Source organism: Tachypleus tridentatus, chromosome 13 (assembly GCF_004210375.1).
Source record: "Tachypleus tridentatus isolate NWPU-2018 chromosome 13, ASM421037v1, whole genome shotgun sequence".
Lineage (NCBI taxonomy): Eukaryota > Metazoa > Arthropoda > Merostomata > Xiphosura > Limulidae > Tachypleus > Tachypleus tridentatus.
This window is the reverse complement of record NC_134837.1, coordinates 41,584,246-41,649,873: the sequence shown is the minus strand read 5'-3', so window position 1 is coordinate 41,649,873 and position 65,628 is coordinate 41,584,246. Positions and strand designations below refer to the sequence as shown.

Sequence of the window (65,628 nt, the reverse complement as noted above, 5' to 3'; positions counted from 1 at the left end):
TTCAAATTCGACAAAATGGGAAAAGACAATTGTACTTCAGGGTATATATTTTTTTTAGCAGGGGTCGAATCCCCGTCACATCAAACATGCTCGCCACTTCAGTCGTGAGGGCGTTATAATGTAAAGGTCAGTCCCACTATTCGTTGGTAAAAGAGTAGCCCTAGAGTTGGCGATAGGTGGTGATTACTAGCTGCCTTCCCTCTAGTCTTACACAGCTAAATTAGGGGCGGCTAGCGCAGATAGTCCTCTTATAGCTTTGTGCGAAATTAAAAAAACACAAACAAGAACGTATTGTTATGAAAGTTTTAACCAAACGGTTTCAAGTTTCAACAACGAACATTTTTATTAAAGTAGACAATTTGTTCTTAGATTGTATTGATTTATACATTTTAACAATTTATAAGATTTTTAAGAGGCTTTTGATTAAAACCATAAATAAATTTTAATTTTAAACTATTGAAAACAGGCCTGACTCGAAAGATCTCAAAATACTTCAAGTTGGAAATTTAAAATTTATTTCAAAAGGAATAGAAAATGCAATCAATGTTGCTGTTTGAAGAACTAAGATAACTGCAAGCACTTCTAAGATCATCTTTAGGTTTGCTTCAACCTTCTTAGATTAACCTGAAGATGACCTAAGAATGTCGAAACGTTGTTCTCTGCTTTATTAGTAAAACTGTTAATTCCCATACCAGCAGTTCTGAGACACACTGCTGACGGTCGTTCAACTGACATCATACGATACAAATTGAAGTTTCGTCCTCCTGAAATATGTCATGACTGCGTTGTAGTTTTCAATTACTCTGCCTTTCTATTTTGAAAATGTCATTGTGTTCGTTGCATGTTATTCTCTCTATGTGCTTTAGTGGTACAAAATAACCTATAATGCATCTTGGTTTTGTGTTCACATCAGAACATGACACCAAGTACTTTACTGTCATAGAAGGAAGAACTGTAATGGATTATTCATGTAATGAATGTACCTGGCTGATTATTTGGTTGGTTTGGTGTTTTATGGCACATCAATGTACCTATGAGCATTATCGTTATTTATCTATTACCGGTGAAACTACACTATTTGCTTATACGATAAACAATGTTTGCTTGTACGAATATATTAAACAGAATTCCAAGATGTTTGAAAATATGTTAGGATACGTTTGACTTTTAACCCCATAATTTGGTTAATCATTATTACAGCAAAATGCTAGATTTATACCAGAATACATCACTTAAGAAAGTTGTTTGTTCTAAGCAACATCGATGAAAAGGTACACTAATGCCTTTCTAAAGGGTGTATTAGAGCAAAAGCACGTATGTGTTTATCCTCGATCTTGTAAACATATCACGGTCTTCAGGCACACAGAATGTGTGACCTATATTATTCTTTGTTAGTAACTTATAACTCGTCAAATGCTCCACAGAACTGCTTCATTAGAGATTTTTAACTCCGATACTAATTCAAGTTTATCAGATTAACTAGCAATTTAATAAACATTGTGTGAATATGTGCTTGCAGTTATCCAAGTTCTTCAAACAACATTAATTATTTTTTTCCTTTTTAAATAATTTTTCAACTTGTTTGTTTTTGAATTTCGCGTAAAGCTACTCGCGGGCTATCTGCGATAGCCGTCCATAATTTAGCAGTGTACGACTAGAGGGAAGGCAGTTAGCATCACCACTCACTGCCAACTCTTTTACCAACGAATAGTGGGATTGACTGTTACATTATAACGCCCCCACGGCTGAAGGGGGAGCATGTTTTGTGCGACGGGGACTCGAACCCGCGACCCTTGGATTACGAGTCGAACGCCTTAACCCACCTAGCCATGCCGGGCCGCTTTCCAACTTGAAGTCTTTGGAGATCTTTCGAGTCAGGCCTGTTTTCAATAGTTTAAAGTTTATAAATAAAATTTATTTATGATTTTAAAAGCCTCTTAATGTATAAATCAGTACAATCCAAGAAAATAATTGTCTATTTTAATAAACATTTTTACTTCAAATGGATTTCTTGTCATCACGAATTACCGCCAGCATTCTTAATTTCAGAAGAGGTTTTATATTGTATAAACTGCGCTGTAAAACAGTATGCTGTGTGGTCCTGACCAAGTTCGCAACTTAGAAAGTATTGTAATCATGCTTCATGCAAACGTATCATAATTTTGTTAATCCCTTGTTTAAAGTAAACATTTTTCAAATTTTCCTATATACAGGTATATGTGATTTTAATACAGAATGTTAACCATGCAAGAACCCAAAATTCTTTCATCCCAGTTACATACTGTTTAGTGTTATTTACCTATAGTATCACTTGTACTTTCTGTTGGAAAAGGTTTCTTCAAATTTCACATGTATTATGTGAAACTATAAGAGTACTCTCTTCCTTTGGCAAGTCAGGTCACCTCTTATTTTTTGATGAGAGTGACCAATTGTCATGTGAGTAGCACAAGCATGTGTGTTTCTTACAGCAAAACCACATTGGGCTATTTGTTGTGTCCACTGAGGGGAATCAAACCCCTAATTTAAGCATTGTGAATCTGTAGATTTATCACTACCATAGCAGGGTACAAGTAGCACAGGCACTTCTGAGAATAAAAAACATTACATAATATTTTATGAGTCTGAAATAGATTATATGAAAAATTCAACACCTTTCTAGAGATAAACAGGTCAAGATGAACAGAACTCTATTTACTAAAGGTACAATCCTTTGTTAATACACTCTTTTTAATTGTTTTATGGTTTGATTTTCATTACACATTGTGCACAGTATCCTTCATTTCTTCAAATTCAGTTAAGATCAGATAATTCAGGTTTTCCCTATATGTATCTCAACTTAACTTCCTATTATTCTGTGGAATCCATCTGATCATCTTAGAAGAATGAATTCCCTCAAGAAATACATCAGAATACGTAGGAAGGAGAAAACTCTCATGCAATGACTGTGGGATATGTTTTTGCAAAATGTTGTTTTTCTTCTACCAAATGTATTACTCTTTTTAACTCTTGAGTTACTAAGGTTAAAAATACTTCACACTTGGATAAATGGCATATTTTACAAATTGAATAACTCATTATCACTCGGTATAGCTAACTAATGACAGAGGATGGTTGTCTGACAGTTGTCAGGTCTCTTGGACTTCAGACATTCCTAATTCTATAAAGTACCATTACTTATTTTCTACTGCACTCATGTTCTCCCGAGATTCAGTTTTAGTGAGAGGGAGAATGAGTCATGGTGGTGGTGTGTGGCCTAGCAAGTCTGAGACTGAATGGATAACTGAAGACCTCTTGTATCTTCACTGACCACCTTCCTGACTCTAGCTTTGGTTAAGGCCACTTTAGTCTAGTTAAAAGATTGTACGTGCTGCTGATGAACAATCCAACAGCCCAAGCTGTTTTCAAAAGACACAAATCAAAGTTAATAATCCACAAGGCTGTCTAGATCCTTTCCTGGATGGGAGGTGCATTAATATCCTACAGTTTGTATTAGGATGGAGCATTTAACAATGATTGAAACATCATACCTGTTGTAAAAAATGATCATCCTGACTTAATCAGTAAGTGTTTGTTTGAAGTTAAGTACCACGCTTAATAGAGTTATTTGCACTCTGCCTACAACAAGTACTAGAACATGGTTTCTGGAGTTGTAAGCATGCAGACATACCACTATCCCAATGGGGGGATATCAGTGCACAAACTGAAAACTATTAACATTAATCAATGTTATAGGACATTATTTATGAGTAATTATTGGCTATTGGTGCTAAAGTATATCTTCTCTATACTACTGTAAATTAGCATTCAGTGTTATTTTATATACATTGTGTTTGTGAAGTTGCATTTTATACACAAAATATTTCATTTTGTAGAAGGTTCGAATGTTTGTTAAATTACTATTTTTGTTAGTGATTTTCTTGTGTAAATCTATAATGTATAGGTTAAAGTGTTTATTGTTTCTGTACACATGTATCCAATCTCTTTACATTTAATAAACACTGTTTCTTGTATTTATGTACTTTTCTCTCCAATCCTTTTGTTTTTCACACACTCAGGCACAGAGAAATCAGAGTCATTTTGTAATAAGTATCTTATCAAGTCTTCTACTGTTATGAGGACTTACTTTTTTTGTTCTAAGGGAAATCAGTTTGACTCGAAAATACCAACTATAAACGAAGGATCAGAAGAACTGTCGTATGGATTAATTATAATAAATTTATTATTCATATGTATAATTGTGATGAGTAAGGATACAACAAAAAAGTTATTTGAAACAATCAATTTTCTTACCTTAACAATGTTATAATACCTCATGTCATACAAAAGATGCTCTAACTTCCCAATTTTTCAATTAACTTAATACAGAAGTTATAGCAATCATATTTTATATTAGCTTCATTATTGTATATTTTTAGAAATTTATTTACTTAGCATTACAAGAATTTGTAAAAAAGCACTGATATCACTGTATTCATGAAAATACACAAATATACTTAATTTGTGTAACTAGTTGAAAACAAGAAATATAAGCCATAGTTCAAATATGGCTAACCAAAAGTGGTGTAAAAACTCATTTTAAGTCCTCATCTGTTAAAAATAAGTGCTACTGGAAATATTAATTGTAGTTTGATGTCTTTTTTAAAAGAGACCCAAAACTTGAGCATTTTCAAATAATTCAATGTTCTTCTTCAAAAAAAAAAGTGAACTATTCAAAAGCCCTCAAGTTTTGGGTCTCTTTTGAAAACCATTCCAACATTTATGTGTGACCTTGTGTACTGACTTTTTAGCCAGATTTCTAATTTGAAATATGCAAGTTTATTCACAAAATGTCTAAGTCTTTGCATCATTGGTGACTGCTTAAAACTTTGTCGAGCGATATATAACAAATGATATATATAAAGTAATTTTTCAGTTATTTCTTACTCTGCTTTTCAAGGTTACAGCAGTGCCGTATTTTGTTAACAGATAAATTATAATTAGATTTCAGCACCCAGTTTCCATAGAGTGAAAACAATAGGTATAATTAAAAATGGTAAAATGTAATGTTCTATGCATTTATTAGTTTTGCATTCATATTTTAAATTATTAAAAAATTACACCCGATGCAAGTGTATATAATAGTCACAAAATGTTTTAAACTGAGAGGATGATGTTAAATACATTAGGGATTGTTCTTTATGAATTTTTTGCCACTTATTTTAGTTGTAAAGCTCATGAGTTAATGTGAAATATTCATATGGTATCTTTATCATTGTGTATTTTACATGAAACATGTTTAAGAATAAATCACAAAATGTTTCAGAGCAGGTTGCATTTTTCTGTCAGACAAAATATTTCATTACATCAATATACACCTTAACTTGAATTTCAAGAATGTACAGAAAACACTTGTAGTAATGAGAAGAGATTGTTTATGTCCATACAATAAATATCATGCTAGAAGTCAATGATTTTTCTGTGCAATAAAGTTTCTTTAACACAACATAACATCTATAAAAGTTCAATGATAAGGAACTCACCCAAAGCTCAAGTTCAAGATGACATTCTTGCTGTTTGATCTTGTAAAACTAATGAAAATTGAATGGTATACAGTGATAATGTCTTTCACTTTAGAATGCCACAGAAAAGCCCATATCTACAAATCAGAAAAGATTAACTTACTTCCAAGAGTTTGGTACCTTTTCCAATCCAAGAGATACCATAATATTAAATTACATTTAAAAAAAGATACTTAAGCAAGTTTTGATTACATTAATACATCTTAACAGAGTTCAAAATATTTAAAGCACAATGCTTTTCACATTTAATCTCCTATAACCAGAATAAAATATACATCTTTTAGGTTGTCTGATGTATAACAAATACTTCAGCACTTCTTCAGATTATTATAGTAAGAGACCACACTGAGATGAATATAGAAATTAATTCAAACTAACTTTGTTTAACTAAAAATCCATCACTTTGCTGATAGAGTACACTGGAATAAATAATTGTTCTTATGTAAAAAAGAAAAGAAAGAGTGATTACATGACATTTACTTTCATTATAGATAATACGAATGGCAAAATATTCTGGAATTTACAGTATAAAATTGAACCAGATATAACAGTTAAATTTGAAAAACAATCAACCAAAAGAAAACAAAAAAGCTTGGTTTACCTAACAGAGAGAACTGGTGGTAAATTAAAAATCAACCAGCAATGATTCAGTCAATATAAACTAATCATACTGAGAACAATCTCTTCTCACTATTAGAACTCCAGATGGAAATAAAAAGCTTAAAAATATTGCTTTTCAATATGGATGACCCACATGAAAGAAAATGTTTCAAGTGTCACAAACTCTTCTAATGACGATAATAAGGTTTAAGAAATACTTCTTTCTCCACATTTTCACTTCTGATATGACAGAAGATTTTACAAAATTGTCAATGATGATAGTAACAAAGTCTGAAGTAAAAACACTTATTATATTTAATGACAACAAAGACTTTTCAACAAAACTTATTTATCTATAACATCTAACCACCTTTGATCTTTCAATATGTACCAAAGGTAAGCCTCTTCAGCATCTAGTTCTACACTTATAACAGAAGGATGGAGTTCAAATGTTGATAAAGGTTTCCATTGAAACTGTAGGCTCTTAGAAACTTCATTCACTAGGGTGTGATACTTATTTGGAGCAACTTGATCAAGATAAACTACATCTTTTCCATCATCACCAACAACTATACAACAGGAAGGAATCCTCAGTTCTTTCAAGTTAGAACCCCGCAATCGAGCAAAAGCAATAACATTCAAGTCAGCCACTTCAAATCCTATAAAAATACAAGTGTAACCATTAAGGAGTGCATTTTCATTTTATTATTTTAAATACAAAATTAATGAAATAGCATACAAAATGCAAAGATTAATCCAGAATTATTCAGTATGTTTATAAACGTGATTAACTATCCATACAATATGAGTAGCAAAAATAAGAATATTTTATCTTTATTAATTTTAGATTTGACTGAGAAAAGAAACATACAAAATTATAGTACTTGAAATAGCAACTCGCTTTCAGTTTTAGCAATAACAGTTTCACAATCTCAATCTAACCTTTGAAATGCATTTATGTTTTCTATATTTATAAACTTCAACAGACTAGCAGTCTTTGTTTAAGCAATTGATACTTAACAATTTAAAGGCCCAATTTTGTTCCTGTAATTTTGCCATGTGTACTGTTTTCTATATTAGAATTATTGTACAATACTTTGAAAGCTTTCTAAAAGTTTATAAAATAAATATCACCTCTTGGATAATGAATGTTTTAGAGTGGAACAACTATGAAGTTTTGGATGATAGAATAATTATATTTACTGGTAAGCAAGAATGTAGAAAGACTAAAATAAAACAACTAATTAAAAAAATCAGGACAGACATCCTTATTTATACCACTCCACATTTTGCTCTTAATGTGTCATATTGTTATTAATTCACACACATTTAGAGAATGTATATGCAGTGGGCCTCACCAACTGCTATAGCACCATTTATGCACAAGTAGAAATAGAAGTCTTTTGTTACTTATGATAATATTCACAACTAATAATTTATAAAAATTAATATATTATTAAGTGGTGTTTTTCACAAAGTTTCATTGATTTAATTTCTCAAAGTTGAATTTAGGAAATTAATTCAAGGTAATAGAAAAAAACATTGTTTATATAATCTGTAGTAAGAGTTAAAATGAAAAAGTAACAAATTTTTATTTAATAGTTCTCTTATCAATATGTCTATATGCATACATATATGCCATCAGTGTTTTCAGACATGACACCTTTTACTTACATTTGACTAACTTTTCATGAGTTTTTAAAGCCAGTAAATACAAGTGCTATGCAGCTACATATATATAAAATAAAATTTCACTGATTCTACTTACATTTATTAAAAAAAATGACAACAGTGCAAAAACATATTATTTCACCGAAAAAAACAAAAAATATTTCCAACAAACAAATGTCATCTAATTAAGATAAGTTTCTTGCTTTAACTAACTTACCTATTATCGTAAGAGATGTTAATTTTTTACACTTCCAAGCTAATATAACAAACGGGTCTTCATCAACAACTAAAAATGATACACTGGGTCCTTTTTCTTCTGACAGACTGTCCATAATATAAAGTGACTGCAATGTTTCACTGTTACTAACAGCTAACTGATACAGAAGATCTTCATCTATTCCAGCACTAAAAAATGACCGGAAGTGTGTCAGTGGCATATGAGAGCTAAGAATTTCTGACAAAACAGAACTTTCATCATTAAAGTGCAGTAATGTCACTGTAACTTCTAGAGATGGACTTTGTTTGGCAAGCGTCATCCAACTTTTCACCGATACTGGCTGATAATGAGGATTTAAATTACTTAAATATAAAAGTAGTTGTTTCAGAGGAAGCCTGTTTTGATCAGCCAAAGCAGTCAATAATGCATCAGTTACTTGATCAAAATCAATACTCAAGACTGTCAAATGAATTAAACAATGAAAAAGATTTGCTTGATAAACAATTTTGGACTTTTCATACATAGTTTCTTGAACCGATGCTAGATGTAAACTTTGAATAGATCCTGCCTGGTGTTGGCTCAAGAGAGTTAAATAAGAATTTCCATCTTCAACCAATTCCTCAATAAATCCAAAACCAATATGCTTAAGATGGTTATCTTGCATCATCAGTGTTCTGATGGCTTTGATGAACCTTAAAGACAAATAAATAATTTAGGATAAATATAACAAAATAATAAGCACTGGTTAAAAAGAAAAGTTTTACATTACATTGCACAAACACAAAACTTCCCTCAAAAATGAATATTTGAAATATAGAAGCTTTTGCTAGTTTAGTTTTGTTTGGTGGGATGGCCATATAAGCTAAACAGAAACTGTATACATACTGTGATGAAATAATAATCTCAGTGCTGTCGAGAAAACCCACTTGTAGAGAAAAATATATATGTAAAAACAGAAAGCAAAATCAACCAACAAAAGTAAATATATCTCACGAATCAGAAAATCACGAAACCATATACTGCTGCATACCATATATTCTCGACATCAGCAGAAAAATAACCAACATTTGGCAAAAACTAGTAACAAAATATGACATTCCAGTTAATAACAAATTTATTCAAAAACCATGCACAAAACTGAGGTTTATACCATGTAAAAACTACACTGACAAACACCACATCAATATTATTTATAAAATACAATGTGATAACTGCCATGTAGTGGTCATTTCATAATTTATATATATTATTTCATAGCTTATTTAATTATTATTTGCACTATCACCTTTAAGATGACTAACCACCCGACAAAAAATATATCACAAGTAACTGAAATTAAACTATCAAAATGTAATATTTGGCCTTGAACTACAGCAGTCTAAAAGCATATCATTCAGTAAATGTTTAGCACATAGCAACATTAAACATTAATATTGGTTTGAATAACTATATTGTAAACTTTAATATAATATACATGAAATTTAAGCATTACAATTGTGTTTTTAATTAAGGTTAATTTATCCATGACAAGGTGTCCAAAATCAAAGCCTTTTTAAAAATTTCTAGTTTAACTGATCCATAATTGCAATATAAACTGATAATCTGTTTCAGACCTTATACTCTGGCATAAAATATATAGTCTTTTGTCTTTGCAATATTAATTATCATGATTAACAAAGAGTAACTATCTAACTTCCATGTGAAAACAACCTGTCTTGAAAATTCTTTTTGTCCTCAGTTTTTGCTTGCGGAACATTTTGATGAACTCCTCTTTGCATGTGATCACCAAGTTTATTTGTGAAATTTAAATCCTCTTCGTTTTTTCTCTTACAGCTTGATCTACAGTTCCATTCAATGTGACTACTTGATGGCTCTAACGAAAAACCCTGTAGTTTACTCTTTAGAGTAACTAACGTTTCTGTGATTTCTAAAGCTTGCAAAACATCTTCACCATTCAGAGAGTTGAACCGAATCTGAATATTGCGTACTGAATTTTTACAACATTTAAGAACTTTATGAAAAAAGCGAGATCTTGCTCGATTATTTGACCACAATTCTTGTAAAGTTGACGGGGTACTGCCGTTATTTATCACAAAAACAACATCTTTCCAAAATTGTGAACTGAAGAGACATTGCCTCCATGATTTACACACTAAGGAACATTTGAGGCGATCACTAAATGACAAATATGATAAAATTTCTGTAATAACAACAGTTGGTAAATCGTTCCAGAATCTATGTTGTACTACACCCGCCATATTTATACTGCCCCTCTGTTGGCATTTTTAAGATTATACTTTTACTTTGAGAATTATTAGAGGAGCTTTAAAATTTGTTTTTCTCTTGCACTGGAAATATCTGACGCTAATAGAAATTGAGCACAGTTTTCGTTTTGTTGTTGTTAAGCAGAAAGCCAAATGTTGGGGCATCTGTGTTCTTCCTTCTACAGGTATCGAAAGCCAATTTTTGGCGACGTAACCCTATTTACTGCTTTACGGTTGACTCAGCAGAGGATCTTTGATATAATTGAAGTATAACTGCCAATCATTTTAAACTTTTCTATTTGATTACAAATGCGGGAATAATTAGAATTAATGTAAAATATAAATAGAAAGTTCTATTATGCTTCATTGTTTTATTAAACTGTAGATTACTCAAGTAAGTTTCGATCAACAATTTTGCCTATATCGATGCTAAAAATAAAAGGTAATTATTTTCCAATATTAGACATATAAAATTACGTAAAAGATGAGCGTCATTTTATTAAAAAACTTTATTTACAGTATAAAAATCACTGAAAATGAATGGCACTGCTTTTTATTTTTCAATCTTCTTATCAGTTAATTAACTGTTTGGTTGATAAACTACAAGTAATAAATATTTATGTACGTATGTGTTTATATATATATAATTATTCACATGAGTGATATATATATAAATATAAAGGGAGTTTAGTGACATTATGAAGGTATGAAGGTCATGTTTTTTTCCAGAATTCCCCTCGGTGGGCTGAGCAGATAGCCCTTTGTGGCTTTGCTATATGAAAAACACACAAACACACACACATGTTTTCTAGAAAATGATTGTTTCTCTATTTACTGTTATAAGTGTCTCATTTCCGGTATAATGTAGCCGGTGACGAGTGCGTATGTGACAAAGGTGTTAAGGATATTTTACTTTAGAAATAATTAAATATATGTATATTTAAAACTATACTGAAGTGTTTAAGTAAAATAAAGGTGACACCTGGAGATTGATTGAAAAATATATAGAAGTCAGTTTATAAAATCAGGTATGAAAATTATCTTAAACAAGCACTAAATTTTAGGAAACTCAGCTGTGGATGGCTTATAGAGTTCCAATGCAATCATTGTGTCTTCAACTTCATCATCAAGTATCAAGATGTTGGAACCACAATTTTGTATCACTCTTGGGTCTAACTGTAGCACTGTGTGGTCCCTAGACCCTCTCAACGCTCAGTTTGCATTTGGTATCTTATACCTGATATAAGTTCATTCATTATTTTTCTCCATGATTCTAATCTTGTTAGTAATAACACAGAAATACATAAAACATAACTTTCCATGACAACAAGTAGTGATAATTGAGCTCCCCAGTGGCACAGTCGTATGTTTGGTTTGTTTTGAATTTCACCAAAGCTACTCGAGGGTCATCTGCGCTAGTCGTCCCTAATTTAGCAATGTAAGACTAGAGAAAAGGTAGCTAGTCATCACCACCCACCACCAACTCTTGGGCTACTCTTTTAACAACGAATAGTGGGATTGACCGTCAAAGTATAATGCCCCAACGGCTGAAAGGGCGAGCATGTTTGGTGTAATGAGGATTCGAACCCGCGACCCTCGCATTACGTGTCGAGTGCCTTATCCACCTGATCTTGCTGGGCCACGCGCACGCAGAGAAAAAAAGAAGAGGAAAACAAATTAACTGAGAGACGATTAGACAGATCTAGACTGAGTGATTGGCAGTTCAGTCGTGACAGGTGATTATTAAAGAAGTTAGTACAAAAAGTTAAGTCAGAGAAATTGAAAATAGACTGTGGGTTGTTATCTTAGACATAACGGGCGATATTTTAAAGTGAGTTTCACAGTTTGAAAAGGTAACGAAAACAATTTGTTACGTCAAAGAATGTTGAAAAGTAATTGAATCTGCCTGGGTGGACTTTAACCAGATACAACTGTGGTAACCCACGGGGGAACGTAACTGAATTTGTCATATATTATTTTAGAAAGTTTAGTTTGAATTTCGAGCAAAGCTACTCGAGGACTATCTGCGTTAGCCGCCCATAATTTAACAACATAAGGCTATAGGGTAGGTAGTTTGTTATCACCATCCACCGCCAACTCGTGGGTTACTTTTTTTACCAACAAATAGTGGGATTGACCGTCACTTATAACACCCCCACGGTGGAAAGAGCGAGCAAGTCTGGTACAACGGGGACTCGAACCCGCGCCCTTCGGATTACGAATCGAGTACATCAACCACTTGGCCATGATGTACCTTATTTAGAAAGAAACATAGTAGAGAAAAATAATTTGTCTTGTCAGTTTGGTTCTTAAGTAACTGAACCAACCTATATAGACTTTTGACAAGAAAATTGAATTATTTAGAGTTTTAGATACAACTATAATATCCTATAGTGTGAAGACGTTTGTATACACGTTTCACTTGTTTTGAATGTATTGTTTTAAAACAAGTGGATTGTGTGCTCTCCATTTGTTGTTTACATTTATCACCAAGAAGTCACAGACACTTACTGTGAAAAATCGCGGTCTTTACAAAACCCTAACAAACTGTAATTTTTTACATCCTTCTGTTTTTATCACAGGTTGATATGACATCAAAGAAACAAGCATAAAGATAAATTTTCGTCCTCACAAATCTCAATGATAAGACGACATAAAAACCTTAACATGTCCTCTATTTTTATAGCAAAGCCACACCGAGCTATGTGCTGTGTTCACCAAGGAGAATTGAACCCCTGATTTTAGCATTATGAATCCTAAGAATTACTGCTGTCCCAGCAGGGGTCATAAAGAATTTAAAAAATGACATTGACTTTTTCAAGCATAAATTCAAGTTTCTGAAGGCAGGAGAGTATATTCAAAAGCCAATTTTGCACAAATAAACTTCAGTGCGTTGGAGGCATCTTACTGAATTGTTCTTCACATTTCCCAATGCAAAAAGCCGCACACGATTGGAAAACAATTCATCAAGCCTTGCATGTTGGATTTCATAAAGCTAGTTTGTGGTGAATAAAAAACTAAAAGATTAGAACAGGTCTTACTTTCTGATAATAAAATAAAATGTCGAATTTATGAAATGAGTGTGGATACTCTGGAACAAGTGATATAAGATATGAAAGGAAGCAGTGATTTTGCAATACAACTCGAAAAAGTCCACTTATGTGGCATTATGTTTATATTTTTTTTTCATTCACGATGTGATGAAAGGCTGTTTGAAATGAGGATGTCTTTAACAAAATTCATAGTTTCTTTCAAAAGCATGGTTTGCAATGTGCAAATTTAGCTGGATTGTGTACTAGTGGAATGTCTTCAATGCTTGGTGCTCACTAAAGGTTTGAAACCCATGTCAAGCGAGTTGCATCATCCGTCATGTTTACATTCTGTGTTATCCACCAGTGTGCTCTACGTATGAAAATGTGTCCATCCTGTGCTTCTGGAAGTCTTCCAAAATTTTATGAAGATAGTAAGTAACGTTCGCGAGAATGCTCCGAATTCGAGGATCTTCAAGGTTCTGTGTGAAAAATTCAGAGTTGAATTTTCGGTTCTTCTTTATTACATAAAAACACACTCGTTATCCTATGGTAAAGTCTTAATTTGAGTTTAAGAATCCTTTTGTAAAGTTTCTTCAAGGAGAATATTTGGCAAAACTAAAAGAATTTCTCGGAAAGTTGCAATATAACCAGTTTATTTTGAAATTGGCGTATTTTGCTGATTTTATCCGGGAGGTTAATTCTCTCAATTTATTACTTTAGGATAAGTTGAGAGAAACAAAAGATACAGTAGCTGGCTCATTTTGGAAACTACAGTGATATAAGTACAGGGTGATTGATAGTGATATCAGAATGTTTCCTGGATTGATGTTGCAGTTGGAGACTTTTAACAGTAATTGTTTCATATACGAGTAAATCAAATATCATTTAAGTTCTGTTTATGACACAATCTCCAGGTATTGTTCATAATGTAACAGAGAACGAAAAATCCTTGGTGTTTGAGACCTTTTGCTGTGAGAAATAATGTTTAGCCTAATGACGAATCGATGACGTTGGGGCAAAAACGAAATTTTTGTCTTGGAAAGAGAACATCATTCTGAGAGCTGAACTCAGTAACAATGAACCACTCATATTTTTAGATAAAAAATTTCGCTGAAGATATCTAGTTCTAGAGCAAGGGGCAACAAAATTTAGATCTCTTTTTCAATCACATACTTTTATGAAGCCGATTTTTAGCGTTTCTTGCCATTAAATCCAAGATGCAAAGCAAACTGAATGTGAATGGAGAAATGATATATGTTCTGTCTATAACAATACAGATAATCAGTCGTCTAGTTGCCAAAAAGCAGTTTCAGTCTTTTTACTGAACTAAACAAATATTAGACCTCGGAGGAAGAGGGGGTAGGAGCGAGGGTATTGCAATCAACTTCGTGTGTGTATCTGTCTGTGTTTTCGCGTATTTAAATACCTAATAGACCGATGTACACGAAAGTTTTACACAAGTGTGGGAGAGATGTGTTTCCACAAAATTGGTTCATATCTGAATGTGGATCACTTTGAAGTACTTTTTATAATGGAGAGACTGGGCATTTTAGCGGTTTGGGGTTAATAACTCTGTAAAGCGTAATTTGAGTTGTACTAATTTCATGGACACATTAAAGTTGAAACATCTTGTCAAACTTCAAAAATGATTCGGATCATTGATCTTTCTCAATAGGATTTTCTGAGTTTTCGAATGTGAAATCTGACATCATCCAATATAAATGCACTTAGTCTCGAAAAGGAGCGGTGGGGCGAAGGTATGCGATCCCTTTGATTGCACTTGTTTGAACTGAGGAGCATGGTAGTTAGATTATCATTATCGTTGTACTTATATGTAGCCTTTTTTGCTTTTCATTTAAGGCCCGGCATGGTCAGGTGGGTTAAGGCGTTTGACTCGTACTCTGAGGGTCGAGGGTTCGAGTCACTGTCGCACCAAACATGCTCATCATTTCAGCCGTGGGGTAGTTTTAATGTTACAGTCAATCCCACTATTTGCTGGTAAAAGAGGAGCCCAAGAGTTGGTGGTGGGTGGTGATGACTAGCTGCCTTACATTGCTAAATTAGGGACGGCTAGCGCATAGAGCCCCCGTGTAGCTTTGCGCGAAATTCAAACAAAAAACAAGCTTTTTATTTAAAATTTTTAAAATAAAGCATTGTATTGACACAGTTGAATGTAAAGAAATAAAAATAAAACAGTTTTGATTGTGGAATATTGTTTTCTTCCCATTTTTGAAAGTTTCAACTTTGAGATAATCCCCTATACCTGTAATAAATTCCTATGTTTACTGAATACTTTGAAGTCAATTTGTTGTTTTCTTCTCCAACTGTGGTTTTCTGCAGTTAGGGTAATGATTAATTTACCTGATGGCTAGAGGAATCTAGGATCGAAAAGGTTGGGAAACACTGGGCTAAGGAATTAGCTGCCGTTTCTTAATGCGATATTTTTGTCATGGATGAAAATATCTACTTCGCAAAATGTAACATTAAAGACAATTATTATAATAACCAGTGGCGGCGCCAGGATATTTTCATTGGGGGAACTGAGGTAAACTGTGGAGGGGCTTCCCAAAATGCCATCAATATGAAGTATAGATGGTAAATTATAATAATGTAAATATTAAGGTACATTTCAGAAAGGTGTGTTATTTAGAACTGCGTTTTCAATCCAGTTTTCATTAGAAACTCATGCTATGATTAATAATTCATTATTACAAATTAGAAATAATCTGTTTATGAAAATATGCGTGCATGTAAAAGAGGAAGCTCACCTAAATTCCACCCAATGTAATACATAATAAAAAAAAATCAAGATTAGCTCAGATTGAACAATTCATATACCATTAAGAGTAAGGCTACAAATCAAAATAAATATAATATGAAGACATAGTTTACATAGCAGAAACGAATTATCCCATGTGAAGTTAATACACTCTGAAGAAAAGTAAGGCCACTATCAGGCTATCTTTCACCATGTTGTGTTTATAGTCAATATTACTTCAAAGTAATGCACCTGTTCTGGTGATTGGCAGCAAATTTGTCTGTAACAGTATCAATATCGAGTTGTTTTGCCCTCCTGTAGTTTACTGATATGACAGCAAGGTTGCTGGTGCAATTGTCACCACTGCTGTTGCGCAAGTGTGTCTTGAGAAGCTTCCGACATGAGAAACTTCTCTCACAGGCAGCTAAAGTGACAGGCTAAATGCTTCATAGTTTTGACCTATACACAGTACACTTATACATGCATGCTATGTTTTACTTTTCAATAAAAGATAAATGAAATTAATGGGTAAATACCTGTGAAACCTTTGGTTTATCAAGTAAAATCCCTGATGATCTGTTGTAACTTGAAATCAACGTGGTTGTCTAATCTTCGTCAAAGATCAAGATAGAATGGTGTTACACAGGGAGCGGCAATACAGCGCATGAGTTTTAGTGCATTCAGTATGTTGCTGTGGGATGCATGACACATACTTCCGTCTTAATGAAGACGTTGAGTTCTACAGATCTATGTCTCTTTGATGTTAATTGTTAAGCAACAACGACGAATGTGTTTTCCATATTTTATGAATATATGTAGGTAACAATATTGGGGGTGGGGAGGGGGGCTCAAGCTCTCCAAGCCCTTCCCTAGCGCAGCCACTGATAATAATTACTTAATTATGTTAATGTGGATACTTACTTGACGTGGCATGAGTAATTTCAACATATGCAATATGATATTTCATTAATGTTTTAAATAATTTTTAATGGAAACTGTTAGACGTCCTTAACATTTTCTTAACAAAAATAGTGATCCCAAGACTTAGTCACGAACCGAAACTTGCGATTAAAAAAAAAACAGTTATAAGCTGCGTTTTAGACCCCTAGTGATATAGCGGTACGTATGAAGGCTTATTACAACGTTAAAAAACTGGGTTTGTATAACCGTGGTAGGTATAGTACTGATATCCTTTTACGTAGCCTTAGGTTGGATTGAAAAAAGCCAAAAACATCTCGTTGTATGATTCTTGATCATCGTCAATACTTTTATGTTTAAACAGCGATTAACCAGAACAGGAAGCTGAATATCTATTATTTGGAATTGGACAGTTTTAGAAATACGGAAATAAAGTATACAATGTGTTATAAATCTTCATGTTGGATTATTCATCATTTTACTATTTTATCATCATTTAAAATAATTAAGTAATTCAGATACCAAGCATATATATACATATATATGCAAACTCATTGGTAAGATAAAACGTAAAGTTTAACTTCATCTTTTACAGTAAAAGTTAGGCTACTTTGAAGTTTGATGAAAAAGTTCACCACAGTGCAGAATTTAAATTCAGCCCGTTTATTCTTATATTAAATCACTGTAACAGGTTTTTTAGAGAAAGAAGTTTCATGTGTATATAGCAGACGTTTGTTACGAAATTTTCATAAGAAATTATGTGTGCGTCTGTTTTCTGAAATTGGTTACAACTTCCGAACTATGTATGTTCTGTATAAGTTACTATAACTCACAAGTATGTATAACCTAAGTTATAAGCCTAAAAAAAGTAGTAATTTATATTGTAATATCGTATTAGAATAGAACGTTACGTCGACTTATATAATAAACTATACCAAGTATGATACATATGTGTGCAAGGTGTTTATTTGTGTGTTTTAATGATGGAAGCCACGTGGATAATTTTGCAAACTAAGTTATTTAAATTGAGTATGAAACCAAGAATGAGAGTTCAGCCAAAAATAATATGTAAACGTTTAACTTTTAAAGATGATAAACCAAAATAACATGGAGTACAGAGAGTCAGAATTAACCATAGTGTAGCCTCTATTTATGTAATTTTTAAAGTGTGTACTGAAATAGAATTTGAAGTAAAAGCATTTTTTGCATAATGAATAGAAAAGTGTTTACTGAAAGTGATACTTAAAAGCTGAATGAATAATCAAAAGTATTGTAGTTGTAATATAACAACTAACAATATGATTATCATAGAGCTCCACTAAGGCTATAAAAGTAACATTAATTATTTTTTGTCTATTAAAATATGATGTTTCAATGTTAGAAATTGTGAATATTTGCAAAGACAATGTGTATATTTACATTATTTATACAAATATATTATTGTGCATATTAATTCATTAAGATTAAAATATTTTTTGTAATACAATCAAAGTTAATAATGCATTTGATATGTGAGAATAAAAGTATCGTGCCCATGTAGTGCAAGGACATGGAAACCTTGCATTCACTTCAAGCATTTAGTTTAAGCAAGGTGGGACATGAAAGTTTCTTTATGTGCATTTATGATTACATATGACAAAATTATAGAAATTATTTGAAAACAAAGTGGGGTTTCTGAATAAAATCAATCAATTTAATTAATACTTCTTTAGTTTTGAATAAACATAATAAAGCACACTATTTCTATGGAATAATTGTTCTTTTTTGCTTGTATAATGACATTTATAATATTAATATTTACCTTTTTTGTAATACAGTCATTGTTTTTTAGTCTATAGTCTTGTTGACTTGTTGTTTTACCATTGATTTTAGTTGCACTCGTTTTATGTTTTGTGTTTTGGTAAGATTTAAAATTCAAAAGTTTGATGGTTACAGGCAACATTATTTTTCTGTTAAATATAAAAAGTATTTTCTTTTCCTGGATGTAGGCTATAAGTTCATTTTTAATTATAATTTGGAAATGGTATATATTATTGTTTCAGTAGACCTTTAGGTAGGAAAGACTTATTAGGTTTAATAACTTCAATGCACAGCAATTTCCTATTGAAAGAAAAGGAGATGAAGTCTCTCTTGTATATTGAGATACTACTGTAGAAGCTGAAATATTGTCTCCTTTTCTCTCAACAGGCAGTCATGGTCCATTGAAGTTCTCAAATGTAGTATTATTGTTAATGTTTTGTGATTTGCTGTATTCCTGAAATTAGCACATCTATGAAGGTTGAAAGTGTTATTATTTATTATCATAATCCTGGGAAGTCATTATTATTTGGAAACAAATTTTTATTGGTTGAGAAAATTAAGAAGCTTGTTTGGATAAGGATGATAGCTTTTTCTGGCCTTGAAACATATTTTTAATATTTACTTGAGGGGTGATGGTTCTTAGTTTGGTTACTGGCAATAGTGTGTTTTCATTAACATACATGCATAGAGTTGGTGTTTGTTGTGACTTAAGATGTTCTGCTTCTAAAACTTTACCCAATTCTTGTTCATAAGTGTAATCAGGTATATGTATATGCCTTTTTTATGTTGTACTTGTAGCTATTCTGTATTTAGTAGTACTAAACAACTCAGATAACCTAACTTCATATATAAGAACTTTAACTTATTGGTGGATACAGACTAGTTTTAACTTTCCACTCTTTAAACATTCTGTTTTTAGTGCATTGTTTTTTCATTGTCAGCAATATGTAATAATAAATCAGAACATTGGGAAAGATAGAAATTAATATTTGATAAAAAGAGATGCTGCGCAAGACTTACCAGGTTTATGTGTTTCTTCACAAAAGTCACGTACTTGTGTATCAAGATTTTTTTACATATCTATTGATATGTTTTAACCTGTATAAAATATAGACACCTAGAAACCATATGCACTCTCATTCATGAGAAAAATAGATATAAACACACCCTTTATTATTCAGGGAATTTTCATTTTTCATCTTAAATTCGTGTAAAGCTCTGGCCTTGGCTACTGCTGATGGAAACTCATTCCATAAGTCATTTGTTAGGATAATAAAACTGTCTTGAATGAAGTGTAGCAAATCTTTTTCAAATTTTAAACTGTGACTGTTCATCCTGTTATCTTCAGAATATAGCACAAAGAAATCCCAGGGCTTTATCCACTCCACAGATAATTTTGTAAACTTTAGTAATAGTGCCCTTAATCTTTCTTTTCTCAGTAGAAAATTAGTTAATAGATTTAAACATGACACTTGAAGGACAGCAATTGGCTCCTTGGTCTATTGTGGTTGCTACATTCATTTTGTCAATACTGATTGCATATATTCATCCTTGATTGATCATGAAGGCCTCCTCCTTGAATTTCTCCAATTCTTTTACATTTACAATATCTGAGGGCAATCTGTTCCAAAAAATGACCAATCTAATTTAAAAACCAAAATTTACTAATTCACAGGTGACTTGTTTCATGTCAGGTGTTAATTTATGTACTGTAGTTCTACTCCTTTTATCATGAAACAAAAAATATTGAATACTTTAGTTGGATTCTCTGGAGAAAATAAATCTGAGGACCTTAACCTGTCCTCATGTGATAGCCACCTGTTCTTATAATCATCTAATCACCCTCTGGATCCTTTCTAACAACTCAGTATCTTTCTTAAAATAAGGAATTGAAGACAGAATACAATAGTTTAAATGAGAACTAACTAGAGATGCATATCTATCTCAATAAAATAACTTTTTGATCCTTTGAATAATTTTAGTATCTTCCATTTGAACCATTTTCAATAAATCCATATCATTCTTTGAATAGGATATCAAAACTGTATATTGCATTCTAAGTGAGACTTAAATAATGATTTGTATAGAGAAATAATTGGTTGTTATGACTTTTAATTAGTATGGCTTCAAATAAACCTTAAACTTCTATTAATAAAACACTAGCTTGATGGCTTGAGTGATTCATTCACTTCTTGCCAAGATTTGTTTTTTCTTTCATACTGTGAATTTGATTTTCATCTGTATGAAAAGCAAGTACTAAGCTTAACAATTGTTCTATGTCATTCTTTAATACCTCAAAGTTCCAGTAGCTAGAAATGGTCAAACTCTATTAATTATACTTCTATCAGTATTATTAATGTAAATAATAATAATAATAATAATAATAAGAAAAGCCTTAGAACTGACACACAAGTTACTTGTAACAAGGATCCACAATGGCTGGAATCCATCAGTAACAATCTTTTGATCTCCTGCATACAATTCTGTACTGTACTTTGAACAAATTTTTGTGTGATATTGAATGAAAAGCTCTATGAAACTTAAGTATACCAAGTTCCCTTCTTTTCCATCATTCAGATAATAAGTAACATCACCATCAAAAAGGAAAAAATATTTATAATTTATTTGCAAGGCAATATTTCCCTTGAGTGAAACAGTGTTGGCTTTCATTTATGGTATGATGTTTCACTAAATGATTTTGCAAAGCGTCTCCTTTGAACTTTAGAACTTTATTTATTACAGAAATAAAACTAGCTGACTTATAAATTATGGGGCAAACAAGAATAACACTAGAAATTTCTTCAATTTTCAGTCATATGATCACTGTCTTAAAGACCTACTAAGAATGAAAAATACAGGTTCAAATATCATGTCTTTGACTTCTCTAAAAATTCTGGGGTAAACCTTGTCCTTTTACTTTATCCTCTTTAACTACATAATTATTTTACTTATCACCAAGTTATTAATACCTACATTTGTACATGATTCAGGTCAAATTTAGTATTTTACAGAGAATCTTAAGGGTAAGAAATATTGATATCTTCTATTGTAAAATCAGAAGAGATATTTCAAAGATCGGCATTTTAGTCTTGATTGAAAACCTTGCTTTTAGTATCATTGAAGGGCCTAATTTCCATATTAATGTTTGTTTACCCTTAACATTCCATATTTTTTGGTATAACAGACAAGACTTTTTTTTTTAATGGTTTGCTCAAGCCTAAACTTGTACACCACATTGACTTATCTAAAGATTAGTCCTCAAAGTTTCTCACAATTTGTAGTGCCCACATGTTTTTCATTTGTGTTTCATGTGTCTAATAAAAGATATAAAAGAATTTTACATGATATATTTTAATTTTGTATTCTATTTTTTGGCTAACTTCTGCTGCCTTCAAATTTCTGCATGTTTCTTACCGTATTTCTTCTGCTGGTGTACAGTATACAATACAGTAGTACCATACTTGATTTATCTTCATTGTATGCTCCACTTGGATTTATATATGAAGAAAGGTTGAAAAAATGAGAAATTTAGCCCATTTGAATTATGCTTCACATTGATTTGTATGTCAAAAAATATGGTGTTTGAAAGCATCTTTGCTTTTATTTTTAACATTATTAATGAGGTATTTTACATTAGCCCTTTTTGGTTTTCTAGTGTTTTCTTTAACCAAATCTGAAGTTTCCTGTAATTCTGTAAGTTTTCCAAACAGTCAGTTTGACCTTCTGAAACATGTGGCATTTATTTCTTTTCTTTTGCATCTTTAGGAAGTCAGATAGGTTTGATCTATCCTGTTATTCTTTTCCTCTGTTTAGGAACATGCCTGTCTTGAATTAAGAGCAAATTACTTTAAAAATATTCAGATCCAATCCCATATTACATTTTAACATATCTCTTCACTGAGGCCAGGCTTGAAAATATTTTTGTTTGCTGTAACTCAATATACTTTCTGGAATTGAGGCTGACAGAAAATTTTTTTTGACATTATGACCTGGAAAATTTTTATTTTCACCAACTTCTTCTACTATACCAACCCATTTAGCAAAGTTTGGTGGCTTAAAAATTTTTATTGTTGTATTACAGCTAGAATATTTTTTCCCTGAAATTCCTTTATGAGGTGAGAGGGCATCACTTTATCACTAATCAATAGCTCAGTGGATTGACATTTTACTACGTGGCTTCTCTTGTCTCCAGAACCTTTTTATGCCAAACTAATAAACAGATAACCTCACAGGGAAGAATTTACTATTGATACATCATCTATATGGTAAATACAAGCCTGTTCAATGTATCTATATCTTGAGGATTAGGATAAAAAACAAATGAACCCAGTTTGGGAACTTATCTAGTGGAGGAAAGCATTTGTAAAATTTACTTGGCAAATGAGATGAAATGGAAGAATAAACCATAAAAATGTTGGCAATAGTTAGTTCAACTCTGTTGAGCAAAGTTGATATTGAACTGCAAGTGTGAACTTAATTAAATAGGATGTAGTGGTCGACATTTATTATTCTACAGTGTTAATTTTAAGTTTTTGAAAATAAGTTCTCTTTAAGTTTGAAATTTTTGTAAATCTCTTAATAGGATAAATGTTGATAGTAATTGTATTCATTGTTTAATGCCTTTACCTTTACAGGTGATCATAAAACTACTTGTATTTCTGAAACTTTGTCAATCAATTTGAAAAACAAACATTACCTATTCACATTTTAAATAATTTTTAGGGTGAAAGCAGTCAAAAGTATTTTTGAGCCTGGCCTGATTAAAGATATATATATATATATATACACACTCAGGGTTCCTTCCTCCTTTGCAATTTCTCTTCCATTTTATGGTCTGCTTTCTATAGCACTTCTCAGTTTAATTGCTAATTGATAACCAAATTCACTGTTGGCAGTATGAAATAATTCTACTATGAGAATGTGGATCCATTTTCGTACTACATAAAATTTAACTACAAGCTTATATTCTGTGACAGTAAGTTAAATGTTGTATTTCTAAGTTTTGTGTGGAAAAGGTATACTTTTTTTTTATTTTTGGTATTAAATGTACTGTTGTAAGATGTAATACATGGAGAAAGATTAATATTACCAAAGGTAAAAAAGAAAGAAAAAAGAATACACAGTGATGAATGTACTGACACTAGATATTCACTGATTTATGTACATATTGTTACATGAAGTAAAAGTCAGGACATATTAAGTTAATATGCAGTACTAATTCAGCATTATAAATAAAATTATATGATTCATATGTCAAATGTTGCAACTTTTTCAAAATAATCTAATAACTGTACACTAAATTGCAAGTAAACTTTCAGTAGCTGTTTGAGTATTTAGTCTAGGCTTCATATGAAGAATTTCCTTTACCCGTATGTTAGTCTTTTACTCCACTTCACTGATTACTCTGAATGTACTGGGTGTTGGGATGACATCACAATCACTTATTACATAGCCAACAATGTTTGAATTGTCCTAGAGTCTGGGATTAAAGTGCTCTTTTAAATTATCTCCCAGTCTTAAAACAGTCAATCTGATGTAAGTGTTCTTGCATATTTGGTGGCAGAATTCATAAATAACACATGAGTGCTGAGAAAAGTGGTTATGGTCTTTACCCCCTGAAAAACTGTCTGAATTCTCAATAAAGGTCTGAAGACACTTGGAAGGAAAACTTTTTGTTATACTTTGCTGATTGTGATGTTTAGTTTCCTCTTGAAGATTTGTGTGAACCTGTGTATGAGAGAGAGATTATTACTTGTAGCTTTATTAGGACATCATAATTTAGTGGCTTGGATAGATGTACTTGTTGAATGGTTTTATTGATGGTAGAATCAATAAAGTTATTTAGGAAGGAGTTTTGAAATGGATTTTAGTCTGAGTAACTCATTGTGAAAGTTGACAGTGTGTGTGAAATGAAGTGGAACAAAATGTGAAGTGGGTGTATAATTCAGTATGGGTGTATTTCCAATAACAACAGACAATAAAATATTTTTGTTCATTGAAAACACGCTGTAAGAAATGATAGAGCATAGCATTGTTGGCTTTCATAGGTAACCTTAATCTTATCATGTCTAGAATTCAAATGTACAAATTTTACTAATTTAGCTTACATTTTTGAACATTATAAATATGTTATTAACATAGCAGATGTAAGTAAACAGTTTGTACTCACAAGGATAATCTGTTAGCTGATTATACTATGAAAACATTAGCCATTACAGGCACTAAGCTCTTAACTGTATGCTGACTACGTCAGTCTGTTCATAAAATTCACCTATGAAATGAAGAAGATTTTTTCTTTGTAAATTCCATCATTTGTCTGAAAGATTGTCCACTTAGTCAATTAACACCTTCCTATCCTCTGAAATCAAGATTAACAGAGGTTAATAGCCTCATTTGAGAAAATGTTAGTGAACAGAAATTCAAAATCTAGATTGGGTAAATAAACATCTAAATTTTCTATTATCTGATATCATCAGAAAAGACAAAGCTGTTTATCACTGGGTAACTATTAAAAGTAAATTCAGTTAAAAATAAGTATAAGAAATTGGAGAGTTTGTAATTAAAACATTTTAGGGGTTACCTAAGATTTACAGATCTAATTGCCCTCATTAGATCTTTTCCAATATAGGTTATTTTTACTTCATTTCAAGGAAAATTATATGAAATGCCTTACATCTTATGCACACAGTATTATCAGTTCCTGTCAACTTTTGCATTGGGTTATTCAGACTAAAATCCATTTTAAAACTTAATTCCTTGTTGAACAACTATTGATTCTACTATAAATAAAAACCATTTAACAGCTACATCTTCTCAGGTCACTGAACTGTGATGTCTTAAAGTTATAGGTAGTGATGTTCCTGTGGTACACAAGTTCACACTCATGAACATTAGTAGAAAATGCTAAGCACCATAATCAACAAAGTCTGTCAGACAGTTTTCAGATTTAAAGATTATATCCAGTGATTTCAGCAGTCATGTTTTATTTATGAATTCTGTTGCCCAACATGTGAGCATTCTCAACTGCTAGAAACCTGGGAAATTATTAAAAAGAACACTAATTTTAGGTTCAAGGATAGTTCAAGCATTTTTCATTACGTATTAAGTGATATGGTCTTACCTATCAGTATGTTCAAAGTAATTAGTAAAGCAAAAAATGAGACTATGCTGTAATTGCTTTACCATGCAGTTATAACTGTATGAAGTAAATGAAGTGATGAAGAATTTCTCACCTTTATTGTTTATAAATATTATTTTAGCACACACATCTTTAATCATTTTATGTTATATTTGAGATTTATATTAATTTCAACAATAAAGTATTTACATGATATAACTGAGAACAGAAGTTAGTAGGTTGAAAATGAAAACATAAAGGTGTTTGCAGTTAATGTTTTGAGGTGTGAACATAGCCTAAAGACAGAGTAGCTTGCTTCTGTGATCTGTAAAATATTTTTTTGTAGGCCTTGATGAATAGAAGTATTTCTGTTTTCTTTATGAAAAAAATAAGGCTTTTCTTAATTTTTAACATACATATTATCTTCTGTAACACAGCAATTAAATCGTTTACAGTTGCCTCAACAAGTTGGTTAATCTTGGGAATTGTTTTTTAACATAGTTAAGACAAGTTAAATGGGAAAATGCTTGAACATTGGACAAGTGATATTCATATACTTGGAGTTTGTCACCTACATGTTATTACCTGTATAATCAGTGCTTTTAAAGAAAGCTGCTGACAAAAATTTTCTTTAGTTGGCAGTTGCTGGTGTTACACATTTACATTAGTAAACATAAGACTCTTTGTGAACCAGTTAACAGTAGATAAAAAATTGAAAACTCCTTCCCAGTTACAGATCCAGAAAGATAAAGGAGTTTGTAGTTAATACTTCCAGGTAACTGCTTTTCTTCCTGTTAATTTTTAAAACAAACAAAAGGATTGACAGTGGGTGATACCAGACAATTATCCTTCCTATTGTCAACAGTTAAAAAAAAAAGACAGGTGGTGCTGCAAGACAAATGCCTTCCCTGTATTAATAGCAGTTCAAATGTAGTGAAAGTGGTAGACAGACTTGGTAGCTATACCACAACAAAGATATTGGAAGCAAATTTAGTAGCAACATTTTGATTACTTTGGTAGTCTTAATAACCAAAGACATTAGTAATTGTAAACCTTAGTTGTGATTAGTTGATTACTGTTGGGACAGCTAATTTAATTGTATTTTCAGTTAATCGAGTATTAGAATAAGTGAAAACAGTGATAATGTGAAATGCTAAATTTGATTAATTGATTATTTTCTTGGTAGTCAGTATAGCCAGAATTTTAGTTAATTGTTGCAATAATTGGAAATGACAACATTTGGAAATACTAGTCTTGATTAATTGTAATTTTGATTAATCTGTTAGCATACATGACGCTAAATGATGTAATTTCTGCTAATGCGTATTAGATTATATCAGTTAAGTTGTCTAACTTTAGCACAAGGTATATATGTTCATTGTTTCAATAAATGTATATTATTTACACTTAAGATATATCAGTATAATTTTCTTTTCAGGTGTTAAAGCATGTCACTGTGTTTCTTCTGAAAGCAATAGATATATATATGTATTTTGGAGTGGCATGGTGTGGACAGAGAGTACAATGATGGAGGAGAGGATTGGTAGAGGGGTTAGTGTTTTTATATAGTACTCTGACTTTAAAATTAAATTATTGTACCTATTTCTAATTTGAAAATGTTAATATGCTATAAGTTACATGGTTGGAATCCTAACTTGGTTACATATTAAACCTGTTAAACTTTAACAATTACAATAATTACTTTTGTGAGCTCAAACAGTTTAATATTGTGAAATGTTTTTAGCAAGCTGGATTAATTTCTTTGTAAAAACCTAATGTCAAGATAGGAAAATGTAACAAAATGTATGTTTTGAGTGTGTCTGTATCCATATACATTGGTACTTAATGCTTAAGTAAGACTAGTTTTCTGAAAAATATATTCAGATATAACATGCAATTAAAAATGGTTTTTATTTGATATAATATTCTGAAGAAATCTCTAAAAGCAGAGATAGAATGTTAAAACTATTTTGAAAGAAATTATTCTTTACATAAATTACAGATAAAGATTGGTCTTTATGTTGCTTGTTAATTTGAATAAACATATATTTGTACTCAACAACCAGGACTTTATTACTAGCCTTGGTTCCAAAAGCTTAATATGTTAATTTTGCTATTGTCCTGTGTAGGCCTCAGCTTTATTAAGAGAACTTTGAGAAAGTACAAATTGTTTATAGTTTCAACCATGTAATCTATCCTCAGGAATGCTTTTTGCCTTTTGATATTTACAGATTATTTTGTTGCCATTACAAGTTAGTAAATAAATATTACTTTTGTCATTAGAGTAGACATTTTCTTTTGTAAAAAACTTGTCTAAGGTTTGTTTGTATTCTGCTAATACTGAAATAGTATTATACATCATAGTCAGCTAACATGCACTGTAAAATATATGAATTAGTCTTTTGTTGTAAGTGCATGTGATAATATGCAGTTTTCTCTTTTCTTTTGTTTGGTATGTAATGCAAAGCTGAAATATGACTTCAGTAACATTACATATGATGAGATTATAAAGAATGTTAAAATATGTGAAAACTTTCCAGAGCTGCCAAGAGAATATAAATATGCAGGTTTGAGTGATTATTGACTTATTTGAGCAGCAGTTTTTATTTTCTTTGATGGAAGTTTAAGAAGGCCTGTAAATATAGCAGTATAAAGATAATCCAATTTAAACTTAAAATGTTGAGGTCTGAAATTGAATTCAGGTGTGCCTGTTTATAAGTCACTGGTGTGGCTTAGTGTATCTTCATCCAGTATATGAGTTGTGGGACTTGTGCCCATAGTAATTCAGAAATGCATCATATATATATTTCAGCCTGGTTCCCATGTCACAAGCTATTCTTTATGTATCTCACAAAAAGGTATTCTTTAATGTTCATACTTGTTATAAAATCAAGTTAAATGTAGAAAAAAAATTCTACAGTGAACTTATTTTTATAATAATTTTTAACCTTACAATTTTTAAATATTTTGCTGGTTTTTGGTGTTTAAACTTTAATTGTTAAAGTTAAATTCTTGTTCTGCCTTACAAGGCATATGATGCTGTTGTTTTCCAACTTTGGTTGTAATGGCACAAGTAGATAAGAATGGTTAATCATTCTCTCTGGACAAGATGCCAGTCTATTGTAGTTAACAACTAGGTATCCAACATGCAGTTGGGTAGATTGAAAAAAGTAGGGTAAAGTATCTTGCAGCATGACATGGACCAGTTTTGAAAAAAACAACCATCCAACTATGAGTCAGAAATGTGAAGCCACTAAGCAGTGCTGCTCCTTTAAAGTATTATACTGCATATATGTAGTGTTTCACAGAATATTTTGTCTCTCAAGATAATTTTATTCCACAGCAGCTAATAGGAGACAAAAGATTGGTATGAAATGCATTTTTTTTACACATTTCTGATTTGAATCACAATCAATAAATTAAGAGGAGTATGGGAAAAGGCGTAGAGTTTGTTTGTTTTTAACAATTTTTAGATCTGTTGATTATTCAATAGCTTTTTGAATTTAAACCATAATTGTGTGTACTTGTTTAAACAATATTAACAATACTCTTCTCGACTTTACTGGAAAATTATAATAAGCCAAAATCTGCAGATATGAAAAAAAAAAAATCTTAATTGATGTTAACATAGATAAGTTTTATTATATTATGTTAGATAATTTCTTTTACCTAAAGGTATATATTTCATTATTGAGATGTGAGGTTAATACTGGAATGAAAGACAATAATCAGTTGAATTCCATTTCTCTTTCTTGAAAACATTTGTAAATATTATTGGACCTGCTATAAAGTAAATATTATTTGGAAAAAGGAGAGATTTTATTTCATATATTACTGAAACTAAAGTCATATTTATTATTTGTAATAAAAATTATGCTAGACTGGAGGTTTTTTTTTCCTTACAATATGTCTGTTGTTCATTTAAAATTTGCAATTCATTTTGGACACTATAATGGAAGTGTAGAAAAAATTTGTTAGCTTATAGTGTGATGTTTATAACAAACTTGTGGATTATTGGCTTTATTGCTTCATTAGCTCTCAACATTTAATGCTGTAACATGAAATCTCACTTGTTGGGTAAAGCAGTTTTGTTGAAAGTTAAGAATATATTTTTTTAGAGGTTTTCAGTCTGTAGATTTGGATTGAAACAAATATCAGAAGAAGCCAAGCAATAATAAAATGTTTTTGCACAATATTGAGAATAGTTGGAAGATCAGGAATTTGTCTGTGAAATGTTAGCGAACTAAAATATCTCGTAAAATGTTTTTTTTTTTCATATATTAAATATTTATCTAGATGTTGTCAGTATCGTTACAAGAATGCATATATTATTTTCTTGGTTCTAATGTTTTTTAATTTATAAGTCTTTCACAACTACAAAATAAAATTCATTTATCTTCTCACACAGTTGAGTGGTCATGCTTTAATTCACCTTTAATTCTAAAATGAAGGTTTTTTCTTGTGTTCAGGTATTTTATGATTTAAGTGAAGACAGTTAAATTTTAGATGTGTCATTAAATTGTGTTTTAAAGAAACTTTTAAACTTTATAAAATTTAATTCTGGTCTTGCAAAATGGCTCATGGGAGTGCATAAAATTTATGAACTTTTACGTCATATATATATATATAGCTTAATATAGAAGTCTCGTAGCCATTATCTTAATTACATTCTGGTTGTGTTGTTTCTTTTTAAGTTGAGTCTGTTAAACTGACCTGCTTACATAAACTCAAAACAGTAATAAAGCCTTCAGTATTAAGGTTGGATATGGAAATAAGTATTCATATTGTTGTATTATGTACATTAAGAATGAACATTTTTGTATTTAGTGGAAAATATCACATTTAGATTATATTTCTCAGATTAAATAAATTGTTTTATGCAATCAGTATGTAGTGTTATTTAAAGCAAAATTGAAAATAAGAAATTTGGAATATAATTTAAATGCTTAGTTTTAGAATTTAGAATTTAAAGTGATTAAATGTGTATGTTATTTTTTGTAGGGGATAGCACCAGACACTGAAATAGTGGCAAGATACAACTATGATGCAACATCTGAAATAGATTTATCATTTCAAAAGGGTGACATTATGACAGTTATAAAAGCAACTTCGGTAAGGAAATGATTGTTTCCTGGACAAAAAAGAAAGAAAATGATTTGTAAAGCATACATGGTATTACACACAAATGTCATTACACAGGTAGATTGATAAATGAATCAATAAATAATGATCATAGCAAGATGGATAGATGAAAAGTATTAAAGAATAAGTAAAAAATAAAAAGTTTGATGTAGTAAAATCAGTGTTTCATATTAGGCTTATCACTACATTTACCATGGGCATGGAAATCCTGTTGTTGGTACAGCATTAATATACAGGAAAATATTTAGTTAACCATTGTTTCTAATGGCATTTTTATAAATAAAGTTTGAGGTATTTCAGGACTTAAATCTTGCCAAAGGTGAATGGTGTTCAAAGGAAATTCAGCATGACATCATTCATACCCATTTTAGAGAAAACTTATTTTCTATAAATCTGTGCATCTACTCTGTAAATCAACTTGTTGACTCATTGACATATTGGTATCTATAATAAAACACTGAAATAAATTCCTGGAATGTTTATTGGATTAGTAGTAGAGCTGGTTGATTAATAAAATTTACCAATTGATTAATCATCTGGTCATTAATTGATTACATTCAACTAACTGATTTTTCTCTTGTCAAGATTTGGGTAGTTGGAATAATTGAAATTGGTGGTAACTGGAAACACTATTTCCATTTTGTTGATTGTTTTCGTAAGTTGTCCTATTAATCTTTTAAGTAGAAGAACCTTGAATTAGAAATAATAATGAGAAGTTACAATGACAATGTTTTGATTACTTGGATAAAAAATGGAAATGGTAATTTTGATTTTTTTATTATTTTTGTGGTGTTAATTCATTTAACCCTTTTGCTGTGGGCTTGGTATAATATATGTAAGTTCGTCTACACATTTTCACATATTACGTATTTGCTCTATAACTTTTGATACAGCATGTGTATCTTCACAAAATTTCGGGTACTTTTTGTAAAGGTTACAAGTTTTTCAGACACAGAAAAATCCAGATTTTCTAATGAAATATTTTTACTAAAGATTTGTTTGTGAAAATAGTGTTTCAGTGCTGGTCTCAGTGAAAAGTGATTTCATGTTATGATTAAGAAAACTATTCTTTGTTGTGAAAATCTTAAATATTATTTTCATAATCCCTAAAACCTCCTAAATACATTTCAAATTTTTCTTTTGAGTAAGATTTTATATTTTGTTATTTTCTATACTTTAAATATGTGGGATCTGTCACTTGACCAGCCATGTAACCATCATAAAAAATTAGGAAATAAATATAAATTATGCTTTTATATGTGCTAGAATGACTACATATTATAAAATACAAATATTTGGTCTAAATAGTTTAAAAGACTTATAATGCTGTATATATAATTATTATTGTTTATTATATTAACCTTCCAGTCGTGCCTAGCTAATATTACGTAACATTAATGTGGTGCATGTGCACTCATGTTACATATCCAGTAATATAAAACTATTAGTCTTACCTATCTTTACTATATTTTAGAGGACAAGTATTTTTTAATATACAGTCACGTTTCAGTTATTATTACATATGTATAGATTATTACTATTTAGAAATAAATTATTAAACTTATTTTTCTTAAAATATACAGGGTGTTTGGAAAGTCACTGTGCAGTTTTGAAAGCAGCGATAACAGCATTCATTCAGTCTATTTCAAGCCAGCAACTGATAGCAGTGTTCAGAAACAAAATAAGAAGGATCCAAGCCTGTATTGATGCCAATTGGGTTCACTTTCAACATTGTTCATAATTGTCATTCATATTTACCTCCTGTATTCTATATGGAAACATGTCTGTTAATAAATATATAAGTGCACAGTGACTTTCCGAACACCCTGTAGAACAGTAAATCTAAAAATTAACAATTATCTCTTCTAGCTATGACATTTGAACTTGGTTGTTGCTGGACATAGGTTACTAAGTCTTTAAAAGTTTTGCAAATGGAGGTTATCAAACAAAAAATTTTTAAGGCTTTATATGTACATTTGAATAATTAAAAAAAATCATAAATAACTATACTGACACCACAGAATTCCACTATAATTTATTAAGCTTAGTAACTAACATGTATTTAGATTTTAAGAAAATATGAAACTTTGAGCAGACGAAAGACCATAACCTACCTTCAGGAAGTCTTGGTTTGAAAGAACATTGTAGTCTTTTCACACATTAAAATGGCTGAGAAAACCACAAAGGGGACGTTCTGAGCATTCAATTGGTTATTCACATATCATATTCTGTAATAAGGGTATATAAGGGACCATTTTAAAAAAACAGTTGAACAGGACCATTGTGTGTTTTTCAGTACATAAGCCATATCTCAGCAAAATAAAAAGATATGAGGTTCTAATTTTATATTTTGGCTTGATGATATTAGTAATTTGAGTTTCTAATTTGTACAAAGTTATAGATTTAGTATTTTCACGTCACAGACATCTAATTTTAAACAGTGCTGCATTTAACATACCATGTGACTCAAAATCTATATTTAGATATGTTATTTAAATATTAACTTTTAATTAAGAAATTAACTCATATATAACATAAAAGTTTGAATTAACTACAATTTGATGCCAATCTTATTGACATAAATTTATAAAATAGTAGTTCAATAAAATTTTGAATGCATGTTAACAAGTGTGATGATATAGCCTTTGATTCATGACCCATTGTGAAAGGGTTAATCATAGTTTGATTAATTAGTTATTTTATATGGTAATATCAGTACTTTTTGGTATACAATGAAATCTATTGATTATTCAACCAGCTTTAATTATGATACAGTATAATTTAATAGATATTTTCTGTTAATGATGTTTTGAAATGCTACATAACATTAGTGAATGCAACAAAAGTCTATATCTGCAAATGGTCTGTATTCTTTTCAAAATCATTTAAGGGTTAACAGATGTTAATATATAGTTGAACATTTTTCTTAACTAGGTATCCAATTTTGCTGTTATTACACAAAAACATTATATAAACATCAACAAATTTTGGCTTTAGACTGTTGGAGTCTTCTTTAAGTATTAAAATAAGATGATATTTGTGAGTGGTGAAAATGATTAGGACAGTGAGTTCTGATTTAGGTTAATCTGATTGCCAGATTACTTGGCCTTTGTTTGATAAAATCTTTTAAAATAAAAGTATCAGTTTATTGAGGTCTTGTATTCATACTTTCTCTTGTTTTTGTTTTGCTCATTGTAATGTGAAACATTAGGATCAAAATCCATACTGTTAACACTTGTCATAATGTGTTCATATGGAAAACATGTGAGCTTTAGAAATCTTTAGGGTTTCACACAATCTTTTGACCCCTCTTTTAATTTCATGCACATTAGCATTTGTAGTATATATTTATAGAGAAGCTTCAAGAAATAACTACTAAGTAACAATTTTTTTACTTTTGTCAGCTATGCAAAAAGAAAATAATTATTCAGGAATTTATTATAATTATGAATACCTATTACAATTATGGGCTGAGAATATACCATATTTAACTATTGAATTTAAACAGTTTGAAGATAAATATAAAACTTCAGTTAAAACGAAAATGTATATTTTATGATAGGTTTTATTTGAAAGAACTAGCAAAGAGAGTAAATTATTACAGGGAAAATCATATAAATATATTTATATTACCTATTTTTTTCTGAATTTGAAAATTTAGGTTCCAAGGGTAGATTTTATCAGTTAAAGTAAACAAACATCAAGCTTTTAAATATTTATAGGCTTATAAACATTAGCTAAATATAAATATGATGTTTTTGTGTGTCTGTGGTTTATGTATTTCAAGCTTTTATTAAATTTTACTCTAATATAATTTCTAAGGAGCATAAGTTTGTGGTTTAGAAACAAAATACGTTCATTAAATTATTTTTCAAGAAACTGAAGTACCATGTTCTGTGTCCCTTGTTGGTACAGTGGTAAGTCTATAGATTTACAATGCTAAAATCAGGGGTTCAATTCCCTTCTGTGGACTCAGTAGATAGCCTGATGTAGCTTTGCTATAAGAAACACACACACACACACCATGTTCTGCTGATTGTAATAACTGTAAAATTTTTCTATGAACATAAAATAAACCAATACTAGGCAAAACAAAGCACATGACTTACATCAAGATGTATAGCAACATCCAATTTTTGTTCTTATTTTATAAAATACTTTCAGTCACATTTTGTTATGTTGGATTTAGATACCAATTATACAGTTTAATGCCGTGATATGCTTTGTGTGATCCTTTTGTTTTCAGACAATGCAAACATTTACTGGAGCATTCATTGAAGTGAGACATGTACATTCTAGAATTTTAGTTTAAGGTTTTGATTATTAAGAAGCATATAACTGCTTAAAGTTTGCTTTGGTGCAGTTTAATTGTTTTAGATTTTAGGAAGGTATGAAGTTTTTGCACACTAAAGAGACTCATGCAAGTTTTTTTCTAAAAATGTACAACCAACATCTATAGAGAATCTTTTTTTTTTCTTTTATAGGGTGAATTATTGCTGTTTCTATAGATCATGTTTAATATTGAAAGATTAAAAAAAAGGTAAAAACAGTGTATGATATTTTTTTAACTAAAGTGCTATTTAATGGTGACTCATCAAGGTCTTTGTACAAAATTGAAAAACCCAACCAAACCTCACAAGCAAATATTTAAATAATTAAAATATCTGAATTTTTAACACTTTTGTGTATGAAATCCCTGTAATATTTATTGATAAGCTCCAAAATTTTGTTAAGATAAGTCTACACTATTAGAATTATAGTAGTTTGTAGTCAGAGTTAAAGGAAACATCTGTGACAATAACTGAAATGTAGGCATACGTCATGTAAACAGTTGGGAGTTTGAAATATAAAATTATTTCCTGTTCTGGTCTCTTAATGGTGTACAATGTAAACCATGGTGATATTTTTTGAAAACAAAAATTCATAATGAAATTAACTTTTTGTAAAAACTATTTCAGGATCCAAATTGGTTACGTGCTCGACATGCTGATGCGAGGGAGGGTTTTATTCCTACCACTTACATTCAAAGGAGAGCAGAGGTGAAGTTAAATGCTATGCCGTAAGTAAAATAAAACCTGCACCAAATTTTTTTATCTGATTGCTCATCTTCTACTTAAAGCAAACTATATTACTTTGTGTAGAAACTAAGAACTTAGGTTAGGAAAAAGAGAAATTTTCTAAGAAGCACATAAAATTAATACTAGACATTTAAAATATTATAAACATAACTGTTTACACTCTTAGCCAGGTCTTTTTTGGTGACCAAAAATATTCTAATAGTGTGGAAAAATGTAAATGGTTGAACTTTGAATTAAGATAACCCAGGCAAGATGATAACAAGTAATTTCCTGCCTGTTGATTGGTTTTTAACATAAGCTTTAAGCTTAGCTGAAACATAAAAAGTGTTTATTATTTGTAAACTAGGACAGATTAACATAATTTTAAAATATAAACAGATGTTAAAAAGCATTTTTATATCCAAGATAGTTGTACTTTTTATAAATTTTTCAATTTAAACAAAATTGTTTGAAATATGTGTTTTCAGTAATTCTTCATATGCTTAACACAGTGCATCATTTTATATACAGGTGGAGATATTTTGATTCATTGCACTCATCATACAAAACTAAAAATATTGACTGATGTTAAGAACCACTGCACTCATTATATGAACTGGTCATTTTGTGTTATCTGAGTATATGGTTTAAGGAATAATTAAAATATTTTAATGTGGCCAGAATTGTGAGAGTTTAGCTGAAAATTTTGAAAATACTGACTGTACCAAATCGATCAATTAATGCATTCTAATCATTAGAAGTATTTGTTTTCTTATGACTTGTTTTTATAGCATTAACATTAATTCTCCTAGTATGATCAGTATATACAATTAGATACATTGTACTCTAAATTATGATTTTTAGTTCTGGTCTATGTATTTAGATTATTTTGATTATAAGTTATTGAGAATAAATTTTTTTTACAAAATTTGTACTATACCCTTTAGAATTTTTAACCCTACATCACAGACCCACGTTGTTTCTTTATTTATAAATAAAAATATTGTAAATGTAAATCACTGTCTTTTGCAAAATCAAATGACCAGTTTATCTTGTTCTTAATGAGTACCAATAAAAATACCATACATTGAACATTGTTTAATCTGAGTTGTATTGCTTATGAATAATGTCAAAACAATGTTACTAATGAACATTATTTATACTAGCAGAAACACTGCCTTATATGCATCTTTTTATGATAATAATTATTTGTCATTTCATAAAAAAATGCACATATGTGGGTAGGTAATAATATGGGGGTATATACCCTGAAGGTCCAGTTAGTATGGATGCAGAATTTCAGTTTCAAGATTCTTTTTCTTGGATATGTGGCAGTCAAATATTTTTTATGTGTTTTTTCTTTTGCTTACCCCACAAAAAGATGTTTGTGCATGCACATACAAGGACAAGTAATAATACCTAGGTATACACCCTCAAGAGTCCATCTGATATGTGTGAAAATTTCAGGTTTTTAAGTTCTTTTCTCTTGAAACTATGGTATTTACATGTTATTTTCATTTATTTAATTTACAGAAAGATGTGCATGTGCATACTCACATTAATAAGTAATAATACTCAGGTGCACACCCTCAGGGTTAGCCTAGCATGTGTGCAAACATTTAGGTTTCTAGGTTCTTTCCTCTTGAACTTATGGCAGTAACACACACAGACACATGCTTTTATTATTATAGATTGTGTTCTATTATGAAGAATGGATATTGCATACTCCACATTTATTTTTCTAGTAGTCTGAATCTGAAATACACAAAATGTGAAATATTTTATGGATTTTTGTTTGTGGTACCATTCAGTAGGTGGTGCGGGAGTTTTGGTTACATACATAGGTACTGACATGCATGCTATGTTCATTATAGTAAGAAGACTTATCCAAATTCTAAGACATACAATATGCTACAACAGCTGTTGTCACATTGACAATTGCAATTCAGTAATAACTAAATCGTGTTGTTTCCTTTCTTAGTCTTAAAGAATAAAACAGCCAATAAACCTAAAAGGTCCACACTACTAGATTTATATCTTAAATTATCTGTATGGAGTTTGAGCTGTTGTATTTGTTTACCTTTCAAAAGCTGGTTCCATGGAAAAATCAGTCGAAACAAAGCAGAAGCTCTTCTTCATGAAGGGGAGGATGGTCTATTTTTGGTTCGTGAAAGTACTAACTTTCCTGGCGATTACACCTTGTGTGTATGCTACAGAAATAAAGTTGAACATTATCGAGTTATTTATACAGATAACAGACTTACCATTGATGAAGAAGAATACTTTGAAAATCTGTCCAAGCTGGTAGAGGTAATCATATTTTTCCAGTTAGTGAAATCAAGCTAAATCAAAGGAAAAATTTGTTTTTTTATTTAGATTGAAATTAAAAATTAAGAGAATTGCCAGAAATTCTTGATAAGTATGAGTGTAGTTTGACAAAACATGTTATTTGATGTTTGACTTTAGTGAGTATTAATTTATTGAGTAGGAAAAGTAGTTTCACTGGGATTTTCTCTTGTTTGTCTACAGAAATAAAGGTCACAGGAAGACCATTTATGTTTAAATTATCTAGTGAAAGAAAAATTAATATTAACAATTTTAAGGTATTCCTTATCTTTTTAATTCACCACTAAAGCTCTTCTACCAAATCTCTCTTTTCTTTATTCTAAAGTAAATAAATTTAATCCAAGTATTTATTTTTGTGAAATGTAAACAAATCAATGGCTCTCAGGTTTAAAAGTGGAAATAAAACTGAGGAAAAAGAAAAAACAATGCATTTATTTAAATTATAAGAAGTTGAGGTTTTCAGAATCTAAAATATCCAGTACTACACACATATATATATATATGTATCATTTTTATTGAGTTGAAACTACATTAACTTAGCTTAATATCTGAAAAATAATTAATTTAATTGCTTTGTCATACTGATTCTGTAAAAGAATCACGAAAATCTAGGCTTGTATTAATATTATGTTTAAGTTAACTGATTCATATGAATTGTTTTAAAACATCATTACGTTTATCAGCTTTCAATGTATGTATTTGTATTCTGTTGCGATAAGCATTATCAGAAGGAAGCAGATGGTCTCTGTACCCATCTTCGAAAGCCTGTTGCAAAAGAAGGAGGGCTTGAGTTTTCTGTTGACTCTAGTGCCTTTGAACAAGCTGGATGGGTGGTTGACAAAAAAGACCTAAAACTTGGAGAAGTGTTGGGGAAAGGAGAATTTGCTGGTAAGTATTGGTGTCATATGTTCATTGCATGTAGCTTTGAAATACTTTTTGTTTTAACAAAAATCACTGTAGCAGGGTATAATACATTCATGTTTATTTAAGTGAATCCTAACAGACAAGCTTAAGGTATAGAAATGTACATTAAAGGGGCAGTTTCTTTCAATATAAACTAGCTTAAGTTAAGCTCTGGAAGAATGTTTTAAAATTGTTTTAGTTTTAATTATTTGTTTTTACTAGTTGCATGTATTAAAACACTGGAAAACTTTATCCAGGCAGAAACTGTCTGTTGTAAATAATTTTAATAAACAGCATGTAATAACTACCCTAATTATTGACTTATTTAACATTTACTGTGTGTGAAAGAAAATTGTCATCTGACAGTTTCTAAAATTAAAAAGCTTCTGAGTATTTTTCCTATAACAGCATTTTTTATTTAGTTGTACTTGATGTTGTGTGTTTCAATGAATACATTGATGCAAGTGTGAGATGAATGCATGGAAGCCCTACATCCCACAGGCCAATTTTCCAAACCATTCTTACCTCCTCTCACACTTTAGCTTTTTCCTGATGAAAGTTTTGCTTTTCTGCCCATCTAAGCATGGGTATAAATCTTATATTACTTGCTTCAGTTATTATACCCCACTATATTGCCCATAGTAATATAAAACTTGTGATTCCCTCTGTCAATGTGCTCCATATACAAGATTTGTATATAAGCTCCTCTTTATTAATTTCCTTTCACTTTCTTTTTCTGTAGCAAAACTTTATGATGAATGGTTTTATGTGCTTACTGTGGTTTCTCTTATATTTTGTGTAACTTTAGTTGTGTGTATGCTTTGGACAATTGTTTGCAACTCATTTTTTTGAGTGACAACAATACATTCTGAGACATTTCAGACATGAACTCTCACTTGTGCTTCTGATCTGTCACCTCTATAGTCTAGCATTGCTCAGGTGTTTGGGGGAGGATTTTTTTTGTAGAGAATGTCCAATCCCTGATAAGCCAATAAATGGAGCCATATATTAAAAATGATGTTTCTTCTCCAGTTAACTCACATGTTGAGCTTGTAGGAGATTGGGAGCAGACTGGGGAGAATTTGGACTATATTTTTCTGTCTTCTTCCTTTGCTCAGACAACTAATTATGAGCATTGGATGGACATTCCATGTGCTGCACCATTTTTGCACCTAGTACATAAAGTTTGTAATGTCTGGAACATTTATTCTGTGACTTGCATCTCTTCTCCTTCTTTGTTTGTGGGGAATGTTACTCAGCAGATTACCTTGTTTTTCTAGTAGCAGTAAACATTGCTGAGCATGCTAGAAGATTTGCTGATTAATTGAAAGAGGTTACTGTCAAACCTTGTCCTTCCCATTTATTGGATCAGCATGTCCTAGCTTTCCATTGTTTGGGGAACCCATATTTAGATTCTCACAGGCTAGATCCTCTTCTCCCTATTTAAGGTTTTATACATGATGCCACTGTTTGTCTTAACCTTGCACAGTTTTTCCAGATTCATCTGTTTGTTACAGTTATTTTTAATTTTTTATTTTCTTTGCAACTGTTATCTGAGGCCTATCACAAGACTCCAACTCAATTATCAGAGGATCTTCTTTATTGACTTCTACTATAGTACAGTTATCAGTCTGCTCTTTTACTGGTCTCTTGGTGGCTTTATTGTTGGAATCTTTTGGAGAGAGAGGTACCTTGCTTAAGAGTAATTGACTTCCTTCTTCAGTATCAGAGGTCTTAGAGAAGCTCTTTTTCTCAGACATTCAATTTTTGCAGGAATTCTAGATCCATGGAATCTTGGGTGAATATAGCCCATTATACTCTTCTTTTTGGACACTAGCCTCTTGCCTTTCCCACTCTTCTATTAGATGGTTTCATGCATATTCTTTTAGGTTTTCCCAACCTTCATTGTCAACTTCACATTTCTTTGGAACGTAAAAGAGATTTTGTTTGTATCAATGGGCACTTTTGCTTTTGTGGAATGCTAACAATGGTATCAGTGACTACTTCATGGGATGTGGTCCTTTGAGGCCTTAAGGGTCATTAAGGTTCTTGCAAATGGATTGGCCCTTGCCAGTTATATTGCTCCTCCTCAGGAATTATTTTATATGCAGTTATCCAGCATCTTTCATCCTCTATTTAGGGTTTTATTCTTGTTTGTTTGTAGTGCTGAAGAAGACAAGCAGTTGATGGCCTGTCAATAACCTCTTGTCTCAAGTATTTCCTTCAGCCTCATTGGTTTACTATAGAGTTGTTTATTTCCCTCCCTGGGAATTTGCACTGGGTCTGTGAATGAAAAGTTTGATGTCATTGACATCTCTTTTCTTCAGGTTGTTATCTTTGTTTTGTGCATGAAAATCAGGTTTTACAATTTGGTGCTCTACCCTCAGGTCTCACATCTGCACCGTACATCTTCTATGGGATAGTTAGATCCTTTTCACATGATCTTCACTCATTGAGCATTCATGTTCCCTATTATTTGTACAACTTGCTTCTTTAAGCCACTTGGCAGAGCTTCACACTTTAGCTCTTGTATCCAAAGCTGCGAGAGATGAATTTCTTGTATAAGAAAAAGGGGAAGTCTCTTCTTATTCTCATAAAATACCTTATCCATTTAAGGGTATTTTTCAATTCATATCTTCTCCTCTACACTTGGAATGGGGCTTTTTCTACCATCACATCCAGTACTATTTCTTTTGGGGATGTGGGAACCCTTGGAATTATTCACTTCATTGGTCATTATAAGACCAAGGGAACATTTACATGGATGCACTGGATTGTCTGGTACCCTATTAGCTTCCAGGTGTCTTGTTCTTGGCTGGTGGTTGAACAGGGACAACATGACAATAGGTATCTTTCTCCCACTCTCCCTTCCAGAGATATGTCTTTTCACACATTCATTTCTCTAGTGATGAAGAGCTTATGTATAGAGATGGAATTCAAAGACTTCTGGATAGAAAAAGATTCTTCTCTCCACATCAGTCTTTTAAATCTTCTGGCAATAAGCTATGCCTCAGGCTCTTGAATTATTGTTTGGGGAGGTGGTAATGCTTCACTCAGATAATTCCACTGCCATCTCTTACATCTCCAAGCAAGGGGGCACTCACTCCAGGTTTTGTTTTGTTTTCAGACATTGCATCTTCTCTTCTGGGCTCACAGTCATCTGATGTACTAAGTGTTACAAATTTAGTGTCTTGTCCCAACAGTTCTCCTCATGAAATGAATGCTTTGAAGGTTTTAGTTGGATCTGTACTTGTTTCAGAACACCCCAGATCAGTTTTTTTTCCAGTCACTTGAATGCTTAGTTCCTGTCCTTCTGGTCTCTTGTTTCTCACTCTTAGGTTTTGGGCATAGATGGTCTCAACCAGGACAGATATTTATCTTTACATACTCCCTACAGTTCATTTGTCATCTAATGCTCTTGCACTGTTATGCTCCATATTCTCTTGAGTTCCCCTGGTGGCACCATATTGGTCTAAGTCAGCCTTGTTTTTCACTCCTTCATTATGTCACTCTCAGTCAGACATTTTTCATCCTCTGATCACCATTTCCCATTTTCAAGCTTGGTTTTTATGCATTCTGTTGCAAGACATCAGGGATCGACCTGTATGATTTAATCTTTATTAATGTAGTCTGTTTGGCATTTATGTTTGCAGAGATGCCAATCATTATGATTTGAGCGTAATAATCACGATATTGGTGTATACATTACGACTATACATTCATACAGACAAATATTACGACTTGTTGCAACTCCCAAATTATTATATATTATATAGGCCTATACAATAAAGTGATAAATTGTTCCCCCCAAAGCTTGAAAGGGGTGAAAAGAAAATTTCTATTGAGATACAAATAAATTTTGATAATAAATAAAAGACATAGTCCAAATCGCTACTTGCGATAATTATGTTTGTGCTTGAAATAATAAAAATTTGTATCTCCGACTTCTACCAATAGTTTGAGTGCAATGCTTCTCCATACTGGGTACGTGGGGGAATCCATAGTTATGTCATCAGTGCTTGTCAGCCAATCAGCGCTCATGTAGATGGGTATTTCTTGTTTTCTAAGCGGCATAGAAACACCAATGCAATTGTTCACAAGATGGAAAAAAAGAGGCCTCGTTCACCAGATTGTCTTGTTTCTGGCAATTCTAAAAGGACTAAAACTGTGAATCAAAAATTTAGGAAAGAGTATAGTGCAAAATATCTGGTCATTGCATCAAAAGTCAGTGACAGTCATGCGTTTTGTACAGTTTGTCACATCGATTTTTCTGTGGTGCATGGCGGGATAAACGATTGTTCCAGATATACAAAATCGGCATCTCACCAACAAAAGGCTGAGGCGAAGACAAAAACGATGCAGATAATGACATTTACATGCAAAAATTCAGAATATGAAACCGTAAATGCAGAAGTGATGTTCACACAATTCGTCATTGCTCATAATTTACCCCTAGCTGTAGCCGATCATGCAGGACATCTATTCAGAAAAATGTTCCCAGACTCTGATATAGCGAAAAAATATGGCTGTGCTACAACCAAAACTACAGCCATTTTACAAATGTAGGGTTATGAAGATGACAAAATGATTTCAAGCAGACTTACTAACAGTGTTTACAGTTTAGCCACAGATGGATCCACAGACATGGATGACTCAAAACTGTATCCAGTGGTTGTACGATATCTTGACCCTTTGCTTGGAAAAATTGTTTGTTCTCTTTTGACAATGGTGTAATGGAAAGAAGCTTCAAAGGGAGAGAATATTTTTGGGCTTTTGGACCATGAACTGACAAAGAGGAAAATGCTATGGGAAAACTGTCTTAGATGGGACACATCTCAAGATGACAGCCTAGCATTTACTTCATGGGCTGTGCCTGTCACCTCATGAATATTGCTGCTCAGAAAGCTTCCAGAGAAGTGCCCTGCCCAGTTTCTGATATATTGATAGATATCTACTATTTTCTGGACTAAAGTGCTAGCAGAAAACAACATTTCAAAGAGTTTCAAGGATTGTATGACAAAGAAACAAGAAAAATTCTACAACTTGTTAACACAAGATGGCTATCACTTGGGGTGTGCTTTAACAGAATATTGGACATGTGGAAGCCAGTGAAGAAGTATTTTCACTGTAAAAAGGAAAAATTAGATTCAAAAGGATATCCTCTCAGCCACATAGGGACACAGTCAAGATACCCTCTCAGCCACACAGGGACACAGTCAAGACATCCTCTTAGCCACACAGGGACACAAGACAATAGTTTCCAAAAGCAGACAAAGAAACATTTGATATAACTCAATATATGTTTAGACAGTCTGACCTTGAACTAAAGAAGAGACAATCAATGAAAAAAGAGAAGAAAACGAAAGCTAGCAAGGAAGTAACCAAAAAACGTTATGCACAGAGCAAGTTAGATAAGTTAACAGTTTTCTTGGACAACAAAATTAACTTGTTATTTTGCTTCTTTTCTTCAGTCTGCAATTTCTCTATTTGAGTGAGCCAATTTGATATTGCAAAGAGAAGAACCTTGCATACACATTATGCATAGAACTCTGATTAAACAAGTTAAAAATATACTTGTCAGATACATTAAGCCAGAACATCTTGAAGGCAACATCACTGAACTTGACTACAACAAAGAATTCTTACACAAATCTGATGAGGCAGTTTCTATTGGAAATGCTGCCAAGGAATACATTGTTAAATATGAAAAGGACCTGGACCTGATAAGCTTCTACACCAGTGTCAAGAAATACTATATTGCAGCTACAAATTACATGATGAAACATTTCCCTCTAAATGATGAACTTTTGATTCACGCAGAGGTTGCTAATCCAAAACTGAAAGTCAGCAAATATTTCTCTTCTCTACGCTTCTTCACAGACAGATATCCTGACCTTGTCAATACACATGAGCACGACACTATTGACAAGTTGAAAGGGCAATATTTGAACTATCAAATTGATACTTTCTCATAAACTGTCCTTCAGTTGAATGTTGACAAGTTTTGGGTTCAGCTGTCTACAGTTAAGGATGGAAATGGCAACCAGAAGTATGACATTCTGTGTAGGGTTATGCTTGGAATTCGTACAATCTTCCATTCTAATGCTGACAGTGAAAGGATATTTAGTTTAGTGACTTAAAAAAAAAACAAGTTCAGACCAAACTAGAGCACCTCAGTTTTGAGCAGTATTATAACACACAAGATGTGTATGCAGTCAAATGGACAATGTTGTTACAACTCCCAACCATCCAGAGACATTTTCATGAAGGCAAAGGCTGCAACAGCCTTTGAAACTATTACAGTAAGTGTCATAAACATGATATAAACTAGTCCTTACACAAAGGCTTTTTCTGCTTACTGTTTGTTACTCTGAACTAAATAAAAGGCATAATTTCAAACTAATTTTTTAAAATTTATTTATTCAATACACAAAACACAATCATAAATGAGCAATCTATAGCAGTAATAAATAATAATAGTTATAATAATAATATAATAATAAACAGCTTAGAGACATTGGTCAGGCCTAGTAGCTGCAAATGATAAAGGGCTCTGTCTACAATCATTACGCTCAGTCATTTGAAATAGTTGGCATCTCTGTGTTTGATGTTTGTAAGTGGAAATAGTTTAATTTTCATCAGTGGTTTCTCAGACATGGTTTTAATCCTTTCCGTCCCAGTGTGCTGCATTTTTCTTGATTTCTAGCATTGCTATTCAATGAAAGTTTGGTACCTTTGTTCATTTCTCTGCATAAAACAGCATTATCAGCTACTTTTCAGTTTTGTCATTACTTCTAAAATATTTTGTGGTAATCCATCCTTGGCATCTTTTCAGTTTCCTAAATGGAATATTTTGGTGGTTCTCTGTGCCTTATCTCTTCTATCTTTTGAACCTTTGATATCATACTCCCTATATCACCTATTGCTTAAGACCTATTTTCTTCAATTGATGTTGGATGTGTTTGCAATTCATGCTTACAGGACTCTTTACTGTTTCACTTATGGTCAGTTGTATCCTAACATGTCTTTGTTCCCCAGACTTCAGCAGCTAGAGGAGGAGGTAAGTCTTTCTCTCTTATCCATCTTGCCTCCATTTCTCATGTTTATCTTCACTTGGATTCAAGTCATCATTTATATTTAGTTCAGGCTCTTGGATGTTATGTTTCATGCACTGAATGGTTTTAAAGCTCATGTCATCATTTTTTTATCCATCTTCCATCTATTTCTCATGTTTTTGGTTGCTTGGACCCAAGCCATCTTTTCTGTCTGGTTTTAGCTTTTTCATGTTATGTTTCATGCACTGAAGGATTTTAGTGTTCATATCACTGTTTATCCATTGGGATCCTAAGATGTCACATGACTTATCCCATGTCACTTTGACAGGTTGGGTTTGTCATTTGGTGCATATTTTTTTCTTTCTGATTTTTTGGAGGAGCAAATACTTGTTTGGGTCCCATTTTATCAAATTAACCATATCTCAGTATCCCTAGTAGCTTTGATTTGTTGCCTGCTGGAGAAGATTGTAGAGATGGTATATTAACCACACCTAACACTTTTATACCTCATTATTTACAATACTTGGCATATGCCTTCTCAGAAGGTTTTCATTTACCCCTATGGCTATTTTCCATGTCTACACTAGTTTGAAGAGAGATGAGTGACTTCATTTCTTTTGTGTGTATTTGTTCTTTTTTTGGGACTCTTTTGCCATTTTCGTATGGATTCCGTTCTGTGGCAGGCATTTTCTGGTCAGGTATACTTATTTCTTAATCTGCACTAGCTACCAGTTGACTGTTAAAAAATTTCCTTATATTAGGGTGTTCTGTTGAGATGTTGTGTTCCATAAGACCACCTTGTATGCTTTCTGGGTGGTAGACAGTTACATGTATAACACAAAAATTAACACACTGCTGGACTGTAACTCATGGACTAGTTTAAGAGGATTTTGTCCATTTATACTGATGTCTAGATTAAATAAATTTGAATCAATTTGCTTTTAAAAATTGGGAACAGGGTTTACCTATTGCACTGTTTCCAGAGCATTGTTCCTTAGGACTACCCAATGTAAGTATCTCCTCATTTTTTCTAGTGGATTGTGAGAGTCCTTATCATTCCAAGTTTCTAGTTGCTAGAGTAGTAGGTAGGGGTTTATTCCTTTTGAGTGATGCTTGAATTCTTTATTCTACTCAAAGAGAAGAGTGTGAAGCTGAGTGACCTCCTGCCAATAACTTTGGATGTTTTTCCCAGATGTATAGCAGGAACAGGACCAGTCTACATTGGAGCCTCATTTCAGTTCTGGTTCAAAGGTAATTTTTCACGCTTTGGTAGTGTTGAGCATGACCCTTCATTTTGGCCCTTCTCTTCATTTCAATGATTGTGGAGGAGGGCCTTTGACTCCTTGTAATTCCATGCAGAAGGCATCAATTCCTGTTTCACTGGTTGACTTACTTTATGTGAATCCTTCTCATAATTCCAGGGGCAGGAGGTGTTGCCATGCACCTCAGGTTGGGGAGATAGGATTAGTTAGTTTGTAATCCCAGGCTTGGTAATATCGGTTTCTTCAGTTTTAGTGAGGCATGACACATCTGATAATTTCAAGTTTGGTGTGTTGCATTTTGCAATTTTTCACTTTGGGGTTAGGGCTTGCCTTCTCTTTGTAATTCTGGTGGCTTTACGTGCAACGTTCTGTTACTTACGGGCTAGGTTTTAAAAGCACCAAATTACTAATCAAGATCAAATACAAAGCAGTTCCCATGCCATAGCCACTTTGTCTTGAATCTTAATTTGGGTCCACAGCATTACAATTCCCATGATGAAAAGTGGGACTTTGTCTGCCTGATTGAGCTCTGAATGAATTTGTGTCCTGCTGATAAGGTTTAAGTCTTACCTCTGTGACCAGTTGGCCTTTACTGCCAAGGAATTAGATTTCATGTTATCTCAGTGAATAATATACCTGTTCCAGAAGTAATGCAGACCTCACTAGTGTGCTATTACCTCATCTCATTTTCACACACCTTTTTTAATTTTTTATGCAGAAGTTTCTTATGTGCATTCTACACCACAGATGTGTTTCTAATAATGTGTACTTTCTGTTGCACTCTTCCTCCCTTTCTCCCTACAATATGAATAATTTTGGGTTTACTTCTTTAGACTGCCTTGTAAAGTAATAACATAGAGCTAATATATGTGCATCTGGTATAGGGGACAAATTGACATAGGTGGATAAAAATCACAAGATTTAAATTGTTATGGACAATACAGTGGGGGTATAAAGACAAGGAAGTGAGTATTGTTGGAAATACGTTTTTGGTATAAAACAGTGTTAACTTTTGGACTTGCCTGTGGCCCACTTTCATGCATGACTCTTTTCTATTTTTTTAGCAGGCCTGAAAACTTATTTATATTTTTAAAAAAAATGTTTGATCTTACTCTAAATAATTTATGTTTAGTACACTTAAAGGTAGTTGACTAATAATGGTTTTTCTCTCTCTCTCTTTTTTTTTTTTCTCAGATGTTTCACTAGGAACTTTACGTGGCCAAAAAGTAGCTGTCAAAATTTTAAAAGACTGCAGTAAAGCTACTCAGAAATTTCTTGGCGAAGCTTCAGTGATGACGTAAGTTGCAGAAAAAGTTGAGTTCTAGTAGACTTTGTCCCAGAATGTCTGGTCCCGACATGGGTCCTGTCATTCAGTATCCAACCTTTTGTGATGATGAGAAAACCCACTTGTATAGAAAATTATATATTTAAAAATGGGTGGTATGGGTAGAGAAAGCACTAGTAGAGGAGCTATCTCTACCCATAGCAGCCCTTTTTAAATATATAATATCCAACCTTCATCTAGTACAGAAAATAAAACCTTGATAATGCTTGCTTCATTTTTAATGTCTCAAAAAAAACCCCAAAAACATTATTGGTGTGTTGAATTTGTGGTGCTGTGAAAAGTGTTTCATTTGCAAAGCCCACCCAGACACGCAATTCCTGATGTGACAGTACCAGAAATTATTGCTTATGTTGGTGAGTACAACCACATTGCAACTGTTAGTCCAATCAAGATTCAGGCAGGGGTTGCTGTCATGGTGACAGACTTTGTAAAAGAGAAAATATCAGACAATGGACATGCATGTAAATAACATCCTGCAGCAGTATGATAATACTGGTAAAGCAAGTTGTTTAAAGGCAGTTGTGCATAACCTAATTATGTTTACATAACCCTATTCTTGTGGTTTTTGATGTTTAAATTTTTAAATCTTGACTTATGTTTTTTTAATATTGACATACAATAAAAATGCTAGCATGTTGTTAACTATTTTATGACCACAAGTACTTATTTATAAGTGTATGTTTTAAATGTATTGAAATTTCATGGGACAAAATCTTCCTAGAACCTAGAAGATATTTTATTAAAACACTAGTATGATTGGGATTTCAATTTGGAAATTTCAAAAAAAGTATTCACATTTATATATTTTTTTCATTTTACTTACAAGTATGTTATATTCCAAAGGTTTAAGTAAAACTGTTGTATCATTCTCTTATTTGCTCTTAAAATAGTTATAAGTAAACTGTAGTCCACATTTCTTTTATGAATTGTATTATTTGTTGAATAAAATATATTTGCTATTGGTAAAGTTAGTAATTTATAGAACTCTGTTGTATAATGTGAGATGAACTTTTTGTTCTTTTTCTCTGTTTGTTTATTCAGATTTCTTTGACTAATTACTAGTGTGTGTAATAGGTATTTTAGATTTGACATTTGGTATCAAGTCTAGAAGAGAATAGACAGCTTGTACAACCTGTTTCGTAAAAAGTCTTGTATAATTTTTATATTCTCTTTGAGAAACATTTCTGAAAGCCAATGAACTTTAACTTCCTGTTACACTTGTTGACCAAATGCAAAATGAAAAGAATATTCTACTATAAAGTAATTATCATAAAAAATAGTTAGGCACATTTATTGACTCATTTGTGTAATGCTGAACATTTTTAAATTAATAAGTGTGATGTACTGCTAAAATTACAACTTAATATATTCTAGTTCAGAATTTTACAGTTTGCCTTAGTTTTTTCTTGGGAAAGCTCAGCTTGTTTTTATGTAAAAGGTGAGAAAATTCATAGAATGGTTCTCTGCAGTTATTACTGAGATTTATTTAAGCCTGTAGTTTATTGAGGTTTGCTGATATGCAATTTTTTTTGTTTTGAATTATTATGTTTGTTTATTTTAACAGAACTTTACAACATGCAAACTTGGTTCAACTTATTGGAGTTGTTTTTGATGGACCGTCTGTCTGCATCATCACAGAATTTATGTCCAAAGGGTCTTTAGTGGATTACTTGCGATCTAGGGGACGTCAGCACGTTTCTAAGAAAGACCAAATAGCATTTGCAACGTAAATTATATTTCATCTGGTTGTATATCTTAACTTTTAATCTCTAATCCAACTGTAGTGTTTGGGGTTACACATAATACACAATTTATTTGTTATTAACCCTATTCTTACTCTAATACTGGAAGAAGAAAGAATATAAAGGAAATAAAAATATGTATATTTTATTGAAAACAGCAAAAAGCACAATGTAGCTTTAATGAAATATGTCTTCATTTTTTTATGCATATAAAAACTATGAATTTTCAAATATGAGTTTCCTTCTAAGAAACTGTTCTCATATTTAATTATATTGACCTTACCACAAACTCATTGATTTTTCAAATTTTATTTACCCTTTATACTATTTTAACATTGACGTGTATCAAACTTTATGGTTGCATGTGTACTGAATGTCTTTATTGAAAAGATTAGTGAATTTCTACATTAATTTTAAGATATGTTTTGTTAGCTGAAGAAAATTTATAAAAAAAACAACAACTCAGTTTGTTAGAATTTTGTTTGCTGTTCACCATTGTTGTAATGGGCTAATTTGAATGGCCTAATTTAGCCTAACTTGAGACAGATGACAATTTTATGAGCTTATACCACCATAAATTTAACTTCTTTCTACATTCCTGAATAGAAAAGAATAGCAGTTTATTTAGACTCTCTGTAGACACTTGAAGACCTTTTTGCTTTATATTGGAAAATTTTTGAAACAGAATTAATTGCTAATTTAATTTCTTTAAATCTATTGCTTTATTCCATATAAAAACTATTTAAACAGTGTTTACTAAAGAATACATACAATTTTTGAGTAATGTTTTAGTTATATGGCTCATTTCATTTTATTAATACTTTTGTAAGTGGAGTTTTGGTAGAAGTGAGTATCTGTTTTTTACATTTCATTTCGTATTTGTTTACAGAATTTTGGTTACTCTACTCTGTGGGAATTTTAATTAAAATTTTTTTTTTTTCCACAAGGGACACCTGTGCTGGAATGGCATATTTAGAATCCAAACATGTGGTACATCGTGACTTAGCTGCAAGAAATGTCCTAATTTCTGAAGAAGGAGTTGCCAAAGTATTACTTATCTTTTATAATTAACTAGAAATAGAGCGTTGCAACTTCAGACATGAAGGGTTTTTATTATAAGATAGAAACTGAAGTTCAAATTAATTTCTTAACTAAATGTTAGAGTTTTATTAGGTGTCTGCATTATAGTGATGATTATTACATTAATATTTGTGAAATACATAGATTATGTTGATAACATTTTTCCACAGCATAATTGGGATGATATTTTGGCATTTTAAGACTGAAGATATTTATTTAAAACTTTCCATTATTTGTTGTTCTTACTGAATTGATTTCAATACATTTGTTGGTAATTATGTTTATACTCATTTAACTTTTCAATGTAGTTTTTAATTACATTTAGAGAAATAGTTTTTGAAATTAAATAGAAAAATAATTAAGGGGCTGAACTTGCTTCAATGATTAGGATACTGTGAAGTTCAGGTTCTGTTGTTCATGGTTTATTACCAGCAAAAAAAACAACAACAAAACGACTCATTCTTTTTTTGAGTTGTGAGTGTGTTATAAAAAGCAGTGATCAAATTCCACTATTCAGTCTGGCAAGAGTATCCCAAATGTTGGCAGTGGATGGTGTTGACTTGTTTTTTTTGTGTCACTTCAAAATTAGGGATGACTAGTGCAAACAGCCCTTGTGTAATTTATGTGAAAATCAACAAGTAAATGTTGGCATAAATAAATCATCTTCTTTGCAGTGTATTTAAATGAAGGTTTACCTAAGAATCATAAAGTTTAATAGTTCTTAAGTATGAAAGTAAATTCTGATTTTGAATGGTTGAGTTGTTATGGAATATATAGGTAGGATGTGATCAAATTAATTGAGATTTTTTTGTATGTTAAACATAGCATCCTGTGATTTTATTAGGTGTTTCCTTGTGAGAAAATCTAATATTTTTGAGTTTCCATTAACCCTATTGACACAGGTTGTGAGTCAAAAGGCCATGTTATCTAGTTTGTTAACTTGCATTCAAAACTTTATTAAACTACTATTTTATGAACTTATTCAATCAATTAGTTATCAAATTGAGTGTTATAATTCAAGTGTTAGTGTGATACATTAGTTAATTTCTTAATTTAAAAGTAAATATTAAAAAATACACTAAAATATTGAATTTTGTGTGTTAAATTTTAATGGGGTACGAGTCAGAGTTTCAGATGTCAGAGGAAATATATCATTATAGTGAGATACAAAAAATGCACACATTTATAGAATAAAATATGTAATACATTTTATTCTCCAACTGATAAGTTGGTATAAAATATGAACATTTTCTAGAAGTTCTTTGTTTCCAAAAGTTTGTTTTGTCTTGGTATTTGTGTTTTATCAACTGAGTTTCTTTTTCTCATTTTACTTTAGCAAAATAAATATGAATAAGTTTATGTACATTTGTGTTTTGAATTCGACGTTAGGAAGTTGTCATTACGTAAGAGGCCTGGCATGGCCAGGTAGTTAAGGCACTTGACTCATAATCTGAGGATTGAAGATTCGAATCTCTGTTGCACCAAACATGCTTGCCTTTCAGGCATGGGGATGTTATAATGTGATGGCCAATCTCACTATTTGTTGGTAAAAGAGTAGCCCAAGTGTTGGTGGTGGGTTGTGATGACTAGCTACCTTCACTCTAGTCTTGTACTGCTAAATTAGGGATGGCTAGTGCAGATAGCCCTCGTATAGCTTTGCACAAAATTCAAAACAAACCAAACCATTACATAAAAAATATGTTTTATCATGTTTTTATTAAAAAGGCACTTTACATATAGTAAAGTCTTGTATATACAGGGTGTTTGGAAAGTCACTGTGCACTTATATATTTATTAACAGACATATTTCAATATAGAATACAAGAGGTAAATATGAATGAAAATTATAAACAATGTTGAAAGTGACCCCCGTTGGCATCAATACAGGCTTGGATCCTTCTTATTTTGTTTCAAAACACTGCTATCAGTTGCTGGCTTGAAATACACTGAAGAGACATATGATTACAAAACTGCACAGTGACTTTCCGAACACCCGGTATTTATAAAACATATTTTTTTTTATAAATTTATATGTCCATTAAGCTATAAGGCTTGTTCTCAGGTGTAATTGTTAATAAAGTAAATACAGCTAAAATTGAATTGAAGTATGTAACTTAGACAAGGAACATCAAAATGCAAAAATGCTTTTGCATTTATTTTATAGTCCATTGTGTAGCTCTGTGCTTAAAGACAAAAAATAAACATAAACATTTAGCATATAATGTATCTCACATAGTATATAACTTGCACATAATTAATGTATATTTTATAATTATTATATAACATAGTTTGTTAATTATAAAGGGAAGTGATTTCATCATGGTAATAAAGCTCCCTTATCATTTAAAAAAGTGAAAAAGACATGCAACTTAAATCAAATTGGTTATTATTATTACTATTCTTAAAAAGAACCTTGAGGTGAACCTATTTCAGATAAACTCTTCAATTGCATAGGAAGAATAGTATTAAAATTGTGTTATTCACATTGGTTTCATAGTGTCATCAAGAAAAGCAAAAATATAGTAATAAATAATTGCAAAGTAAAGTGGTTGCTGTTGGGAACTTGCTTCTTTGTGGTTCATGGATTCAAAAGTTGGGATGGTATCATTCTACCAGAATTGCATACTGACAGATTTGTTGTGATAGGACTCCATAAATGCAGGGAAGGGAGCATATGTTTTTTGTTGCTAAACTTCTCTACTTTGTAAAACAAATCAATTTAGTTTAGTTTAAACGTTGTTTGTGATATTAGTTTATGCAGAACAACTAATTTATACAAGTTATAGCAGGTTTATGAGTCTAGAATATATAAAGAATTTGTTTTTATCTGAACTCTCATCTAATACAAGGCTTGGCATGGACAGGTGGTTAGAGCACTTGTAATCTGAGGGTTGCAGTCTCAAATCTATGTTACATCAAATGCACTCATCCTTACAGCCATAGGGGCATTATAATGTGATGGTCACTCCCACTATTTTTTGGTAAAAGAGTAGCTCAAGAATTGGTGGTGGGTAGTAGTCTTACACTCCTAAATTAGGAATGTCTAGTGCAGATAGCCCTTGTGTAACTTTGTGTGAAAATTCAAAACAAAGAAACAGTCATGAAAAACAAACTATTTGTTATCTTATAGTCATCATTGTTTTAAGTTTATTGGCTTACATATTACAGGTGTCTGATTTTGGTCTTGCAAGGGAGGAATCTTTTAATTTGGAAGGAGGAAAGTTTCCTATCAAATGGACTGCACCAGAAGCTCTGAAATTCAGTGTAAGCTGTAGCAGAACTATTTGTAAAGTAACAAGTATAATATGCCTTAATTACTTAGCTGTGATGTTTAACAAACACAAGTTGGACTGTGAGAGAACTGATTTGATATAGTGTTTTTCAGACACAAAGCTAGTGAAGATGTGTAATTATTTTAAATATGTTGCAAGTTGTATGAATGTTTTTTTTTAAAGTGTCTAAAGTTTGCAATTTGGAGAAAATGTGGGGCATGTTAAATATGTAATAAAATCCTTGAGTTGTACATATTTATAATATTTATTGTATAATACTGTATGCGAATTAGAAAGGGCATTTCTATTCATGAACCTGGGTAGATGTATGGCAGATAGGTGAATGTCTTACATGTACATGTGACATCAGTGCAAACTGTACGATATCTACTCAGTTCCTTAAAGTTTACTTTAGAAGTCATATAAGAGTATAGTTTGGGCTGTGCAGAAATGAAACTTTAATGTCTTTTCTCTCTTATTAGAAATTTTCAAATAAATCTGATATGTGGAGTTTTGGAATTCTTCTGTGGGAAATTTATTCTTTTGGTAGAGTGCCTTACCCAAGAATTGTAAGTCTGTTACTTCTTTTTATTTAGTTCATTATATAGAATCTCAATATTATTTTTATCAATTCTTTCTTAATATGATATTTAATACATTCATTTTAGTATAGTATCTTTTGAAGTAATTATATATATTATTATCCAATCTTTAAATTATCTGTTTGTGTACCATTCACTAATTAGTAATTCTATGTTTTGCTTGTTATGACAGTTTTTATAAAAAATCAAAACATTTGGCAAAATCACTCAGTTTATACATAAAGTGCACAGAAAACCCCATTAGTAATTGGTGGGATTACTTTTAATACTGACAGTATTATTTTTGTGGGATTCATATGTTAATAGGGACCCTGTCACTATCAAAGTTTGATACATAAATAGTTTTGAAAAATGTATTGAAGAAACTAGTGTTTTCCATTCGTAATTTAAGGGTTGAATTATTAAAAGGAAATTTAACTCATTCTTCTTTATGTATTTTATGATTCATTTTGTCACCTTGAATTCAAATATATGTTTTTGGGAGGATTGAGAAATTGATGTATTTGAAGCTTACTTATTCTGTTATTCCTATGTGGAGCAGTTTTCATGCTATATGATTATTTAATTGATAATAATTTCAAATTGTTTTTTTCTGTTGAATTTATCATTACTTTATTTTTATTTCTAACTAATTAAGGTTTTTTTGCTAAGATATTTATCACTTACATTGTACCTTTATTTTAGCCATTGGCTGATGTAGTAAAACATATAGAAAAAGGGTATCGTATGGAAGCTCCTGAGGGTTGCTCTCCAGAGGTTTATGAGATTATGCAACAGTCTTGGGACTTAGATCCAAACAAACGTCCTTCTTTTACAGATATTTTAATGAGACTTGAGCACTTAAGATCCTTGGCATTCTGAATAGTTGGAATGGTTGGTAAGTAAATAATGGGTTTGAGCTGTTATAAAAAGTTTATGATTAGGTTTAGTTTGAGATTGAGTTGTAGTATGCTTTAAAATGTTTAGCTGAAGAATTCATTATTGTACATTATATTCAAATTTCCTTAATTGACAGGATCTTGTGGAAGTTACATCAAATAATGTTTAAGAAACTGACTATGAAGAAATTATTTATAATTTTATGATACAACTGGAACAGAATGGCATTCATTTTGTGGAAGTTAATCCCAAATGAGATTTTGAATTACACTAGTAAACCCTAATTTTATTTTCTTGTTACTACCACTTTTAATAACAATTTTTTAACATTTCTATATTGCCTTGCTGTAACAATACATCAATAAAATTGTTATTAAAACTGTTAGTAAACCCTGATTTTATTTTCTTGTTACTACCACTTTTAATAACAATTTTATTGATGTATTGTTACAGCAAGGCAATATAGAAATGAACATGCATATAACTTATAGAATATAATGAACATATTTGCTAAATAAGTTGTAATGGCCAAAGTAAAGTATTGTATGTTTGTTTTTGAATTTCGCACAAAGCTACTCGAGGGCTATCTGTACTAGCCGTCCCTAATTTAGCAGTGTAAGACTAGAGGGAAGGCAGCTAGTCATCACCACCCACCTCCAACTCTTGGGCTACTCTTTTGCTGTAACAATACATCAATAAAATTGTTATTAAAAGTGGTAGTAACAAGAAAATAAAATTAGGGTTTACTAACAGTTTTATCAAGATAAGTGACAATGTATTAATTCTGTTAAGGTCCAGGATGGATCATAGAATGTTAAAAACTTTGTCAACATTAGGTGGTAAAGTGATGCATCTCTTATAATAATTCTATAGACTAGTAGAATTTATCTACAGTTCAGGTGATAGAATAATAAAAATTATAAATTTAACTGGCAAAATTTTAAAATTTCTGTCAGGATGAGATTACAGAATGCTAAACGTTTTGCTAATATTAAGTGGTAGGATAAAAAAGTCTATTACGATTAAGTGTCTGAGTATTGAATATATCAATTTTAATTGGTGACAGTTTAGATTTGTCAAGATTAGATGTCATGGTACTAGAGATGTCAAGGTTAAGTGTAAGGTATTAGATTTATTAAGGTTAATTTGTGAAAAATGTTAGATATGTCAAGTTTGATATGAGAGTACTAGATATGTAAAAGTTGGGCACCAAGTACTAGATTTATCAAAATTAGGCATTAGAGTACTTGAAATCATATCGAGATTGTGTACTGTAATGTAAACTGGTTGGTTAGTAAAATGGTGATACTAGATGTTTAACTTTCTGGATGTAAGCCTAAAAGTTTGGTTTCATTGAAAATTGAGATATGAGAGATTGAAATCAGTAATTATGAAATCTGGGTGGATTTAAATGGTAGGTTATAAAGAATCTCCAACAATTGCTCCTGTCTGTTACTATTGCATCAGAATAGCCAGCCATATTTTGTGTTTTTTTTTTTTTACTAAGTGGTAAATGATGTTTTTTTAATTTAATTATTTTATTACCTGGCACAAACATATTTTCATAAGCTACCTCCTAATGAGGAGATATGACTCAATTAAAGTAAGAAAAAAATTAAAATGTGTTAATTTTTAACATTTTCTATGAAACTGGTTATAAATAAGCAGGATTGATAAATCTCATGAGTGAAACTTTTGGTCAGAAATTCATTTTGATTCCTCTCTATGTTTTGTTTTTTCACTTAAATATAATTATAACAGCAGTAATTTATGTTTTGCCAGGCTTTTATATTTTCTTCAGAGACAATAACTCTCCTCTACACACACAAATGCTGTTTCTCTTGCTTGTCTACTAATGAGATTTGCTTGCCACTGGCCATGAGTTTACTCCCATCAAAATTAATGTGTTTAATATGAACTTAGCTGGTGCATCATGTTACAGTTGCTCTCCAACAATTATTATCTTGAATTCTTAAGTGATGGTAGCTTCTACCTAGTCCTTCGTGAGTGATGATATTGGCTCTATTTCTGCTATGGCTTCTAGAAGGTTGTCAGATGTTTTGACATAGCAGTCCATGTTCAGTGTGTTGTGGATTACCACATGCTTACTAGGCTTCCTACTCCCATCCCTCTAGTTTACCTTCTTTCTCCTCAGTTTTGAATGGCCTATTGAACAACAAATTTAACATGATTTGCATTGTATACTACTTTATTATTTGAGAAATAATTTTATTCGTTTAATATCTTTCTGAATAATATTCCAGGTATGTACCTCAGAATGGCTGGTATGGGTATTAACACTTTTATTGATAAGGAGAAAACAACATTTCAACCTTCCTGGGTCATCTTCAGGTTTTCTTAACCTGTTAATACCCATACCAGCCATTCTGAGACACATTTTTATTTGAACTGGGTTTCTCGTCATCAAGAATTCCAAATAGGCTCCTTTCATTGTCTTTCTCTTGTGCCATTTAATATTGCCTGTTCTTTACTCAATGAACCCAACTTTTGAGATTGCTTTAGTTGTTTCTTCTTACTTGTAATTAGGGTTTGCCCTGTTTTATTTCTCTAACTCTTCACTCACACCCACACTTTTTGTCTGCTTTTGTCTTAGGTGCCTTATTGTGTACCAAAGTGGTTTCTGAAGAGGTCTGTTTTCTCATTTTTGTCAGCTTAGCTTGTTCCACTTCTATTGCTCTGTCCCTCTTTGCTTAGTTTTCCTGATGTTGGGACTCCTTGGGTCTTGTTAACTTTCTATTTACTGTGCATGCTCCTCCACCTTATGAATGTGGTCACCATCAGGCTCCCTTCTTTTGCTTAGAAGTCCTCAAATGTTTTCATTTCTCCCTGTGAGACCTGCATTGTGGTTGCCCAGCTTCAGTCCTCTTTTTCTTCTCAGTCTATCCCTACCCTTTCTATTTTGTGTTTCACCAGACCTTCCTCATTTTTCAACCTCCCATTACCCAACATATAGTTTATAGCTCTTCTTATCAGTGGCTATCCTGTACCAGACCTTGTGGGTACCCTTCTTTTACATTTTTTCTACAGTTGGTCTCAGTTTTTGAGAACAAATTTTTCATTTTCTTTCTCACAGTTTGTCTCTCCATTTCTTCTCTCTCTGCTCTTTTTCCTATTTCCATTTCTCCTGCCTCTGACCATGTCTCTGTTTTTTTTTACCTAGTCTGCAGTTGGCCAAGTCTGATGTGTTGAATACCTTCCTTATACACCTTTGTTTCTTTGTCCTCCAGATGTTTTTTACATTCCATCCATCAGACTTGGCTAATTCTTAGAAGGTATTTTTTCATACTTCTCTTCTTTTGCAAGAGACTACTTGGTTGGGGTAGCTTATCAAGATATTAAAGTTCTTTCTCATGTCTACTCAGTATTTGGTGCATGTGGGCATTTTCTTTATGTCTTGTTTCAGCATTCTCATCTCTGTCTGTGAGCTGTAGAGTGTCTGGTCACCAGCATTTGTGCTTCTCATTTCTCATCGTACATGAAGGTTTTCTCTGTTTTGGACTCTGGCTTCCCTGGGACCCATCACTCCTTTGGAGCATGTGTGCATGTGCCTACTCCAGTGGATCTTGTGGATTCTTTCTTTCTTAGGTTCCTCAGTTCTTGATTGGACACATTCCCTCTCATCTCCTTAAGGAACTGTCATTTTGATATCTATGCTGTTGTTGCTTTTTACACACACTTCCACAGTGCTTCTATACTCCTCTAGCCAGCCTGGTTTTTTCTTCCACAGATTTCTGCCACTCAGAAGGATAACTGTACCTTTCTCTTATCTTCCTTCCTTCTATCTCTCGTCCCTATGGTCATTAAAAAAACAGACCAGCTCCTGTGTCATGTTTGAGCTATCATTATTATAATTTTTATGGATATTTTTTAGGGTTTCTTCTATTAACTGTTCTCACCCAAAAGTGCTAGACTAGATCTAATAATTTAAAATAACTCTACATTATAATTCCATTATTTAAGTAGTATTTAAAGTTGTTACAAGAATTTAGTGATGATTTTGTTTTTCAGTTTGGAAATAGTGTAAAAAATACTAAAAGCCTGAGTTCTTGAGTCTCAATATTGTGTGTTATGTATATCTTATACACCAACATATTGCTGTATGAATAACTTAGTTGACACATGTGATCTTTTAACAACACAGTTTACTGAGCAATAGGCTACAGATAATGGCTCTGATTGCATTTCAGAGTGTAAGAGCTGTTAAGCTCACCTTCATTATATCTTTTTCCTGAATATTTTCAGTCAATTCATCTTTTCTCTGCTGCCATTCCTGTGAACAGGATCCAGCCAGGTGGCTGATGTTGCCTCCTGGAATATGTTTATTTTCCAGAATCATCATTGAGCCAGGATAACAGAAAGTGTTCAGCTAATCTGCTCTGGCTTTACCAGTTTCTACTTTAAGGTGGGATGTTCTTTAAGACTTTTTGAGGTATCCTTATGGTATACAAATTTTAACAGTTGTTTGATCCAAACTGTATCAAATCCATGGAATATCATGAAAAAAGTTGGCACCAGGAAAGTGATTGCCCAATTTTAAAAGTAGACCTTTATGGCTGGTGATACAGTGAGGGTCTGGGCACTTATCTGGAGAATCCTCAGTGGTTGGGTTTAGCACAATACTTTTGAGAAATAGAGCAGTTATGACACTGTCAGTGTAGTATATGCCACTTCTCACACAGCTAATGTGCTTCAGTGGTTGGGTTTAGCACAATACTTTTGAGAAATAGAGCAGTTGTGATACTATCAATGTTGTATATGCCACTTCTCACACAGCTCATGTGCCCTTTTCCTGCAGTCAGAGTTGGTACAGTAGTGTCAAGGTGAACATATTCAATATGGTCTGACTGTACCCTAATCACACAACTCATACTGGCTTGGTGATTACTTGGTCTCAGTCATTTACTACCCATCCATGTGATACTTCAGGTTCATTTGCCTTTCCTTCCTTTTCATTTTTGACAAAGAGTATCTCTTGGTTGAGACCAAATGTGATCTCCCATAGGTGTGCCCCTAAGGAACCTCTGCCATTGGATGTTACAGTCCACAGACTTTCCCTTTGGGTGCTTTTAGAAGGGAGATCATCTAGGTTTAAGTTTTGCACCAGTCTTTTTCATCATTGGATTTTTACCATTTCTTGGTAGTTAACATTTGCTAATCTTGAAATATATTTCCAGTAGGTACCCACATCTGTACACATTCCAGTTCATCCTTTACACCTATGGTGCACTTATTTCTTGCCTTGTGTAAGAATGAAGTTATCAGAAATGCAAGTGCACAGGGAAAGTTACTATGTATGAAGGTTATTTCACCCTCCTGTTGGTGGAGGGTTACTATTGTGGGATGATGTCATCACATGCCAGTGCAGCTCATTTTAAACATGTATTTATCAGAAATTCATTTTCAGCTTAAGAAAATATTAACTGTAGTTGAAAGAAAAAAAATGTTTCTCACAAAAAATTCTAACTATTTGTTTAGCAGAACTACATTACAGATATAATAAATTAAAAACAAGAATGATTGTTTAACATTATAGTTGCTCGTATTCTTTAATAATTTATTAATGCTTTTGTGGAAGATATAACAAAAGATTTTTTGCAGGTCAAGTTTGTGAAGCAATTCTTCCAAGTTCATTTTTGATTTGTCATGGAAGCAAGTTTCTACTACCAACTAGGCAGTATGTGCCTTATAGAAGTAAAGGAAACACTGATATTTGCCAGTAATATAATAAAAATCCAGAATGTAATACCAAGGCCTTGAATGTGCTGGCAACTTTTGTTACTCCTACTGAAAACACTTTGGACTTTAGTATAAAAAAAGTATGGTTGATCCATTTTTTGTGGTGTATAATTTATTAAGTTAAATTAATTATTTAAACTATCATATGACAGATATTATTCAGCAGTTTTCTTCATTCCTTACCAAAGCTACTTAAGCTGAACTCAAATGTATTTTATATATATGATAGTGCATTTTCCCATTTGCTGTTAATGTTTGAAGCAACCATATTTTTTGTTTTGTTTTAATTGTTTTTGATAATTCCAGAATGTTCATTATTTTGTATTAAGTATAAAAATAATAGGTATAAATGTGTGTGCTGCAGTCTAGAATCAGTTTTAATTTGTTTTGTTAGTGGATCGTATTTTTGTGCTGTATCAGTAAATGCACTTTGTAATGGGCACAAAAGAAATATTTGAACAGACTAGTAACAACAGTTTTCTGAATTAATATAGGAAAGGTGTTAACCAGAATAAACAGTTTATAAAAAAATTGTTTAATAAATATTTAGCATGTGTAAGACAAGCTAAGTTATTTTTATATGAAATTTAATTCTATTAATAGATGAAAGTAGAGTAGTAAAAAAATGACTATTTTGACACTACAATCATTTCCATTAGTTCTTAGTTCTAACAAATTTTTTAATAAAAACTAACAAGAAAGAATGTTGCATCATAATCCCATAAATTACTCTTGACTTTGTATACAAGGCTTTATATTCTGCTTTTTCTCTAAAAGTGTATTACAGTAACACTGAAAATTGAAATTTTGATATTTTGTTTAGAATATCTTACATATTAATGATGTGGTAAGCATTCATTTTTGTTAATAATGTTCTGTCATACATAGCCAAGGTTACTGTGTCCTCACAAATTACAATATGAAATTGTGTATATATTGTAAACTGGCTTTATGCTCTGGTAATTTACATCTAATTTTAATATTTAACTGAAAATTCTTCATTTGAGTATTATCGAAGGCCAGATGTCTAGTATTAGGAAGATTTGTTTGTGAAACTGCTGCATTTGTAATGAAAACTTCAAATATTAAGTAGCTTTAAGATTTTGAGGTTTGTATATACTGGACAAGAAGTTTTGTAAACTGGTTAGCGTGTTCATAACTTGATGTCCCCAGACTGAGAGGTTAGAATAATTCTAAAACAGAGTAGAAGTATGAGGTAAGTGTGATTTTATAATCAGTGCTTAGACTTTTACAAGTATAGTTTTTTTTTCAGGTAGATTAGGGTTAAAGTTTCCTCATAGTAACCTGCTACTAGGGTGTAGAGATTCAGTACATGGTAAAGTTCAGGTATTCTTGGCAGAGATATTGTAATGTATACATTGAAAAATATATGGGAAACTATTTGCTAATGTGTTTGTTTATTGTATTTTACAAGTTTTAATGTTGTGTTAAATGGTTATAAATAAATACAATGATCATTATTTTAAACCGTGACAGCACGTTTGGTTTACTGTAAACCTGTTTAATTGGAAAGTTTAATCTTGTGGTTACTGTGATTAGGTCTTTGTTTTTTTTCTGTCAGTTTTCATAAGAGATTACAACCCTTGATACTGATGATGGTTTCCCACATGTAAAAACTTTCTGTACAAGATAAATATAGTTGGAAGTAGTTTATTTATGTTTACTGTCTTTATTATAGTCTTTGTTCTGTTCTCCTGTGTTTATTATTTTCTGTACTTGGAAAAAAAGTTATGTTATGATACTGTATATAATATGCAAAAAGAAAGTATTTTAACATAAGTTAAAATGTGAATAAATGTGACTATTCAGTTACAGGTCATTAACAATATTGGATTAAAAATGTATATCCTTTCAGTGTTACATTACAGAGATTTTAATAATGTTGTTTTTTTCTCACTGTCTAGCTTTACATAGAAGAGCTGAAAGTAAACTTAATATGCTAGATTGCATAGAAAACATCAGCCCCCCTACTCAACTGTGAAACTAATGATGATACATTTTTATATTAAAGGAAAAAAATAAACATTTTGTGTAAATAAAGCATGCTTATTATTTTCATCTGATCAAAGAAAAAGTTCATTATTTCACTGACAGTTTCAGTTACTATTATAATATATACATTTACAAAATGAGGAATGAGACTTAGCTTCTATTTGGTAGATTTAAACTATTTCAGTGTCTAAATTGACCACCCACCCAATTTGTTTAAAGTGAGCAAAAAACATAGTAGTGTTCAGATTCGTAATAATATTCATAATAAGTTTTGTTACAAAACAGAATGTGCTTCCATTGTATTAACCATCATAAATTTCAAAATTATTTCCAGTTTCATAAGTTCTATTATCATTTTGCAGTTAAGTGGAAAGAATCTGGTCATGATTTGTACTGAATTTATAGGTCTTTGTTACTTTTATGTTTACGATGTATTTTAAGTCAGAAGCTTGTTGTCAAAAATTGAAAAATTTATTTTATTTCAGCTAAATTATATGACACACAGTGAGGTATCTTTATATTTAAATGCATATCAGAAATACTTCAGCATGTTTCACAGAATAAAAGAAGAAATTGTAACCAAATTGTGCCTTACTGCTCTGATGCATAGTCTGCCAAAATGTTCTGAAAAAATGACTATCACAATGCATAAAAAGTCCAGCATGAATTAGTTTTCTTTAGACTTGGAAAACAAAATAGTAGGAAAGACAGAAGTTCATCCATGAACGTATGTTATATTTCATGTCTTTTAAAAGAAAGTTTGAATGATTGGTCAGTAAAAAATGGTGTGTTAAAGTATTGCCTCAGAATTCCATAAAATAACCAATTTGTACATAATTGGTCCAGTCATTGTAATTATGTTTAAATGCTTGTATGCAGTACCTGTTTAAATATTTTGATCATTGGAACACAAGTAAAAGTTGACATAGAGTCAAGTGTTTACTGTTTGTTCTCATAACAAATAATATAAATATGAAGCATCTCAAAGTGGCTTAGAAATGCACAAGAAGTGCATGCACTCTGGGACCTAGGACCAGCTAGAAGTTTCATTATATATACATATATAAACAAGTTAATTCTCAGAAATTGACAAACCAGTGGATGGCCGAAGTAAGAATGTGGACTAATGTGAAATTATAAACCAAAAACTGCATGTAATTATTTGTTGTTGGATTGTTTGTACTGTATTTAGCACATAACTGAAACTCAGTGTGCCCTGTCTATGTGGGTATTTTGAC

The 65,628-nt window shown here is 31.7% G+C and overlaps 2 protein-coding genes across 9 annotated transcripts; one reads left to right on the top strand and one right to left on the bottom strand.

Annotated features, from left to right (window-relative positions):
- Positions 1-5,296: 5,296 nt before the first annotated feature.
- On the bottom strand, positions 5,297-10,606 carry LOC143239329 (F-box only protein 33-like). The gene is made up of 4 exons (XM_076480302.1): positions 9,757-10,606; positions 8,047-8,738; positions 6,529-6,817; positions 5,297-5,635 (listed from the first exon to the last, which is right to left on the bottom strand). Exons 1-4 carry the CDS (start codon positions 10,302-10,304, stop codon positions 5,605-5,607), a joined length of 1,560 nt encoding a protein of 519 aa, XP_076336417.1. The 5' UTR covers positions 10,305-10,606; the 3' UTR covers positions 5,297-5,604.
- A 6,266-nt stretch (positions 10,607-16,872) lies between these two features.
- LOC143239330 (tyrosine-protein kinase CSK-like) lies at positions 16,873-64,454 on the top strand. 8 transcript variants are annotated; one of them, XR_013021126.1, is made up of 14 exons: positions 16,873-16,915; positions 27,374-27,486; positions 30,937-31,047; positions 36,036-36,136; positions 38,225-38,444; positions 39,200-39,368; positions 48,895-48,997; positions 50,610-50,771; positions 51,735-51,834; positions 55,036-55,131; positions 55,622-55,708; positions 56,426-56,618; positions 62,240-62,457; positions 64,303-64,454. XR_013021126.1 is itself a non-coding variant. In XM_076480304.1 (13 exons), exons 1-12 carry the CDS (start codon positions 16,888-16,890, stop codon positions 56,600-56,602), a joined length of 1,467 nt encoding a protein of 488 aa, XP_076336419.1. In that variant the 5' UTR covers positions 16,873-16,887; the 3' UTR covers positions 56,603-56,618; positions 64,303-64,454. The 8 variants fall into 8 exon arrangements, 7 of the variants coding, with proteins under 7 accessions (XP_076336419.1, XP_076336418.1, XP_076336423.1 ...); XM_076480304.1 differs by lacking the exon at positions 62,240-62,457; XM_076480303.1 differs by having other exon boundaries at positions 62,240-64,454.
- The last annotated feature ends 1,174 nt before the right edge of the window (positions 64,455-65,628 follow it).

Coding starts and splice junctions, on each gene's coding strand:
- LOC143239330 (XM_076480305.1), top strand. CDS start 17,226: ATGAAGGCTTATTACAACGTTAAAAAACTGGGTTTGTATAACCGTG. Junction 48,998..50,609: donor GGCGAAGCTTCAGTGATGAC/GTAAGTTGCAGA, acceptor TTATTTTAACAG/AACTTTACAACATGCAAACT. Junction 55,132..55,621: donor CAGAAGCTCTGAAATTCAGT/GTAAGCTGTAGC, acceptor CTCTCTTATTAG/AAATTTTCAAATAAATCTGA.
- LOC143239329 (XM_076480302.1), bottom strand. CDS start 10,304: ATGGCGGGTGTAGTACAACATAGATTCTGGAACGATTTACCAACTGTT. Junction 8,739..9,756: donor AAAAAGAATTTTCAAGACAG/GTTGTTTTCACA, acceptor TTTGTCTTTAAG/GTTCATCAAAGCCATCAGAA. Junction 5,636..6,528: donor TACATATTGAAAGATCAAAG/GTGGTTAGATGT, acceptor TCTGATTTGTAG/ATATGGGCTTTTCTGTGGCA.